General features: G+C 46.5%; 2 protein-coding genes across 2 annotated transcripts; one reads left to right on the top strand and one right to left on the bottom strand.

Annotated features, from left to right (window-relative positions):
- The first annotated feature begins 26,988 nt into the window (after positions 1 to 26,988).
- Positions 26,989 to 29,713, top strand: LOC123069163 (uncharacterized). The gene is made up of 2 exons (XM_044491946.1): positions 26,989 to 27,363; positions 28,812 to 29,713. Exons 1-2 carry the CDS (start codon positions 27,083 to 27,085, stop codon positions 29,668 to 29,670), a joined length of 1,140 nt encoding a protein of 379 aa, XP_044347881.1. The 5' UTR covers positions 26,989 to 27,082; the 3' UTR covers positions 29,671 to 29,713.
- A 141-nt stretch (positions 29,714 to 29,854) lies between these two features.
- LOC123069157 (protein CHUP1, chloroplastic) lies at positions 29,855 to 34,178 on the bottom strand. The gene is made up of 6 exons (XM_044491937.1): positions 32,706 to 34,178; positions 31,634 to 31,765; positions 31,359 to 31,540; positions 31,131 to 31,242; positions 30,181 to 30,315; positions 29,855 to 30,095 (listed from the first exon to the last, which is right to left on the bottom strand). Exons 1-6 carry the CDS (start codon positions 33,894 to 33,896, stop codon positions 29,967 to 29,969), a joined length of 1,881 nt encoding a protein of 626 aa, XP_044347872.1. The 5' UTR covers positions 33,897 to 34,178; the 3' UTR covers positions 29,855 to 29,966.
- Positions 34,179 to 72,089: the final 37,911 nt, after the last annotated feature.

Genomic DNA, 72,089 nt, shown 5'->3' with positions numbered 1-72,089 from the left:
CGAAAGGTCGAGCATGAGTCGTATAGAAGATACGATCAACATGAAGATGTTCACCGATGTTGACTAGTCCGTCTCACGTGATGATCGGACACGGCCTAGTCAACTCGGATCATGTTATACTTAGATGACTGGAGGGATGTCTATCTAAGTGGGAGTTCATTGAATAATTTGATTAGATGAACTTAATTATCATGAACTTAGTCTAAAATCTTTACAATATGTCTTGTAGATCAAATGGCCAACGTTGTCCTCAACTTCAACGCGTTCCTAGAGAAAACCAAGCTGAAAGACGATGGCAGCAACTATACGGACTGGGTCCGGAACCTGAGGATCATCCTCATAGCTGCCAAGAAAGATTATGTCCTACAAGCACCGCTAGGTGAAGCACCTGCTCTCCCTGCAGAACAAGACGTTATGAACGCTTGGCAGACACGTACTGATGATTACTCCCTCGTTCAGTGCGGCATGCTTTACAGCTTAGAACCGGGGCTCCAAAAGCGTTTTGAGAGACACGGAGCATATGAGATGTTCGAAGAGCTGAAAATGGTTTTTCAAGCTCATGCCCGGGTCGAGAGATATGAAGTCTCCGACAAGTTCTTCAGCTGTAAGATGGAGGAAAATAGTTCTGTCAGTGAGCACATACTCACAATGTCTGGGTTACATAACCGCTTGACTCAGCTGGGAGTTAATCTCCCGGATGACGCGGTCATTGACAGAATCCTCCAGTCGCTTCCACCAAGCTACAAGAGCTTTGTGATGAACTTCAATATGCAGGGGATGGAAAAGACCATTCCTGAAGTATTTGCAATGCTGAAATCAGCAGAGGTAGAAGTCAAAAAGGAACATCAAGTGTTGATGGTGAATAAAACCACTAAGTTCAAGAAAGGCAAGGGTAAGAAGAACTTCAAGAAGGACGGCAAGGGAGTTGCCGCGCCCGGTAAGCAAGCTGCCGGGAAGAAGCCAAAGAATGGACCCAAGCCCGAGACTGAGTGTTTTTATTGCAAGGGAAGTGGTCACTGGAAGCGGAACTGCCCCAAATACTTAGCGGACAAGAAGGCCGGCATCACGAAAGGTATATGTGATATACATGTAATTGATGTGTACCTTACCAGTACTCGTAGTAGCTCCTGGGTATTTGATACCGGTGCGGTTGCTCACATTTGTAACTCAAAGCAGGAGCTGCGGAATAAGCGGAGACTGGCGAAGGACGAGGTGACGATGCGCGTCGGGAATGGTTCCAAGGTCGATGTGATCGCCGTCGGCACGCTACCTCTACATTTACCTACGGGATTAGTTTTAAACCTCAATAATTGTTATTTAGTGCCAGCTTTGAGCATGAACATTGTATCAGGATCTCGTTTAATACGAGATGGCTACTCATTTAAATCCGAGAATAATGGTTGTTCTATTTATATGAGAGATATGTTTTATGGTCATGCTCCGATGGTGAATGGTTTATTCTTAATGAATCTCGAGCGTAATGCTACACATGTTCATAGTGTGAATACCAAAAGATGTAAGGTTGATAATGATAGTCCCACATACTTGTGGCACTGCCGCCTTGGTCACATAGGTGTCAAACGCATGAAGAAGCTCCATGCAGATGGACTTTTAGAGTCTCTTGATTATGAATCATTTGACACATGCGAACCATGCCTCATGGGTAAAATGACCAAGACTCCGTTCTCAGGAACAATGGAGCGAGCAACCAACTTATTGGAAATCATACATACTGATGTGTGCGGTCCAATGAGCGTTGAGGCTCGCGGTGGCTATCGTTATGTTCTCACCCTCACTGATGACTTGAGTAGATATGGGTATGTCTACTTAATGAAACATAAGTCTGAGACCTTTGAAAAGTTCAAGGAATTTCAGAGTGAGGTTGAGAATCAACGTGACAGGAAAATCAAGTTCTTGCGATCAGATCGTGGGGGAGAATACTTGAGTCACGAATTTGGCACACACTTAAGAAAATGTGGAATAGTTTCACAACTGACGCCGCCTGGAACACCTCAGCGTAATGGTGTGTCCGAACGTCGTAATCGCACTCTATTAGATATGGTGCGATCTATGATGTCTCTTACCGATTTACCGCTATCATTTTGGGGCTATGCTTTAGAGACTGCCGCATTCACTTTAAATAGGGCACCGTCGAAATCCGTTGAGACGACACCGTATGAATTATGGTTTGGGAAGAAACCTAAGCTGTCGTTTCTAAAAGTTTGGGGATGCGATGCTTATGTCAAGAAACTTCAACCTGAAAAGCTCGAACCCAAGTCGGAAAAATGCGTCTTCATAGGATACCCTAAAGAAACTATTGGGTATACCTTCTACCTCAGATCCGAAGGCAAGATCTTTGTTGCCAAGAATGGATCCTTTCTAGAGAAGGAGTTTCTCTCGAAAGAAGTAAGTGGGAGGAAAGTAGAGCTTGATGAAGTACTGCCTCTTGAAGCAGAGAGTAGCGCAGCTCAGGAAAATGTTCCTGTGGTGCCTGCACCAATTAGAGAGGAAGTTAATGATGATGATCAAGATACTTCTGATCAAGCTCCTACTGAACTTCGAAGGTCCACAAGGACACGTTCCGCACCAGAGTGGTACGGCAACCCTGTCTTGGAAATCATGTTGTTAGACAACGGTGAACCTTCGAACTATGAAGAAGCGATGGCGGGCCCGGATTCCGACAAATGGCTGGAAGCCATGAAATCCGAGATAGGATCCATGTATGAAAACGAAGTATGGACTTTGACTGACTTGCCCGATGATCGGCGAGCCATAGAAAATAAATGGATCTTTAAGAAGAAGACAGACGCGGATGGTAATGTGACCATCTATAAAGCTCGGCTTGTCGCTAAGGGTTATCGACAAGTTCAAGGGGTTGACTACGATGAGACTTTCTCACCTGTAGCGAAGCTGAAGTCCGTCCGAATCATGTTAGCAATTGCCGCATTCTATGATTATGAGATATGGCAAATGGACGTCAAAACGGCATTCCTTAATGGTTTCCTTAAGGAAGAATTGTATATGATGCAGCCGGAAGGTTTTGTCGATCCTAAGAATGCTGACAAGGTGTGCAAGCTCCAACGCTCGATTTATGGGCTGGTGCAAGCATCTCGGAGTTGGAACATTCGCTTTGATGAGATGATCAAAGCGTTTGGGTTTATGCAGACTTATGGAGAAGCCTGCGTTTACAAGAAAGTGAGTGGGAGCTCTGTAGCATTTCTCATATTATATGTAGATGACATACTTTTGATGGGAAATGATATAGAGCTTTTGGACAGCATTAAGGCCTACTTGAATAAGAGTTTTTCAATGAAGGACCTTGGAGAAGCTGCTTATATATTAGGCATCAAGATCTATAGAGATAGATCAAGACGCCTCATAGGTCTTTCACAAAGCACATACCTTGATAAGATATTGAAGAAGTTCAATATGGATCAGTCTAAGAAGGGGTTCTTGCCTGTGTTGCAAGGTGTGAAATTGAGCTCAGCTCAATGTCCGACCACGGCAGAAGATATAGAAGAGATGAGTGTCATCCCCTATGCCTCAGCCATAGGGTCTATTATGTATGCCATGCTGTGTACCAGACCTGATGTAAACCTTGCCGTAAGTTTGGTAGGTAGGTACCAAAGTAATCCCGGCAAGGAACACTGGACAGCGGTCAAGAATATCCTGAAGTACCTGAAAAGGACTAAGGAAATGTTTCTCGTTTATGGAGGTGACGAAGAGCTCGTCGTAAAGGGTTACGTCGACGCTAGCTTCGACACAGATCTGGATGACTCTAAGTCACAAACCGGATACGTGTATATTTTGAATGGTGGGGCAGTAAGCTGGTGCAGTTGCAAGCAAAGCGTTGTGGCGGGATCTACATGTGAAGCGGAGTACATGGCAGCCTCGGAGGCAGCACACGAAGCAGTCTGGGTGAAGGAGTTCATTACCGACCTAGGAGTCATACCCAATGCGTCGGGCCCGATGACTCTCTTCTGTGACAACACTGGAGCTATTGCCCTTGCCAAGGAGCCCAGGTTTCACAGGAAGACCAGGCATATCAAGCGTCGCTTCAACTCCATTCGTGAAAGTGTTCAAAATGGAGACATAGAGATTTGTAAAGTACATACGGACCTGAATGTAGCAGATCCGTTGACTAAACCTCTCCCTAGAGCAAAACATGATCAACACCAGAATTCCATGGGTGTTCGATTCATCACAATGTAACTAGATGATTGACTCTAGTGCAAGTGGGAGACTGTTGGAAATATGCCCTAGAGGCAATAATAAAATGATTATTATATTTCCTTGTTCATGATAATTGTCTATTATTCATGCTATAATTGTATTATCCGGAAATCGTAATACATGTGTGAATACATAGACCACAATGTGTCCCTAGTGAGCCTCTAGTTGACTAGCTCGTTGATCAACAGATAGTCATGGTTTCCTGGCTATGGACATGGGGATGTCATTGATAACGGGATCACATCATTAGGAGAATGATGTGATGGACAAGACCCAAACCTAAGCATAGCACAAAGATCGTGTAGTTCGTTTGCTGTAGCTTTTCTGGATGTCAAGTATCATTTCCTTAGACCATGAGATTGTGCAACTCCCGGATGCCGTAGGAGTGCCTTGGGTGTGCCAAACGTCACAACGTAACTGGGTGACTATAAAGGTACATTACAGGTATCTCCGAAAGTGTCTGTTGGGTTGGCACGAATCGAGACTGGGATTTGTCACTCCGTATGACGGAGAGGTATCTCTGGGCCCACTCGGTAATGCATCATCATAATGAGCTCAATGTGATCAAGTGGTTGATCACGGGATCATGCATTACGGTACGAGTAAAGTGACTTGCCGGTAACGAGACTGAACGAGGTATTGGGATACCGACGATCGAGTCTCGGGCAAGTAACGTACCGATTGACAAAGGGAATTGAGTACGGGATTGATTAGGTCCTCGACATCGTGGTTCATCCGATGAGATCATCGAGGAGCATGTGGGAGCCAACATGGGTATCCAGATCCCGCTGTTGCTTATTGACCAGAGAGTCGTCTCGGTCATGTCTGCTTGTCTCCCGAACCCGTAGGATCTACACACTTAAGGTTCGGTGACGCTAGGGTTGTATAGATATGAGTATGCAGTAATCCGAAAGTTGTTCGGAGTCCCGGATGAGATCCTGGACGTCACGAGAAGTTCCGGAATGGTCCGGAGGTGAAGAATTATATATAGGAAGTGTAGTTTCGGCCATCGGGAAAGTTTCGGGGTCACCGGTATTGTACCGGGACCACCGAATGGGTCCCGGGGGTCCACCAGGTTGGGCCACCCATCCCGGAGGGCCCCATGGGCTGAAGTGGGGAGGGGAACCAGCCCATAGTGGGCTGGTGCACCCCCCCCCCTTGGGCCCCCCATGTGCCTAGGGTTGGGAACCCTAGGGGAGGGGGCACCTCCACTTGCCTTGGGGGTTACTCCACCCCCTTGGCCGCCGCCCCCCTAGGAGATCCCATCTCCTAGGTCCGGCGCACCCCCCCTAGGGGGCCTATATAAAGCGGGGGAGGGAGGGCAGCGACATCTCAAGCCTTGGCGCCTCCCTCTCCCCTGCTACACCTCTCCCTCTCGCAGAAGCTCGGCGAAGCCCTGCTGCGGTGACTGCTGCATCCACCACCACGCCGTCGTGCTGCTGGATCTTCATCAACCTCTCCTTCCCCCTTGCTGGATCAAGAAGGAGGAGACGTCACGCTGACCGTACGTGTGTTGAACCCGGAGGTGCCGTCCGTTCGGCGCTAGGATCTCCGGTGATTTGGATCACGATGAGTACGACTCCCTCATCCCCGTTCTTTGAACGCTTCCGCTCACGATCTACAAAGGTATGTAGATGCATCCGATCACTCGTTGCTAGATGAACTCATAGATGGATCTTGGTGAAAACGTAGGAATTTTTTTTGTTTTCTGCAACGTTCCCCAACAGTAAGTATCCCGATTATTGTCACTTCGGGGTTAACGGATCATAACACATAATAGGTGACTATAGACTTGCAAGATAGGATCAAGAACTCTCATATATTGATGAAAACATAATAGGTTCAGATCTGAAATCATGGCACTCGGGCCCTAGTGACAAGCATTAAGCATAGCAAAGTCATAGCAACATCAATCTCAGAACATAGTGGATACTAGGGATCAAACCCTAACAAAACTAACTCGATTACATGGTAAATATCATCCAAACCATCACCGTCCAGCAAGCCTACGATGGAATTACTCACGCACAGCGGTGAGCATCATGAAATTGGTGATGGAGGATGGTTGATGATGGCGACGGTGACGAATCCCCCTCTCCGGAGCCCCAAACGGACTCCAGATCAGCCCTCCCGAGAGGTTTTAGGGCTTGGCGGCGGCTCCGTATCGTAAAACGCGATGATTTCTTCTCTCCTATTTTTCTCCCCGAAAGCAGTTATATAGAGTTGGAGTTGGAGTCGGGAGGTCTCCAGGGGGCCCACGAGGTAGGGGGCGCGCCCTAGGGGGGCACGCCCCCCACCCTCGTGGCAATGGTGTGGGCCCCCTGGTCTTCATCTTTGGCGAGGATTTTTTATTTTTTTATTATAAGATATTCCGTGGAGTTTCAGGTCATTCCAAGAACTTCTGTTTTCTGCCCATAAAAGAACATCATGGCAATTCTACTAAAAACAGCGTCAGTCCGGGTTAGTTCCATTCAAATCATACAAGTTAGAGTCCAAAATAAGGGCAAAAGTGTTTGGAAAAGTAGATACGACGGAGACGTATCAAATACCCAGGGGGACATGTATGGGCTACCAATGACATAGTCGAATCTGGAAGATCTTGGGTTGGGGGTCCCGAGTTGATAGTCGTGGCATGATGGTAACAGGACAGAAGGAGACACGATGTTTACCCAGATTCAGGCTCTCTCGTAGAGTTAAAACCCTATGTTATGCTTTGTTTGTATTTATAGTGAATGGGGCATAGAGTACAGGTTGATCTACCTCGAGATCCTATATGAATGAGTTTTTATGAGATGATCAATCGATTGGCCTAGCCTCAGTTTATATAATTTAATTGAGGTCTAGAATAACAGGAATCCTAGTCGACTACGTCGGTGGAAAGGAGTCATTCTCTTGTATACCAAGTCTTGTGGAATCACCCTTGTATGTATCATGGGCTTCCCGAAGTAGCCGCTAATGAACCACCATGGGGTCCTCAGCCTGCCCTCCTGGCCAGGAGACGACATGGTGAGTACCCCCTAGTTCAGGACTCCGCCACAAAACCCTTACCCGCACCCCGAGTTTCATGTTGTTCCCATACTAATACCTGGCCAGGTGTGGGTAATACCCGTGGGTAAAAATAACCATCTTGGTACCCAATTGATTTTTTACCGCATTAGCGAGAAACAATGCCAAGAACACGAAAAAGTGAAAGAGGATAACAACCAATCAAATCAAACTCGATCTTGCAGTTGATGTCACCACCGTCTTGATAGACCGGAAATGTCAGAAGATGGCCAATGAGATGATAAGGTATAAGGTTCACTGCTGGGAGGGAAATGGCTTGGTCAATAGCTAAAGCCCTGCGGGGCAAAACTGATAGCATAATATCTTTATGGTAAAACACAAAAGGGGTCTAAATCTCGTTAATAGAACACTTGAACACACATGAAACGGATAACTAGAATTGACAGTAGATCCATTAGTGGGAAGGCCATGTCGGTTGTCGTGACCCTCTCCGACGGTTTGGACTTTTCTAGGAAGATGTTGCAGGAGCGTCTTAGACATTTGGACTAGCCATAATGGATAGTAACATAGAGTAGTAACATGCCCATGTTACTACTTTATGTTACTACCTCTATAGTGGGGAGTAACATATATGTGGTAACATGCAACACTTTATTTATTATGGTATAGACTCATCTTGCCTTGATATGTGTGATGTTACTCATACTAGTAGTAACTAGCTTTGTTACTACATGACTCTCTTTCTTCATTTATTGCTCGTCACATCATCTATTTTATTTAGATATGTGTGATGTTACTAGCTATGTTACTCCCATTATGGGTAGTCTTAGGACATCGTCGACATATCCCTGTGGTGACTGACTATGAGACTACCCACAGTGGGAGTAATATAGATAGTAACATCACACATATCTAGATAGAATAGATGATGTGGCAAGCAATAAATGAAGAAAGAGAGACATGTGGTAACATAGCTAATTACTACTAAGACTACCCACAATGAGAGTAACATAGGTCGTAACATCACACATATCTAGATAAAATAGGTGATGTGGCAAACAATAAATGAAGAAAGATAGCAAAGTAGTAACATAGCTAGTTACTAGTAGTATGAGTAACATCACATATATCAAGGCAAGATGTGTCTATAGCTTAATAAATGAAGTGTTGCATGTTACCACACATATGTTACTCCCCACTATAGAGGCAGTAACATAGACTAGTAACATGTTTATGTTACTACTCTATGTTACTACCCATTGTGGCTAGTCTAATATGAATAACATCACAAATATCAAGGCAAGGTGAGTCTATAGCCTAATAAATGAAGTGTTGCATGTTACACACATATGTTACTCCTCACTATAGAGGTAGTAACATAGAGTAGTAACATGCCCATGTTACTACTCTATGTTACTACCCATTGTGGCTAGTCTGATCGATGATCTTTTTATTGCCTTGAGCGCCCTCCCTTTATGATCAATGATTAGTTGCATGTGTGCGTATTCAATATGGTGTACGACTTGCTCTCCATATTTTTTTAAATCAAAGAAGCTCAAGCTCCAAATTTCATTTCTCATGAAACTAATAAAACAATCACAAATTTGTCAAGTTCCACTGAAACACATTCATGGCCACAACTACAAATCAGCCTACCAAACTAAAGAAACACCAGCCGCAAAACAACCAATGAACAGAACAACTGAACTATCCAGGACACAGTTATTTGTCACACACACACACACACGCACACGACAGATATAAGCAATGCCTAGTAATAGCCAACAAGGTACATGTAGAAAAGTAGGGCCTATGAACAACCATCAAGGCACGTATATAAGCAGAACCTAGGAACTCAAGCAACAGCTCCAAACTGTCGTTGAATCCATCAAATATCTTTATTTTTAGGGCCCTCCATGTCTAGGAGTGGCAGGCGCCCATCCTTTCTTGCGGTTGAAGAAATCATGGGTCGCCATGACCAACATGCTTGTCTTGCTGCGGTAAAGGCTTTGAACTTTTTGTCTCTACAATCCAAACCAATAGTTCAATTTAATGTGCTACACACCATACAATTTTAGTAGGGTCTCATGGCATAATCCCGTCAAAACATGCATTGTTTCTGTACTTCCAGATTGACTACACTACAGCAGATACACCACAAGCAATAAATCATCTACTATACTAACATGAGACTTACCAAGCCAAATCGGTATATCTTGAAAAGCACTAGGAGTTTCTTTCAAATTAATAGCACAGTTGATCACATTATATACATATGTAGCCGCAAGACATGAGAAGAAGAGATGATCAATCCCCTCTCTAGAGTTACAAAACATACTAGTTGTTGTAGGATCTAGAAGTAGATGTGTCTAGAGGGGGGGTGATTAGACACTTAGTGCTAAAGTTGCAATTTTTAGGCCTTTTTGGTTTGAGTGGAGTTTTAGGCACAATTTCAACATACACAATACATATCAAGCAAGCATGCAAAGAGTATATGAGCAGCGGAATGTAAAGCATGCAACTTGCAAGAATGTAAAGGAAAGGGTTTGGAGAATTCAAACGCAATTGGAGAAATGTTTTTCCCGTGGTTCGGATAGGTGGTGCTATCCTACATCCACGTTGATGGAGACTTCAACCCACGACGGGTAACGGTTGCGCGAGTCCACGGAGGGCTCCACCCACAAAGGGTAATGGTTGCGCGAGTCCACGGAGGGCTCCACCCACGAAGGGTCCACGAAGAAGCAACCACCCACAAAGGGTCCACGAAGAAGCAACCTTGTCTATCCCACCATGGCCATCGCCCACGAAGGACTTGCCTCACTAGCGGTAGATCTTCACGAAGTAGGCGATCTCCTTGCCCTTACAAACTCCTTGGTTCGACTCCACAATCTTGTCGGAGGCTCCCAAGTGACACCTAGCCAATCTAGGAGACACCACTCTCCAAGAAGTAACAAATGGTGTGTAGGTAATGAACTCCTTGCTCTTGTGCTTCAAATGATAGTCTCCCCAACACTCAACTCTCTCTCATAGGATTTGGATTTGTGGAAAGAAGATTTGAGTGGAAAGCAACTTGGGGAAGGCTAGAGATCAAGATTCATATGGTAGGAATGGAATATCTTGGTCTCAACACATGAGTAGGTGGTTCTCTCTCAGAACATATGAGTTGGAATTGTGTATGTGTTCTGATGGCTCTCTCCACGAATGAAGAGGAGGTGGAGGGGTATATATAGCCTCCACACAAAATCCAACCGTTACACACAGTTTTCCAATCTCGGTGGGACCGAATCAACAAACTCGGTCGGACCGAAAAGGTAAACCTAGTGACCGTTAGAGATTTTCGGTGGGACTGACATGCAACTCGGTAGGACCGATATGGTTAGGGTTTGGGCATAACGTAATCTCGGTGAGACCGATTACACAAACTCGGTGAGACCGATTTTGGTAATTAGCTAACCAGAGAGTTGGTCAGGCAAACTCGGTGGGACCGATTTGCTCTTTCGGTGAGACCGAAAAGTTACAAAAAGGAAACACTGAATTTACATTGCAATCTCGGTGGGACCGATTCGCTTTTTCGGTGAGACCGAAAAGTTACGAAAGGGAAACAGAGAGTTTGCAATCCCATCTCGGTGAGACCGAGATCCCTATCGGTAGAACCGAATTGCTAGGGTTTGGCAGTGGCTTATGACAAGTGAAACTCGGTGGCGCCGGATAGAAAGAATCGGTAGGACCGAGTTTGGCTTAGGGTTTAGGTCATATGTGGAAGTGGGAAAGTAGCTGAGGATTTTGGAGCATATCATTAAGCACATGAAGCAAGAGGCTCATTAAGCAACACCTCATCCCTCCTTGATAGTATTGGCTTTTCCTATGGACTCAATGTGATCTTGGATCACTAAAATGTAAAATGAAGAGTCTTGAGCTTGAAGCTTTAGCCAATCCTTTGTCCTTAGCATCTTGAAGGAGTTCCCACAACCTTTAGTCCATGCCACTCCATTGTTGAACTTATCTGAAACATGCTAGATAGAAATGTTAGTCCAACAAGAGATATGTTGTCATCAATTATCAAAACCACCTAGGGAGCACTTGTGCTTTCAATCTCCCCCTTTTTGGTAATTGATGGCAACATACATCAAAGCTTTAGATAAAGATATAAAGAACAGCAAGTAAAGCTTTGGAAGGACATGTAACAAGCATAGGCTCCCCCTACATGTATGCACTCATGTAAATATGAAATATAGAGGCATGTGAGAGCATAACCATGACAGAGTAGGCAATGTGTTACATGTATCTTGGCCATATGCATCAGAGCAAAAGATTATCAAGGAAAATACCTTCATGCTCATGAGTCCTTCTTGCAAACAGTATGTACATAAGCAAGAACTCCTCATACTCATGATTTTGATGCATATACTTACCTTGTGGTCTTGAGTTGGCTTAGGATGGAATGAACCTGCACAAACAAAGTTAGATAACACAGGTACATCCACTAGCCAGAGCAAACAAAAGAAACCACAAGAATACCAAGACTGGGATGACATGTAGAGAGTGAGTACAAGGTACCACATTGGATTCAACATGTCCCCAAGAATAAAGATATGCAATGAATTTGACTGATTTCTTTCCCTTAGGTGTCTTGCTCCCCCTGAATCTTACATGGGATATTGGGAGAAGATAGGGAACAGAAAATCAGAGCTGAAAGATACAAATGGATAGAACTTAATGCAAATACATGTCTTTCCCCCAAAAAGGCATGTGACATCTCTCCTCTTGAACATCAAGCATCTGGGATCCTTGAGTATTCTCTCCCCCTGGAAATCTCTCTCTCCCCCTTAATACTTTCTCTCTTGTAGGTTTGGTCCTTGAGACTTTTTCTCTCCCTTGATGTGATCTCTCTCTCCTACAAGCTTTGATGTGATCTCTCTCTCCCCCTTTGACATCAATTTCCAAGAAGGGCTTTCTGGAATCCGTCGTATAGGTTTGGTCCTTGAGACTCAGCACAAAGCAATGGATAAAACTGTGATGCTTGTAGAGGACAAGATTCATTGAGTAGAGCTGGATCAGAAGAAATATAGAACAAGTGGCAAACTGTTTTTCCTGTTGCGAAGTCGGTGGCACCGAGTGGTATGTTTCGGTGGCACCGAAAAGATTCGGTTGGACCGAAAATTACAAGTCGGTGAAACCGAGTTCACACAGAGAAAAACACTTGTCACCTCAGCTCACTAGACAAGTAGGATCTCACAAAGATTTGCAATGAATTACCTGAAGGATTTGCAAGGAATTAAATGCAGAAAATGCAGAACATAAACAAAGAGAAAAGAGAAGAAACTGAAAGATCTAGATGAAGTTTTTTTCTGAAAAAGAGAAAGAAAATAAACATGCATGAGACAAATGCAATAACACAGAAAAGAACACAAGAGAACTTCATCTAGAGTTGGGCGGTGACATAGTCACCTATGTTAGAGTATATTGACTTAGGAGTCAAGTGAGAACACTTGATCATAGGTCATACTCATCGTTTAAGCTCAAAATGGGGTTACCATTTTTCGTTTAAGCATCTTGATGTATTCACATCTTGTTGAGTTGCTTTGACTCATGTCTTGGAGTAAAGCTTCTCTAAGATGGAATAACATACCTTGGGTGGTGGTGTGGTTCTTGCTCATGTAGTTGAACTTGTGTGGGTGCTCAAGGTTGATGTAGCTCATCAAGAGTTGGGAGCACCACTTGGAGTTTGAGTTCATCTACCTACATGGGTTAGTTCTTGCAAGGAAGAGCACTTGTGTATCCAAAAATGACAATCATGAAGCTCAACATAGAATTTGTCAAAGGATATGTTTGAATGGTTTTGTGCTTCCTTGTCTTCAACCACCATTGTGTAGAGTCTTGGTGATGTAGAGATTGCTCAAGATGTGAGTGAGTCGCAATCTCATGGAATTAGATTCAACCAAGCACCTACATGGGTTAGACAACATGCAAGGTGCAAATATATCCAAGACATAAGATAGTTATCATAAGAGATATATCATGGATTAGTCATAAGCTCATGTCTTGCATGTATCCAATGGAGTTTCTACTCCAAGTTCGAAGCATCAATGATGTTCAATTCTCCTCTCAACCTGCAAAACACTTTCTCATCAAGAGGTTTAGTAAATATATCCGCTAATTGCTTATCGGTGCGAACATGCTTAAGATTAATGTCACCCTTAGCAACATGATCTCGAATGAAATGATGACGAACTTCAATATGCTTAGTTCGAGAATGTTGTACAGGATTATGACCAATTTTGATAGCACTTTCATTGTCACAAAGCAGTGGAACATGTTTCACATAAATCCCATAATCTTTAAGAGTTTGGGTCATCCAAAGTAATTGAGCACAACATGAACCAGCGGCAATGTATTCCGCTTCGGCGGTGGATAAGGATACCGAGTTTTGTTTCTTGGAAGACCAAGACACAAGAGATCTACCAAGAAATTGACAAGTACCCGAAGTGGACTTTCTATCAACCTTGTCTCCGGCATAATCCGAGTCGGAATAGCCAACAAGATCAAAAGAAGACCTCTTAGGATACCAAATGCCAAAATTTGGTGTATGGATTAAATATCTCACTATCCTTTTCACAGCCTTAAGATGACATTCTTTAGGAGCAGCTTGATATCGTGCACACATGCACACACTTAGCATAATATCGGGACGTGAAGCACATAGGTATAACAATGAACCAATCATAGAGCGATAAACCTTTTGATCAACCGGTTCACCATCTTTGGTCAAATCATTATGTCCACTAGTAGGCATGGGTGTAGACATACCTTTGCATTCTTGCATATTGAACTTCTTGAATAAGTCCTTGGTGTACTTCGTTTGAGAGACAAATGTACCTTCCTTAGTTTGCTTGATTTGCAAACCGAGAAAGAATTTGAGTTCACTCATCATAGACATCTCAAACTTCTCTGACATTAGCTTTCCAAACTTTTCACTAAAGAGAGGGTTAGTTGAACCAAATATGATATCATCAACATAAATTTGGCATACAAATAGTTCTCCATTAACCCTTTTAGTAAAAAGAGTAGAATCAATTTTACCAATTTCAAAACCACTTGTAATAAGGAACTTGGTCAAGCATTTATACCATGCTCTAGGAGCTTGTTTAAGACCATAAAGAGCTTTGTGAAGTTTGTAAACATGATTTGGTTTCTTAGGATTGATAAAGCCGGGAGGTTGTTTGACATAAACTTCCTCCTCTATTTCACCATTTAGAAAAGCACTTTTAATGTCCATTTGGTACAAGGTGATATTATGGTGATTAGCATAGGCAAGTAAGATGCGAATGGACTCAAGTCTAGCAACGGGAGCATATGTCTCACCATAGTCCATACCTTCGACTTGTGTGTACCCTTGGGCGACGAGACGTGCTTTGTTGCGAACCACTTGTCCATCTTCATCTTGCTTGTTGCGAAACACCCATTTGGTACCAATGATGTTGTGGTTGTTGTCGGGCTTCTCAACCAATGTCCAAACTTGGTTTCTCTCAAAATTGTGTAGCTCTTCATGCATAGCGTTTATCCAATCCGGATCTTCCAATGCTTCTTCAACCTTCATAGGTTCAATGCTAGAGATGAATGAATAGTTTTCACAAAAGTTAGCTAAACGAGTTTTTGAGCGAGTGATTCTCCCGGTTTGTATATCATTGAGGATTTGCTCGACGGGATGATCTTTGGCAATTCTTGCTCGAACTCGTGAGAGCTTTTGCTTGGGTCTTCGTTGAACATCTTCTTCATCTTGTTCTTCTTCTTGGCCTTCTTCATTGTTGACGTCGTCGTTCTCTTGTCGTGGTGGAGAAGGAGGTTGTTGATGTTCGTCTTGATGTATTTCCTCGTTTTCTTCATCTTGGTGTGTCCCACTTGTGGATGCTTCCGTGTCGATTCTTGGTTCACCTTGTCGTGAAGTAGAAGCTTCCACTTGGACGGATGAAGTACTCTCCTTCACCTCCGTTGGACGAATTTTGCCAATGGACAAGTCTTGGATTGCTTCTGAAGGGTCTTTGTCTCCTACATCAATTGGCAATTGCTCTACTTGCGAGCCATTAGATTCATCAAACTTCACATCTACCGTCTCTTCAACCTTTCGGGTGAAATTGTTGTAGACACGGTAAGTGTGAGAGTTTGAGCCATAACCAAGTAGAAAACCTTCATGAGATTTAGGAGCAAACTTTGAACGACGATGCTTATCAAGAATGTAGCACTTTGAGCCGAATACTCGAAAGTATCCAACTTGGGGTTTGTTACCGGTGAGAAGCTCGTATGCCGTCTTGCCGAGTAGCTTGTGAAGATATAAGCGATTTGTTGCGTGACAAGCTGTCTCAACCGCTTCTGCCCAAAAGTGCTTCGGCGTCTTGTATTCATCAAGCATCGTTCTTGCCATTTCGATGAGCGTCCGGTTCTTCCTCTCAACAACTCCATTTTGTTGAGGTGTGTACGTAGCCGAGAACTCGTGTGAAATCCCTTCTTCGTCAAGAAAGGTGTCCACATTTGCGTTCTTGAACTCCGTTCCGTTGTCACTCCGAACCTTCTTGATCTTCACGTCAAACTGATTTTGGGCCTTCCTAGCGAAGTTTCTGAAGATCTTCTGGACCTGCGACTTGTCATTAAGAAAGAACACCCACGTAAATCTTGAAAAATCATCAACTATAACTAGACCAAAAGAATTTCCACCGAGACTCTTGTAGGCGTTGGGACCAAAAAGATCCATATGAAGTAGCTCGAGTGGCCTCCTTGTGGTCATGATGTTCTTCACGGGATGTCTTCCTCCAACCTGTTTACCTGCTTGACAAGCACTGCAAAGTCTATCCTTATCAAATATGACATCGTTAACTCCAAGGATATGATTTCCTTTAATAAGCTTGTCAAGGTTTCTCATGCCAACGTGACCTAGTCGTCTATGCCACAACCAACCTTTTGAGGATTTAGCAACAAAGCAAGTTTTAGGTTGTGCCTTTTTAGAGAAATCGACAATGTAAAGATCACCTCTACGCATACCGGTAAAGACCATTTTATGATTGTCTCGACGAAATACTTGGCAATCTACCTCAGTAAATAGGACATTCAAACCGAAATCAGCAAGTCTAGATACTGAAAGTAAGTTGTAGCCGAGAGATTCAACGAGCATGACATTTTGAATGGAACTATCATGTGAGATGGCCACCTTACCAAGGCCAACCACTTTACCCTTTGAATTATCACCAAAGGTGACATATTTTCGAGGGCCGTCATTTTCAGCAAGCTCACGAAACATCTCTTCATCTCCGGTCATATGATCAGTACATCCACTATCAAGAACCCATTCCTTTCCTCCTGATTCATATCCCCGAAGATTTGCCATAAGACCAAAATGTCTCATTGCATCATCAAGATCGAAGTCACTATCATCATCATCATCATAGTATCCATGTTCATCATGATCTTGTGACTCATCATTTCCTAGAGAGGGTAATTCATTAGATAAATGATCATCAAAGTGGTCACTTTTATGAATTCTTATAGCTTCGAATATGATATCACTAATGATTCCAACATCTCCTTTAGCATGCTTAAGATTGGTAAGTTCAAATAGACAATTACCAAAACTAGGATCACTAGAGTTCATCTTACTCAAGGCAATAGATTTATGGAGAATTTCATCCAAAGTTTTCAAGGAATGATCGGGAAATCATTCCTCAAGAAATTTCCATATAGTATAGGCACAATTAAGAGTAGGCAAACTAGCAATCAAATTTTTGGGCAATCCTCTAATGATGAGCTCAATAGTTCTAAGATTGCGAATCATGTCAATATCTTCATCTAGGGTAGGATGCAAAGGATCAATATGAGGTGCACAAGGGCTAGCAATATACTTGTTCAAATGATATTGATTGAAAATTACAAGCATCTCATTTTTCCACTCATGAAAATACTCTCCATCAAGAATAGGCACTCTATGTTTAAGACTCCCTAAAGTAGACACATCCATCTTCCTCCAATGGTGATTAAACCAAGGCAATGGAGACCAAAGCTCTGATACCACTTGTAGGATCTAGAAGTAGATGTGTCTAGAGGGGGGGTGATTAGACACTTAGTGCTAAAGTTGCAATTTTTAGGCCTTTTTGGTTTGAGTGGAGTTTTAGGCACAATTTCAACATACACAATACATATCAAGCAAGCATGCAAAGAGTATATGAGTAGCGGAATGTAAAGCATGCAACTTGCAAGAATGTAAAGGGAAGGGTTTGGAGAATTCAAACGCAATTGGAGACACGGATGTTTTTCCCGTGGTTCGGATAGGTGGTGCTATCCTACATCCACGTTGATGAAGACTTCAACCCACGAAGGGTAACGGTTGCGCGAGTCCACGGAGGGCTCCACCCACAAAGGGTAATGGTTGCGCGAGTCCATGGAGGGCTCCACCCACGAAGGGTCCACGAAGAAGCAACCACCCACAAAGGGTCCACGAAGAAGCAACCTTGTCTATCCCACCATGGCCATCGCCCACGAAGGACTTGCCTCACTAGCGGTAGATCTTCACGAAGTAGGCTATCTCCTTGCCCTTACAAACTCCTTGGTTCGACTCCACAATCTTGTCGGAGGCTCCCAAGTGACACCTAGCCAATCTAGGAGACACCACTCTCCAAGAAGTAACAAATGGTGTGTAGGTAATGAACTCCTTGCTCTTGTGCTTCAAATGATAGTCTCCCCAACACTCAACTCTCTCTCATAGGATTTGGATTTTGTGGAAAGAAGATTTGAGTGGAAAGCAACTTGGGGAAGGCTAGAGATCAAGATTCATATGGTAGGAATGGAATATCTTGGTCTCAACACATGAGTAGGTGGTTCTCTCTCAGAACATATGAGTTGGGATTGTGTATGTGTTCTGATGGCTCTCTCCACGAATGAAGAGGAGGTGGAGGGGTATATATAGCCTCCACACAAAATCCAACCGTTGCACACAGTTTTCCAATCTCGGTGGGACCAAATCAACAAACTCGGTCTGACCGAAAAGGTAAACCTAGAGACCGTTAGAGATTTTCGGTGGGACTGACATGCAACTCAGTAGGACCGATATGGTTAGGGTTTGGGCATAACGTAATCTCGGTGAGACCGATTACACAAACTCGGTGAGACCGATTTTGGTAATTAGCTAACCAAAGAGTTGGTCAGGCAAACTCGGTGGGACCGATTTGCTCTTTCGGTGAGACCGAAAAGTTACAAAAAGGAAACATAGAGTTTACACTGCAATCTCGGTGGGACCGATTCGCTTTTTCGGTGAGACCGAAAAGTTACGAAAGGGAAACAGAGAGTTTGCAATCCCATCTCGGTGAGACCGAGATCCCTATCAGTAGAACCGAATTGCTAGGGTTTGGCAGTGGCTTATGACAAGTGAAACTCGATGGCGCCGGATAGGAATAATCGGTAGGTCCGAGTTTGGCTTTGGGTTTAGGTCATATGTGGAAGTGGGAAAGTAGCTGAGGATTTTGGAGCATACCATTAAGCACATGAAGCAAGAGGCTCATTAAGCAACACGTCATCCCTCCTTGATAGTATTGGCTTTTCCTATGGACTCAATGTGATCTTGGATCAGTAAAATGTAAAATGAAGAGTCTTGAGCTTGAAGCTTTAGCCAATCCTTTGTCCTTAGCATCTTGAAGGAGTTCCCACAACCTTTAGTCCATGCCACTCCATTGTTGAACTTATCTGAAACATGCTAGATAGAAATGTTAGTCCAACAAGAGATATGTTGTCATCAATTATCAAAACCACCTAGGGAGCACTTGTGCTTTCAGTTGCACTATCCTTCCATCATCTATGTAACAATACATCCTTAGTTAGTATGATTTTCGTACTAATCATCCATAAGTATACTTTAATTTTGACAGGGGCCTTACTAAACCTTAATTATTTTAAAGGATACTGTGCATGCCTAGTGTTGGTAGCATTATACATCGACTTAACTTCAAATATCCATAATTAGGTCATACATATCTATTGAACTCATCATTAAGCACCACAGAAGCATAATCATTTTTCAACTTGTCCCATAAGATAGCCAATCCCCCCTCCCCGCAATGATTTGTTTTGAAACTAAAACTAGCCTTCTAACATCTATCTATCTATTATATAATTAAAACAATAGGCAAACAAGCTATTACGTTCATCCACACATATTAAATTATCTTGACCACTAATTTTATAAATTAAGGGCTGGGATTTAAAGATGAAAGCATTACACGCAAACATTATTACGTACAAACAATTAGACATGTCACGTACAAATAGCTATATTTTTTAACCAAAGCCAACGTGATGGAGAGGAGATGTAAACGGAGCAGTTCAGAGTTAGAAGGAAAAGAAAGATGATGTAGGAGGAGTCAGTGCGGCGTATGTTCCTATGTTAAGAAAAAGACAAGCCATGCAATTCAAAAAAATAAAAGACAAGCTGTGTACTCCCTGAACACGGACATGTGCATGCATGATACTCAACCTTATGTGTATTTTACGGGCTTAACTTTATGAATAAAAAACAGAAATATATGTAGTGGAAGAAAATGAACTAGAAATATATTAACATATTGGTATTCACGAACAGCCAATATGTAGAGGCTGCGAAAAATGTCAACTATAAGGGCCGAAGAGGTGATAACATAGTAGAAGAAAATATATGCATTGTCATGCAAGTTTAACTGGTGCATTTTTGTTGAAGGAAAATAGAAAATATGAATTAGATGTATCTGCATGTGTATATACATGCATGAGGATAGCTTGCACCATACGCATGAGATCATGTAATACTAATGTGGGTGGATGTTACTGTGCATTGTGTGCATGCAATTGTATGGCATGTAGGAAGCTACACACTATTTGGAAACTATGTAATAATTAGTTTTAATAGTTCATATAACAAAATAGTGCAAACTTCATATGCATGAATATAAAAGGAGAAGCTATGAAAGTAATTACCAAGAAACAGTGTTGTTGAATGGACAAAAAAAGGTTAAACTTTTGAAGACTAAATATTAAATGAATTGAGCTGCTGCTCAAAATCATGATAGATTAGGAATTTTCCATGAATCATATGTAGGTTAGTTGTACACTATCTCAATAATTTGTAATAGTTTAGATGATATGTACGATAGGCTATCCCAACAGGCCGGTGAAGATTAAGAAATATGAATTGCTTAAGTAAAATATTGCCAGAGTTGTATTAGAATCTGTGTCAAAATCAAAAATAGTTTTTATAATAATGTGTTGTAAATCAAGTCGCGCAAATGCGCGGGTCACTCTGCTAGTTCCTATTATTACACAAATCATATAATTTAGGATATTTAACAACAAAATTAATATTAAATGCCATTCGTCATTACAAAATCTAGTTATTTGCCCATTCCTTACTTTTCTTCTAAAGAATTGAAAAACATGCATTTCACCTTCATCAGCCCAAACCAGAAATGGGAATTAATATGCTTTAGTTTACATTGAGATAATGTGAAATCACTCAGATATTTTTTCTAGCCTTTCTTCATTTTCTAATCTGCAAAGTCGTCTACTAAGAAAACAAAAATGTATTCACAATAGATATATCGGTTACACCTAACCCCCCCCCCCCCCCCCCAGATCTCTATGTTGGCACTCCTTGCAATTTATTAAGTGATATTTTCTAACAGTTGTATCTTCTTCCCAAAACATTCTACTCGAAAGAAATTCATTTTTTTGCTATACCTTTAGGAAGATCATACATGGACATCATATAAAAAGAAACACTAGCAGATTAAAACTTGATATTATCATATAAATAAAAATAAATAAAAATAATGTAAATATTTAATTCATTTATATAAGGGATCAATTGTTACAAATTGTATATTAAAAAAGTGTCCCTAGTACTTAAGCAATACTTAACTAAGGACCCTCTTAACCTAGCAATTTCTCTAAAAAAATTAAATAGCTTGTAAATATTATAACTAACATGCGGACCCTTACAAGTTAAAATAAGCGATTATCGCTTATTTATACTAAACATTTTTACTTATTTATAACTCATTCTTCACATGCGGTCTTAGTGATTATAATTTTATTTTAAATCACCAAAATTAGCTACATAATCCAGCTGAATATTAAAGATACAATTTTTTAAATACAATTTTAACATCAATCTTGGAAATGCACCCGCACTAAAATTAAAGTATACAAGCACAATGGCATTATTTGTTTTCTTGTGGATAGTGTTTTCTTCAAACATTCTGGTTAAATTTATTTTCTCTAGATCAAGGAAAATAAAAATCAACAAGACTACAAGTCATTACATATTAGTTTGTATCTCTACAATGAACTACAAACATATGTATGTGGTCTTGTCTGTTATAGTATCCTTAAATATCACGGGAGAGTGCTCGGAAGCTAGTAATGGGTTCTAGAGCAAATGATTTAAGGTAAGTCTAAGTAAATTGAATGGGTAGCTATCAGTATACTGGAAAACTCTTTAAGTATGTATAATATCTATGAGGGGGTTTGTTCTCGAATCTTTGCCACTGCTTGTTTATTCTTATGAATTCAACAACCATCAAGTGTTAAATTTTCATTTGTTCTTGATATAGCATTGTTGCATCAAGTGCGTCCAACTTCTTGGCATACCCTTGTACTTATTACAGGGCCATGAGTCAAATGGTAGCGAGAGTGATTATGCACGCTCTTCTCTTTGGTCGATTCAAGTCCATAGGTATGCATAAGGTGTATATTTTGTCAAATAATGTGACAATATTGTGTGACCTCAAATATTAAAGTGGTGGTGGATGGGAACTAACTTAGTACATGTGTACATGTATAGGGGAGGGATTGCTTATTTTAAAGTTGTGTTCATAAGTTTGAGCATACATACTTATTGTGAGCGTGTCTACCATGTTTTTTTTTTTGAGACCGGAGGGGAAGAATCCCTCGGTTTACTTTTATAGAAGAATTAGGTGAGTACGCGCTGGCATGTTTCAAAAGAAAAATCAGCACGAGGATGGAAGATGGAGCTTCCCTCCAACGGCTAGTGCTTGTCATTAATAGTATGGCCGAAAGCGTGTAAATAGTCCGAAGAAGGATGATCAAGATAGATCATACGCATCATAGGCCGAACCTCGGTTTCGGCCCAAAAGCACAAAACTCTCCAAAACTTCCTTTCCTGGAAACTTTGACACGCCAGCCACTTTGACTTTACCTGCACGAGCAAACGTAACATGAAGCCGAAGCATGCACGTGCGCAACTACAGGCTCAGCTAATTGCACGATCGATGGATATCCACTTGTAAGTATTCCACTAATTAATCGAGTGGACACTCACGCTAACAACTACACGTAGCAAGCTAAAGATAGATAGACAGCTTAATGCTCCACCGTTTTCCTACCCGATCGGTCGAGCCGCCCACCACCCGAGTGGCAGCATTTGCGTTTCCTTTCTCAACTCAATCAGCGTGTGCATCCATTGTCGAGCTAGATTGCGACCTGCAGCTACAGATCCATGTGAGGTTTTCTTATAATTAGTTGGTCGATGTGAGGTCGACTTCGTGCTTTACTCAGTGTCACGTAGACTTTCTATCATGAGCCCACTAACCATAATACAAACGTGATCAGTTTATCTCCCTCCATTTATGGTACAGGTACAATTGGTTACTAAATTATTTGAGTTCAACGTAATGTCTTCCGGTGGATCCGCTAGAATTTACAATTAATTAGTGCTTTCATCAGGTGATGGAAAATTATTTAAAATATATCTAGAATACACATAAGGATGCATATGAAGGAAAAAGCTGAAAATAAGCTAGGTCAAATGTCTTTCGGCTATTACAACGCTAATCTGGAGAAGTAGGGGCCACACCCACCACGTGTACTCCAATACATGTTCCACCTAGTCAAACCTCATGCCAATAACAAGTAGGCAAACCCAAGAGCAATCAAGCCCCGCTGACAGCACACAACAACATATCCTCACTCACTGTGCCAAGAGTAAGTCGGCAAGTGGAGGCCAGGGCCTGGGTGGACCTAGAGAAGACATTGTTGAGAGAGCATCGTCGACGGTGTACATTGCACTTCGGAGGCTCACGCCCAAAGCAAGTCACGCCACTAGGATGCCTCGAGCAACATCGCCTAGTTCGGAGGGCGTACCAAGCCCCCTCCCCCCGAACGAGGGAGGGAGTCTAATCACGGCCAAAGCAACACCTCTAGGGAGGGGACGGTGCCCACGGGCGTCGCCGTTGTTAGCCTCGGACATCGCGAAGTAGAGAATTCTCCTAACCCAAGATCACAAAACCCAAAGTCCATTGGAGCTGCTCAAGAAGGCCGACTACCACAGGAGGAGGAGACGAATCTCACAAGACAACAGCCACCACCACCAAGTCAACCAGATATGGAACATGGCAACCTCAGCTCTGTCCGGATCGAGCCCGCACCACCACCATCGTGCCAGGAAGATTCCACCATCAGATCTGGGCACCTAGTCCCAAATCCAACCACCTCCGTTCACCATGGTCGACTGGGATAGAGCCAGGTGTGTCCATCGCCAGCCCACCTCCGCCAAGACCACCTCCAACCCCCCCCCCCCCCCTGAGTCTTGCTGAAGGGTGAAGCACCACCGACCCAGACGTGCCACGAGATGAGGCGCTGCTAGCACAAGCGCTCACCCCACCACCATCCACCCTCTTCTAGGAGCCGCAACCACCTGCAAACCTCCAACCGCTGCCCCGGCGAGCCTACCTCCTCCCCTTCAGAGGCCAGATCCCGATGGAGGAAGCCCCAGATCGAGCCGTTGCCTCCACCCGGACCTCCGCCGGCACAACTCTTCCCGCCCGAGCCGCCCCGAGCTCGCCGGCGTGCGCATTCCGCCGCCGCGTGAGCCTCTGCCAGATTTAGTGTCCCGCTCCACGCCATCTGAAGCGAGAGGAAGAGAAATTTGGCCCCGCCTTCATCGAATCTAGTGTCCCGAGCTTCCCCATCTGAAGCAATAGGAAGAGAAAACTAGCCCCGCTGACTCCACATGGGCTTTGCCTGACGACGCCCTCCGACGTCGTCAGAGGTGGGGTTGGAGGGTTGGGGAAGGCTTGCGACGGCCGGCTAGGGTTTCCTCTTGGGTCGCCCCAAACGGAAATGATTAACTGACCTTGGTACCTGGTTATGCAGGAGCATGTACATTGCATTCCAGGAAACATAGGTGATTTATGCATCGATCTGTTTGAGTAATATAAGCTCTTGATCCGGAAAAAAATGCGTCTATCTGTCGTTGTGGCCACCTACTCGTCCTGGAGTGTCCATGTGCACGCCTAAGTCGAGTGACAGTGCCATGCCTCTGGGTGTAGCTATGTAGGTCAGAAGTGGCCCAACAAAGATAGGGTGGCTCAAGCCCACAACTCTACGTCCACTGACAATCAGGAGCACACCACCACCTTGGGGGAGAAGACAAAGATTCCTTTTTCGTATTATGCTAGGAACTGTTCGTATATGACATGTACTAACTGACCCGGATTTCTACCAAACGCGAGCATAAGACAACTCTTTGACCCACTCATGACTTTTAACCCTGTCTCATTAACCTATATAAGGCCCAACAGGGACCCCCCCCCCCCCAAATAGACACTTTATTCTAGCAAGACATCTGAGGCTTCAACCCCTAGACGATCTACGATCAACCACCTTCTAAATACAAAACCTAGTTCTCATGCGAGGTGAGATTCGCACTGTAGACAAGCTAGAAGTAGGGTCTTACCTCAATCCAAAGGCCTGAACCTAGGTAAATTATCGCCATGTGCACCATCCGAATCTCTCACGTGTTTGCTATCTGCAGATGGCATTGTCTGGAATTTACAACGGCGGTAGGATCAATCGTGCTCCTAGAGCTTCCCTCAATTGCTCGCATCATGGAGAGGAGGTGGTGATTCCATCAAGGGTACCTTCCCGATCTCATTGAGCCTAACACCATTCATGCGCTTCAGCTTTTGGAGCATCCTGACTCTACAGACCACGGTCGCACTTATCCTCCGTGTTGTCTCGCCTCTGCTACTCCGGTGAAGGGATGGTCGTTGGTGCCATCGCCATCATGACAAGGACCGCCCTCCCCTTTCCCTTCTTGCGCAATGGATGTGACTTCGTTGGTGACGATGTCTCTGTTGTCTCCGCTGGCTCGGAAAATACGATGACCAGGGAGGAGGACACATTGGTCGGGAGTTGTTAGGGTTTTGAGAGAAGGTGAAGAGATCAGTGGCGAGAAGAGACTACGCGTTGGCGGCACTCCGCTGGAGCGGCAAGCAACCGGTCATCTGAAGTTGTTGCGGTAACTACCTTGATGAATGAGTCAACAACAATGATGAAAACCGAAACGAACCAAACAGAAAATCGGTTGGCCAAATAAAACCATCCGTGTGGCATGCCAATTCAAGACGAATAAGTGAGTCCGATCGGTGAAAGCGCCTAAAAAATTAAGAGTTAAATAATGACACAAGTTTAATTAAATCAGGAAGTCTCACTGGATGCTATATTTGTGTGATCTTACATTAAGATCCGTGCAAACATTTCTTTTAGTTTTTTCTTGCTTCTTTTTTATATGGTGTGTCACTTGACGAGTTTCAGTGGCTGAGATCTAGCCATATCCTAGTTAAATTAAGTAAAAATATGAAAGAAAAAAAACTGCTAAATACTTCCTTAGTAAACTAATATAAAAGTGTTTAGATCACTACTACTTACAGATGGAGTAGAAAATAAAGCATGCACGTGTCCGTACGGTTATCCATCGGTAAGGTCCAGCACATGCTCGCAAAGCACACTACGCATGGTAAATAAAAATAAAAATAACAGGCTACGGGAGCTTAGTCCAAGCACTCCACTAATCAAGTGTGCTCACGTACGCTCGCTAGCTGGGTTAATGCTCCACCGACCGAGCCGCCCTACCTTGCCACGATGCGATCACCACCTCGTCCACGTACCAGAGCGTTTTCTTTCTCGAATCAGTGGCCAGCATGCATCCTCAAGCTAGATCGAGGTATGGGTCTGACCTGACGTCGATGAGAAGTTGACGTGCACTATACATTGTGTTGCTCCACGTACGTACGTAGAGTCACGCCGTCACCTTAACTTTTTTTCCATATATATCATGCGTGCGATGATTTCTCGAGCTATTTTATGTCTTAATTTATCAGCTGGTTCGAGCAATCTAGAAATGAATTGAAGCATAATGAACCACCGTAGGGAGGCTCTCTAGTCACCATCAAATTGTGTACTACTCTACATAGGAGTGCACGATGGTTGCATTTGAGTTGAACTTGATTTCCTCCGTAGCAGAAACAGCTGGCCTTGTACGACAGGAGGCCATCGAGTTCGGCCACGTTATGAATGCCACACGTACACAAGTTTGGAGCTGGTTGAGCCGAAAACAGAGGAAGCAGTGCTACAATTATTTATTTATTTTTTGATCTTGGCTGTCCTTGTGGTGCCTAAGTTCAGGTGACACATGGTTAAACGTCGCCGTTCAGGCAGCCAAGCACTGGTTAATCTGCGCGCGACAGGAGCACAGGCCACAAGGCCACACGCACGGATCGGTCGTAGTGCACGGCCACGTACCACCCCCAGGCGCGACGATAGCTGTCCGGCCGGTCATGGCGGCGCGCCGCCGCTTATAATCAACCAGCCTTTTCGTGCTACCGTGCATGCCTAAACCCTCCCTCTCCACCCACGCCCACGGCCCACCCAGGTGCTCTGCTCTACACGTCGGCCGAACCCAACCCAACTTTCATTTCTTCTTCCCCCGCCAGAAAACACGTACCCTCCGGAACTCTGGTGCACCCTCGCGTGGACGATGGGGGAGGTGGCGGCGACGACCGCAGGAGACGGCGACGGGGCGGCGATGAGGAGGGCCGTGAGGCGGCTGAGCCTCGGCGCCGCGTCGGAGGTGGAGAGGGCGGAAGCGGCCGGGGAGGTCGGGAGGCTGGCGCGGTCGGACGAGCGGACCAAGCGCGCCCTCCCGGAGCTCGGCGTCGTGCCGCCGCTCGTGTCCATGCTCGCGGACGCCGGGGCAGGCGCCGGTGCACGTCTGGCCGCCGCGCGGGCGCTGCTCGAGCTCGCCAGAGGCACCCACAGGTCAGTCAGTCACTGCCTCCTCCTAGATCGCTGCTGCTGTGAGTTCTCGCGCGCCATGCCGTGCTGTGCTGTGTCCAGTATGATACGATCGGTCTCCTGCCCATTGATCTTCCCCGTGCAAATCGTCCGGTGAATTAGCAAGAAATCAACCGACCGAGCAGTGTATCATGGTCGTTCTCGCATGCTCCCCGACATGAACACAGTTTTTTCACATGTGATCTTCTTTTTCTCCTTCTAGTATGATTCCACGGAAAGCACTAACCCAGCCTTGACAATGACACAGTTTTTTCACATGCTCTGCAGTCAGTGTCGCCATGCACAATTAGTCGTCGCCCACAAGAATTCCTCAACATGCACAGCATTTTCCTTGCATATTAGGCGAGGGGCCCGTGCTAACCTTTGGCTGTTCTTCTTGGAACCTAGTGTTGGATTAGCTGCGGTATCAGAGAATCACATGTTGGCTTTGAGCAGAAATGTCAGCACTCTATCTGACTCTGCATACAATAATTCATTTTAGTAGTAGTTCGTTGGATGATTAGGCAGGCCAGACGTAGGTACAATGTTTGGCAGCAGGGTTGCTGCAATTTGACTTGCGACGCTACATACCAAACTGTGCCAACAATCTAATAATGTACTACTACTATATGAAGTGCTATTCTCCTTCCCTTTTTCCTCTTCTCCCTCCATGGAAAATCCTGCCTAACTATAGTAACACATGTGCTCCGTTTGGATAAGATATGTCAAGCAGAGGCCAGAGCAAGTGGATGTTATGATGATGGAGACCCTGCACTCAGTTTTGCATGGCCACCACGAACACAGACATCGTGCTTCAGTTGAGGTAGTGGTGAGACTCAAGTGCACGATACGACAGTGATCGACAAGGGTTTTCACTTTCAACGATATGACAGAAAATTGAAATGAATTCCTGAAAGATTTAGTTCCAGCGATTTCGTTTTGCGTTTCAGTCGCGCACAAGAATTCAAATGAATTTCAAAAATCCAGAAAAAAATGTTGAATTTCAAATCGCCGCTGTTCCGGTCCTTTGACCCAAATGCAAAACGAAACCGCTGGAACTAAATCTTTCTGAAACCGAAATTCAAAACCGTGGCGCCAACTCGCCTGCCTAACGAATCCCAGCTGTGCACGAAGACCACAAGAGTCTATGCACGCAGAACCCATCTACTCGCTGGTAATTTGCTTGATCGGTTGATCCAAATAGTGTTTGGTGCATTAATCCCATTCCCACATTTTTCAATCAGTTCTTCTTCCTCGTATTTTTTCCATCAAAATTTCTTAAAAAAATAAATCTAAATCTAACCACGCGCATAAGAGATCTTGTGCTCAGCAGATGCTAGAACTATTAATCTCATTTTCAGCACTTGTGTTGTGTGATTGTGGCATGGTTGATCCTCTGAAGAAGCATGCCATTGTTGATTTTTGGTTTTCAGAAACAAGGTGCACATAGTGAAGGCCGGCCTTCTCAAGAAGCTGCCGAAGCTCATGGACCTGTCAACAAGCCACGACCTCGCGCTCCTCCTCCTCTCCGTCTCCTCGCTGGCCAACACCGACTTCCCGCTCTCCACGGCCGACCTCCTCCCGTTCCTCGTCGCAACGCTCGGCGCCGCCGACGTCCCGGCCGACACGAGGCTGGCGTGCCTGGCCGCGCTCCGCAACCTCTCCGCCAAGCTCGAGCACGTCCGGGCCGTGGTCACCAGCGGCGCCGTGCGCGCGCTCCTGGCGCCCTCCCTGATGGAGCATACGGAGACGACAGCGGAGGCGGCGCTGGCTGTCCTCGCCGACGTGGCGGCGGCGAGCGCGGCGGGGAGGCGGGAGATGGCGGAGGACGAGGAGGCGCCCAGGGCGCTGGTGGAGGCCATGGCGCGGCACGAGAGCGCGGGGTGCCAGGAGCACGCGACGTACCTGGTCATGGCGCTCGCGCACGGCGGCGGCGGCGGCCGCGCGCTGCTGCGGCGGATGCGCCAGCTCGGCGCCGTGCAGGCGCTCCTCGAGGTGTCGCTGCTCGGGAGCCCCCTCGCGCGGAGCAGGGCGGCCAAGATCCTTCAGTGGTTCAAGGACGACGGGCAGGACCGGATCAGGGCGCACTCCGGCCCGCGCATGGAAGCGTGCCATGGCAACGACGGTGGTGCCGACGGGACGAAGGCTTGCCGGAGCGCCGTGGACAGGATAGTGAAGCAGAGCCTGGACATGAACATGAGGTCCATCATGCGGCGAGCCACGGCGTCCGTGGACATGACCAACGCCAAGCAGCTAGTGGCCAGCTCTAGCTCCAAGAGCCTGCCTTGCTGAACAATGTGCAGAGTGCTCAGTTCTCTTTCTATGTTTCTTTCTAGCTTGTCAAAATTTGCCACTGATTTTCATCTTAGCGTGTAAATTCAGATAGCAACATATCATCTACACATGATCGCGCATCCATGTTCTCGGGTATTAGTTCACAAGTTATAGCAAACACACTGACTCTGGAAGATTTCAGTGAGAGCAAATAAGTATTCATTGATGATAAATTTTGTGAAAGTGTTTTCGTTACAGGAAACATATGAACTTTCCTCTGACAACGAATAGTATATGGTAGGTACTCTCAGGTCTCAGCTTCTGCCAGCGGCGAGCCTTTGCTGTTGCAGGTGCTGCTGATCCCGCTGCGACTGGAGAGCGTTCGCCTTCTCCTTGATCTCCTGGAAAGCCCGCATCGTGTCGCCGTCGAATCCGCCAGCGAACTGCATGAAGCAACATGAATGAGTACCATGTCCAAAAATGGGGATAGAGTGAGTGTAAGAGAAAATGGAGGAGCTGGGGGTGTACCTGGTGTACTCTGAAGGCGAATCGGACTCCCTGGAGCATGAGCTCTTCTTCGTCGGGGCCGCCCTGTGTGGCCTCGAGCTCGGAGGAAACCCTTCTCAGATACTTCCTTGCTAACTTCACTGACTGGATTTTGATCTGCAGCATCAAGACACACAACTTGTCAACCGAATGCCATTTTGTTCACAGAAACTAGTGGTGACTGTCACTTGCTGCACTTGCTCAGCTTACAAAGCTTTTCATCCAGTTAATTTGTGCGGTACCTAGAAAAACAAACATTTTCCTACCCAAAGTTGCAGACCAGGATCATTGCCTAGTTTAAGAGCGGAATCTCAATGGAGACAATGCACATGTAGCAGGTACGCAAAGGACATTTTTCAGAAAGTTTATGAATGAGAATATTAGCCTAGTAGCAGCAGCAGTGACAAATGAAGAGATATTGGGTACACTTGCACATACCCAGGATCAACTCAAAATATTCTATCCTACTGAAAATCCATCTGCTACATAAAGAACTATAGTATCTAGGACCAATAGTTAGATGGCTTGATGCCATTTGTTTGCCTTTTTGATTAATTTCCTCTAACGGTTGTAAATAAGGTAAAAGAAAATTCTAGCACCAATATGATCAGTGTGTTCAGATTTGCGTCTTTGTTTCAGAAGGTGGTACTATTATTATTTGACACTAGTTACTGCAAAAAACGAAAACAAATTCACTACATTCGAACACCGACGCAAGCCATAGCATTCTCAATGCGCCGAAATCAGCAGCATCTTGGTGCCAAGACCATGTGCCATATAGCTAATAGCATTCAAATGATTGATCTATATTGGTGCCTTTGTACCTAGTGCATCATTCTATACTTGGGCTAGGTTCTAACAAGAAATTATGCTTGTTCGAATGATTGATCTGTTTGTCTGTAAGTCATGTGCTACTAGATAACTGAATTTACCTGACTGACAATTCCGGTGTCCTGCATCCACTCCCATGGGATCTGGTACCCTCGGTAGCGGTTCATGGCGCCGTCGCGCACACGAGACAGGCTGTACACCCCATGCTCCAACCTGCCAACAACCATGAACGATGATGAGCACAGGGGCAAGCAGAAGGCAGATTGAAGCTGGTCATTTGCTCATAGGTAGAAGAAGATGCATGATAGTACAGGAAGAGAACGGCTTACTTCTCAAACAGGGCCTGCATCTTCTTGAGAGCAGAGGCGCAGGGCTGCCGGGGATCGTCACAGAATGCCGCCGCCTCAGCCTCGACCTTCTTGAGGTCGCGGTAGCCGAAAGCCGCCTCCCGGAGCGCGTCCGCCTTCTGCTCCGGCCAGTCGAAGTGCTTGAGCACCGCCCGTTCATCCACCTGGAATTGAAAATGCATCAGTCACCTAGCCCTTGACAAGATTCACTGAACTTGGGACGACGGAGGGCGCAGGCGAGCTTGGTTAGCACGTACCAGGCGTGAGAGCTCGACGTCGAGCCACTTGACGAAGGTGACGACGTCGTCGATGTCGGCGAACGCGGCGCCCTCCACCTCCTTGATGAGGAAGCGGATGAAGTCGCCCTGCCTCTCCACGTCCGACCTGATCTGCAACCCCCCACACATCAGACAGTTCGTCAGGCTTAATTAATTATTACTCCCATCAATCCAAGCATGATCAAGAAGCAGATCAGTCTAAAAAAGCATGATCAAGAACTTTTAGGGGAGCAGTGGCACATGGTTTGATTTCAAATCAAAGTTTCAAACTCTCCTCGCGCGGCTCTCGAGAGGAAATGGCGCGAAGCAACGGTCAAAGCCTCAGCACCTGGCTCCAACGGCTAGTAGACAGACAGGTCCACGAGACTGTGCCGCTGCTGACCGCTCCCCTCCAGCAGTTGGCACTACCGGTAATGATATTTGAAAAAAGAAGAAAGTCTCTCTCTGGTCAGCGTGCTCCCTGGGCCCTACGAGCCAGTCTGACAAGAGCAACTTTTCCCGGATCCACTGCAACCTTACCAATGCTGCCATTGTTTTTTCCTCTTCTTTTTTTTTGTTCCCAACCGAATTGTCCTATCTTACTGAGTTGAGTTCCTCCAAAAACCACAAAAATCCAAGAGAAAGAAAGAAACGAACGCGTGCGTGTGTGAGGAGGTGGGCTTCTCCATGGAACGCGGGGTGGCGAGCTCGAGAAAGACGAGCCTGGAAAAAGGCCCATGTTTCTTTCTTTTCACCTCTGTATTTATCTGTGTGTTGTTCAGCCGCGTTTATCTGCATCTGTATGTGCCTGTGAGCGTGCACAGTTGGCGCCCCAAAAGACGATAACTTTCTGGTGCTGCGTTCTTGTTCCGCACCGCGTGCAAAGCAAAGCAAAGCAACCACTCTCATCGGCGATTGATTGATTTGATTCACCCATCCAACTAGCAGTTGGCAGCTACTCCGCGTCGGCTTTCGTGAAACCCTTTTTCGGTTTCAGATTTTGTCTAGCGCGACGATGATGATTTGGAACAAATGAAATTAAACGGGAGGGAAATTAAACGGCTTGGCTTACCGCGATGAGGTGGGAGGAGCGGTTCTCGATCTCGCCGATCATGTCCCGGGCGTTCGCCGCGCCGGAACCGCCCGTGCCGCCGGCCTCGGGGCATGCGCCGCCGCCGCAGTCCCTCTTGGAGTCGCGCCGCATCAGCGAGTGGTAGAACTCCACCACCTCCGGGACGCGTCGCACGCACGGGCCAGAAGGGGGCGGCGGGGGTGGCGGGGGCGGAGGGGCCGGCGCGGCGCCGCTTGAGGTCGACGGCGACGAGCTCGCGCTCCGGGTTGCTCGCGTCGGCATTGACGGTGGGGGCGGCGGCGGTGGCGGTGGTATCGGGGGCAGCTTCGAGAGCTGCGGCTTGCGGCCCGTGGATGCCGCCGTGTCGGAGGAGCAGGACGGCGTGGACGAGCCGGACGAGGAGGAGTTGGCCGGCGAGGCACGGGAGGAGCCGGGGAAGTAGGACTTGGGCTTGGCGCGTGTCGGCATTGGCGGCGGCGGAGGCGGTGGTGGAGGAGGGGGAACGGGCTTGCTCGCTCGCTTGGCCGCCGTGTCGCCTCCTCCCGCCATGGAGCCGTCCGACGACGAGCAATCGTCGGCGCCACCTCGCTGCGGCCTCGCCATCTCCGCCATCCGCCTCTCCATCTCGGCAATCCTCTGCTCCTTGCTCGCGACACTAGCGACGGCGGCGTCGAGCTCGGCGCGCAGCCGTGCGTTCTCGGCCTGGAGCCGTGACATGGCGTCCCGGCACCGGCCGAGCTCGCTGCTCTTGGCGGCGAGCTCGGTCTCGAGGAAGGGCACGATGACGACGGTCTCCTTGAGGATCTTGTGCTCGAGCAGCTCGGTGCGCAGGCGGGACTCGCGCTCCTGCAGCTCCTCGACGAGGCGGGCGAGCTCGGCAACCTCTGCCGGCGCCGAGGCCGCGCGCGCCGGCTGCACCTGCGCGGAGGAGCGCGGGAAGTAGACCCCGAAGGAGCGCGCGAAGGAGCTGCCGCCGCCCTTGCCCCCCGAGCTTGGCGGGGCCGGTGAACCCGAGGGCCGGCGGCCCGGCGTCGGCGTCTGCGGCCGGGCCGCCGCCGGGACGTGGGCGGTGTTCTGCGACGGCGCCGGTGCCGGTGCCGACTTGCGCGAGGAGGTGGTGGTGGAGGAGGTCTTGGGCGTGGCCGGGCTGCGCTGGAAGCCCATGGCCGCCTTGACTCTGCCGGCCACCATTGCCGCGGTCCGGTCCGGCCGTGGAAGAAGACGAGACGGGCAGCTAGGATTGCGCCACGGTCATGCTCCTCCTCGCGCTGTGCTGCTTGCTCGCTTCACTCCGTGGCCGTGCGTGCTTCTGGTTGGCAGCTGAGCGGCGAGGCGAGGTGAGGTGTGGGGTGTCGAGCTCGAGGACGGAGGGAGGAGGGAGGTGGGCACGGCGTCCGAGGAACGGTCTCTGGCTTGGCTCGGTTGGTCTGAGCGTTCGGGAGGGAGTGAGGTGGCCGGTGTGAGCGGTAAAATACTGGAGCTGGTCGGGGAGGAATGTGAACGTTGGAGCGTTCGATGCACCTGCTTTGGTCGCTCTCGCTCGCACGATCTGAATCTCCAAGTGTCTATGCAAATCTTGACCTTTTTCGCTTTGCATATCCCGTTTCCTCAACAGCTCTTTGGATCTACTCCTAGATTATTATTATCGGTTCATCGGTCTCGGCAGACAGAAAAGTGTAGAGTTTATCTGCTTTACTGCCAAGTGGTAGCTTTTTTCTGTTGCTTCTGGTGAGTGTCGCGGAGTGACTCAACTCTACTGCGGCTAGAAGAAAAGGTCTCGGGTTTGAAATGGATTTGACCCGGACCCGTTGCCGTGGTACTCAACTACAACACTACCAAATATATGTACTATGAGAGTACATTTCATAACGAATCTGACTATATTGATTTGGCATTATAAATGTTGATTTTTTTATATATTTGGTCAAAGTAGAGATATACTTTAACTTTGAATAAAACTTATATATATGCGGACTAAAAAGAAAATGAGAGAGCAGTAGTCTTGACTCTTGAAGATGTCCGTTTTGCTTCGGCATGCTGCTGCTTCATTGATGATCCGCCGGAAGACGACGATATCCAGAGTCTGCATGTTATTTACTCCTGCCGCTACTACGTGCGTGTGTTTCACATCACATTAAACTCTTGAATCTTCAGAAATCTTTGCACAACGCAGGACGTAAATCCCTGGGACGGACGGATGGTTGATGCGACGGTTGGCGAGTGGTGCATCAATGTATGTATATATCTGGCCCATGCCTGCATTAGGGCATCTCCAGCCATTCGGCCCCCAGGACGCCTAAATAGAGCGGCCTAGGGGCGTGCCGGCGCTAGTTCGGTCCCTAGAAGCGACCTAGCTTCCAGTCACGCCCCCAAGCGCCGATCCTAGCATGCGGGAAATTTAAAACTTGATCATTCCCGCCCTTAAAAGACGCCACAAATCCGGCGATTGGACGTAGTCTGGCGTTACAAAAAACAGAGTGTCGCACGCCGCAAGTTCGCGTGCATGATTCACTCGGCGGGGTCGGCTCCAGGCGTTGGCGGAGTCGGCGTGCGCGGGCTCGGCGGTGTCGGAGCTGCTTCGGTGCTGGGCTGTGTCGGCGCGGCTTCGGTACTGCTGGGCGGCGACGTAGAGGCGTCGTTCGGGCTTGGTGTCCGTGTGGTCGTGGGCGCGGGAGCTTGCGTCGTCGGCGTTGCCGTCCGCATCTGATTCAGGATGAGGCCGCGCTCCGCCATGTACCACGCCCTGAGCTCATCGTCGTCGCTCTGGAGCATGTCCGCCCCGCCCACCAGAAAAGCCATGTCGGTGTTCCTCTTCTTCGCGGCGACGTTCGTCCGGAGCAGGTCGAGCTTGATGGCACTGTTCTTCATCAGCGACGACCACCACGCCTCGGTCTTCTCTTCACGTAGGACGGCCCGGGCCTGGGCGTCGGCGAGGCAATGCTCGATGGACTCCTGCACTCGCGCGGTTGCCGCGTCGGCGTTTTTCCCCTTCTTTGCCAATTTGTGGCCGTCCGGCCGCCCCTCACTCGCGCCCGGAGTCGTCGCGTCCGGCTTGTATGTCTCCTTGGCCTTGTCGAGGGCACATCGGACTTCCGCCCACTTCTCGCACTTGTCAATGCGCTTGTAGACGTGGAGGTGCTTGAAGTCGGCGTCTTGGTTGTCGTCCCGATACATGGCAAACATACGCAGCAGCTGCGCGGAGGAACAAACAGTTGGCGGGCGGCGGGCGCAGCCGACGAATATATGCGGGCGAACGGCGTGCGTACCTGATCCTCAACGCTGGCGCCGCTCTCCGGGCGAGCCGCGACCTCCTCGACGATTCCATGCCATTTGTTGCACGCCAACTAGACACGCCCCCAATGGTTCGCCATCGCCTTGGAGCCGCGCTGCATGTAGACGCCTTTGAAGTACGGGTCGACGAGTTTCCGCTCGTCGAACTCGGCCTTGATGCGGTCCCAGTACGTCTCCAAGCTCTGGTTCGCGCCGGTGGTCGGGTCGAGGCAGACGACTTTCCATGCTTCGGCGAGGCATTCCTCCTCCTTGGACGTCCACTTGATGCGCGGTTCGCCTGACCTAGCCGCCCGCCTTTTCTTCTTCTAGCGCCCCTTCATCGGAACAGGAGCCGACTCCTCCTCCTCCTCCTCGTCCTCCTCCTCCTCCCCGGGTTCCTGCGCTTCGTGCGCGTCCTCGCCGTAGACGTAGCCGAGCTCGGCCTCCATGCCGCCGTTGAGATCCACTACCTCGTCCTGGGTGGTGAACCCGGGAGACGCGGCGGCCGCGGTCGATCCTGTCGCGATGATGTCGTCCATGTCGGCTCCTGTGTCGTCTGCGTCGCCGAGGTGCGAGAAGGGTAGCGGACCACGTCAGAGATGGGGCGTCGGTGTGGACGCGTAGGCGGCAGGCGGCGAGTAGTTGTATGGAGGGTACTGCACGCCGACGACGGCAGGCGAGGGTGTGCGCGTCGCGGGGTGGCCATGAGGGAAGGTCACGTTTGGGTTGAACCCCCCGTGCGCGTCGCCGTCGGCGTAGCCGGGCGACGACGATCCCTATGGAGAGCCGACGCCTTGCTGTCCCCAGGGCGCGTACTGGGCGTGGCTGACGGCAGGTGGATTCATCATCCCCGCGTGGTCGACTGACGAGGAAGACGCCGCCGCACGCGCCGCGTTGTCACGGGCCTTCTTGGCAATGGCCCTGTTCCGCCGGTCGATGGTGACTGCGTCGCGTCGCTGAACTTCCACCCTCCACTCGGCGCTCGACATGCCCGGTGGCTTCGATGGCGGCGCCCTCGGCTTCCTCTGCTTCGGCTGGGCCACGGTGCCAGTCGTGGTTGCCGCTGCACGCGGCATGGCGTACTTCTTCGGCGGCATGGCGGCGACTGAAAGGCGAGCTGGAGGGGGTTTGGCAGGAGAAAGGGAGAGAATGACGGGAGGAAGGCGAGCGAGCGGGAGAGATGCGAGGGAAAAGCGTCAAGAAACGGCGGGAAAAGGCCCTCGGGTCGCCGCCAGGGCGGGCCCACGCGCCTTTTTCGCTTGCGCCGGCTCCCCAAGCATCCCCCAGGGCGCCGGGTTTGGCCTGAGTCCGCCGGCACCAGTTTTTCCCGAGCCGGCGAAAAACGGGCTTCTGGAGGCGCGACTGGGCCGCTTTTTTGGCGCTGGCGCGACAAAATCGCCTGGGGAGGGCCTGTTGGGGGCGCGGCTGGAGATGCCCTTACGAGCAAACTCCTACGGCGATTTTGTTCGTCAGTTGTCCGTTTGGGTCGGTATGTCTGTCCCTTTTGCATTTGTGTTGACGGTGCGTCCAAGCGTCGATGCATTTTTCGTCCTCACGGTCTGCATGCCTCCTATTTTTTATTCAGTACACGTATGCTTGGTTGCCATACAATATTCTTTTTATGTCATCAAACATATTTTTGATACATGCATTCATCAAAAAAGAATTTTATATGAGACCAGGTCTCATGGGTTAACATGTGAGACCCATCCTGATGGATGAGGGCATCTCCAGCCGCGCCCCCAGGAAGGCCTTTCCAGGCGTTTTTTTTGCGCCGGCGCAGAAAAATCGGCCCAGTCGCACCCCCAGGAGCTCGATTTTTGTCGGCTTGGGCCGAAAACAGCGCCGGCGGACCCAGGGCGAACCTGGCGCGCTGGGGGGCGCCTGGGGGCGCCGGGGCGAACTGTTTTGGCGCGAAACAGCCGCGGGCCCGCCGCGTCAGCGACTCCACCCTCTTCTCGCCCCTTCGTCGTCCTCATCGCCTCGTTTCCCGCGGCGAATCAATGCCAAAGCTGCCGCGCTGCCGCGCCGGTCAGCCTGCGCCATTGATGCCTCACGGGCGGCGCAGTGAAGGACCGGATGACGCGCGTCCCTCGCCCTCCTTCACCCGCCACGCGTACTCACGGCGGCTCGCGCACGAGCGGTGCCTCGGCCTATATAAGACGCGCCCCAGCGCACTCGGCGACTCGTACTCTCTCGCCGTCGTCGTTCCTCCCTCTCCTCTCTCTCGCCGTCGTTGTTCCTCCCTCTCCTCTCTCTCGTCGTCGTCGTTCCTCCCTCTCCTCTCTCTCGCCGTCTCCAGCACCCATGGCCGAGCGCTTCCCAGGCGACGGCGCGGCGGCGAACGGCTTCGGCCACCGCCATCTTCACGAGAGCGAGGCTCGCCTCCTTTTCGAGGCCGAGTACCCGATCCCGTCGGACATGCGGGTATCCGGGGCGTGGAGGATCAGCGCCGGCGGCGTGCCGGTGCCCCTGATACCCACCGGCGCGGCGCGGTGTGCGGAGATCGCACGCATCCGCTCGTCCCTGCCGCGTGCGGCGAGGGAGGGGCCACGGTACGTTCCCGACAGCCCGCTCTGGGAGCCCTACTTCCGCCGCCGTCACACCGAGCAGCTCGAGGCCCCCAACGGCGTCGAGCCCTCCGGCAGGCTCAACGCCGTCGGCCGGCGTCGGTGGTGGGGCGTGCCCGGGCGCACGTTGGAGGCTGTCCTCGAGTACATCGAGGGCGGCAACACGCCGCGCCTCGAGTACCCCGCTCCCCCGTCCTTCACACGCCGCCGGGGAAGCTCCTGGACCTCGAGGCGCATGGAGACCGGGGGGTCCTCCTCCTCGTCCGGCGGCTCCCCCTGCCTCCACCTCCGCCCCGTCAAGCTGGAGCCCCAGGGCGCGCATGTCAGCGCGCGCACCCGCCGCTCCGGCGTCCGCATCGGCGACAACGCCTCCCCCACCGGCCGCTTCATCCTCGTCGAGCCCAAGCCGGAGCCCGGCCTCCCCGTGGAGTATGAGGAGATAGCCCGGCGTGGCTTCTCCGACAAGGACGCCCCGCGGTGGGCGCGGGACGACTACCTCCGCGACGAGATGGTCCGGCAGCGCCGGGCCCTAGAGGAGATCGCCGCCCGCAAGCGTGGGCGCGAGGACGAGCACGGCGTCTTGGTCCTCAGCGACGACGACGACGCACCCGGACCGTCCAACCCGCCGCGCCAACCGGGGGAGGGATGCAGTAGGGACGGCGGAGGCGTCGGCTGGGGCGACGACGACGACGACGGCGGTGACTACACGCGGTTCTACCGCCTCCTCGGCATGTAGAACCGCGTGGGCGGGCGGCGATGCGGGCGGCGAGGGAGACGGCGGGGGTAGCCCGCAGTAGTTTTTCCCTTTTTTGTAAAGTATGTTTAAATTTGAACGAACTTGCCGATGTTTGCGTTAAATTTGAGTCGTGTTTGCGCCGTATTTGACTTTTTTAAAAACCCGTGGGAGGCCGCGACTGGGGGGCATCACGCCCCCAGTGCGCGGTTTAGCGCCGGTGCACCCCCAGGGGGCGATTTTTTGCCCCTCTTGAGGGGCCAACGGCTGAAGATGCCCTGACACGTGACATTTACAAACCACAAAGCATCTACCTCACCCCCATTTGAAATAGGGAGGAGAGATTAGATGATTTATGATTTGTGAATGCCACGTGTCATCCATCAGAGTGGGTCTCACCTGCTAACCCGTGAGACCTGCTCTCATATAATTTTTTTCCGCGATCCCCAATTCTTTGCTACGAGAGCAAGATCAAAGAAAACAAAAACAACAGTTAGACATTTTAGAAGATGTTCAACTTTCATAACTGCTCTTACTAGTTGGACTAATATCTACTCTATGTCTCCATTGTTGATCTGCGGATTCTTGAGCTTCACAACTTTTTTCTTCTTTGATTATAAAGAAGTAGACGTTGCTTCCCCTTTGGTCTCTTCTTTAGTCTCATCTAACTAGAAGTTCATGGACATCTAGCAAATTCCTTTCGATCAAAAGATCAATGTATTCTTCTTCCCAAAATCAAAACTTGCGTCCCTCGTACACACAAATTTAAGCAAATATAAAGCTACTGAAACTGCATCGAAATCGAGAACAAAACCGAACCAACATAAGCACATACCCCATCATTTTTGTACTTGATGAACACCCATTAGGGATGTTCCGGCGCCGAAGAGACTCGGTGCACGACCTGCCGCAGACTGTCATCACACTTTATGAGCAGCAATGGTGAGCCGACAAGCATCTGGGCCAGCACCGAGCCAGGGCGAAGGTCGGCCGTGGCTTTGAAGGCGAACCGATGACAGGGTAGATCCGAGCGGCTAGAGGAGGCCTCAACACCTGCATGCGGCGTGGAGGCACTCCCGAGGCTGTGTGGTCCGGTACCCGACCAATCCATGACAAGGCGCACTCGCCGGCGACCGAAATCGGCAAATCCGGCCGGCAGGATGCGCCAAATCCCGACGTCGCAGATCTACCGCTTAGCGCCTTGCACCGGTCGTAGGAAGGCACAAAGCCGGTGGATGTACTGGGAAGAGGAGGGGAGGGTGTTGGCGAGCAAGGTGACTGGGGAAGATGGGCGGTGAGGGGTGGGGGGAAGGGGTAGGATTTGTGCACGGGCAGAGGGTGTGCAGGGGAAGGGGATAAAAAAGGGCGGGTTGTGTCGCCGACTGACGGGCCAGGGTGAGGAGTAGGCGCGCGAGCCGCCTGTCCGCTTCATATCCGCGCCGATGAAATGAGGCTTAAATTTGATCCGAAAACAGGTCAGCAGGCCGACAAAAAACAGGCACACGTTTGTTTGAGTCGACGCGTTGGGGTTGCTCGTGTACAAACGGCAGCGCGCGGACGAAATGAGTTAGGCCGCGTTGGAGTTGCTCTAACATGTGTACAAATGACAATGATGCGCCGCATGCGTTCGTGCGTGCGCGGTGCAGTGGCTGCTGGTGCGCGGTACGTATCATGGCGAATCACCACTGCTGCCGCGATCCGACGAAATCCGGACGACAGCGACGCTTGCATGCCTTTTTGGCATCTCGTGCGTGCCACGGCAAAAACCTCCCTCCCTCCCTCCCTGCCTGCCTCTGCCTTGCTGGTACTCCCTGGCTTGCTGGTACTCCCTCTCTTCGTAATTACTTGTCTCAGATATGGATGTATCTAGAACTAAAATACGTCTAGATACATCCATTTCTACGACAAGTAATTTCAAACGGAGTGAGTAGACAACAGCGCCTTTCTTAACCGTGGAGTGCCCCGCGTGTCAGCGTCGTGGGCTCGGCGTGCCACCGCACCTGCGACGTGGACCGCGCGCCCGTTGACGTCTTGCACTCTTGCTTCAATTGCTTGCCCCTCTCGGCTCTGCCGCTCTGGAGTATGGAGAGCTTGCGGTTTGGAGCGTGCGAGTGAGCGACGTAGTTGGGCCGTTTCAAAAACAAAAAAAGCAGCGGGGCGGATCGAGCACGGGTCGTCGGAGTAATGGCAGCGGAGCGACGCCGTCGACGACATAAATGCCGGTAGCTGCTACCGTCACCGGCGCTCCAGCTTTTCTGTTTTTGGCCCTCCTCTCCCGGCCCCGATCGGTTTCTTTCAGCCTCACGTGATCCGATCGGCCGCGCCGGGGGTTCGCATGCCTGTGTAGGTAGTACGTACAAGGATATCCTTGGTTGGAATTTTGAATCCCACCGTCTCTCGTATTCGTATAGGTACGTTATATACGAGTACGTACCATAGCAGCAGGACGTGCGTACGTGCGTGCTCTAGCTGATACCATGATAGGTACGGTGGTACGTGGCGCTAAGGGCCGGCCTGGCTAAGTGGCTATCATCTCGGCTCCACGGCGGTTGGCCGGCCGGCTCATCGGGCGTTGGTGGTAGCCGTTGCGAGCGATGATTACCGGCGGACGTCGCCGGCCGGGTTCAGGCTTCAGAGGAGTGCGTTTCAAGTTGAGAGTAGTGGCATCCTGGCTCCACGGCCGCCGCGCCGGCCGGGATCGGTGCAGCTCATAAACATTTGTCTCATGTGGGGACAAATGTTTATGCCATGGCATCGATGGATGCTCACCGGAGGTTGGTGCGAGCGGGGCGTTAACCGTTGGGGGAAAGCAGTGGCATCGACGCAAAGGAAGTATCTCACCCGACATCCGAGGCATGGACCATGCCGGCCGTGCATGGTACTACTACAGTACTGGTACGTGGTATCGCCGCGCAGCAGAAATCATTGTCCGTGCGCGGGCGTTGTTGTCACGGCGCAGGAGCTCCGCTGGGGTGGCGCTATGCTACGAGGTTGTTTCCATCGGCCGGCCGGACGGAGCCCCACAGGTTGGTGAGACCAATCAGTCACGCCGCATGCCGTGGCATGGCGTCTAGCGTGCTCGCTACTTGAAGCAACCACGAGATTAATTCATTGTCCGGCTACGTGTGTATTTTGTCTTCGTTCCAACTCTTTTTCTTTTGGCGACTGCTCTTCATTCGAACTGGGCGACGATAAATGGCCGTTGCACTCCATATATGTAGGCGGCCGCAGCTGCGGTTGAAGACGTTATCATTTTTCATATGGCAAAAGTCCAAAACAAACATTAAACTTGTAGACAAAAACTAAATCGAATCTGAACTTGTAATACCGAAAATCAGCACATCAAATTTTTTAATCTCGGTCTATTTTAAACCGTATGGCGTAGGAGGACTTGAACTCGGGACAACACACCGATAAGGGGGTCGTCTTGAAAAACTGACAGAAGCGTTCATCTATGAAAGCATTCCTGAAAATATTCAAAATATTTCTTGAAATTTTTTCTAAGCAATTTTGAAATACCGATTATACTTTTTATACACAAATAATTCAAGAAATTCCAATTTTTTAATGTGACACGATAACATGTTTCCAAATATGTGTATTACATTTTCATCATGACAATAAATATTTTATAAAATTATACGAATATTTTCTTACATTGTTTAATTTTTCATGCGCTTCACCAAGTGATTCATAATCAAGTGATTCAAAAAGTCCATCAGCATTGAGTTTCTTCATGCAATTTATACCAATATGACCCAAACGACAGTGCCACAAATAAGTTGCACTATAATTATTAAACTTATATCTTTTGGCTCAATACTATGAATATGTGTATCACTACTATCAAGATTTAGTAAACATAGACTAGTCATTAAGGGTGCATGACCATAAAAATATTACTCATATCACTAGTATAAAACAGGGCTTTGGTCCAGACCGGGTCAGCCCATTAGTCCCGGTTCAGTCCAGAACCGGGACCAATGTGGGCATTGGTCCCGGTTCGTGAGCCCAGGGGGCCGGCCGGGCCACGTGGGCCATTGGTCCCGGTTGGTGGGATGAACCAGGACCAATGGGCCTCGCTCCTGGCCCACCACCATTGGTCCCGGTTCGTGGCTTGAATCGGGACCAAAGGCTCCACTTTAGTTCCGGCTCATGTCACCAACCGGGACCAATGAGGTGCCTATATACCCCTCGCTCGCGAGCAGAGCACCCCGGTGCTCTGTTTTTCTCTGGCCGAGGGGGAGAGGGCTTGGTGGTGCTCTAGCTCACCACTTATGCACACAAGGTGTTCGATGAAATGCCCGAGCCACACTACTTAAGCTTTCTCCTCTCCAAGCTCGACCTCCAAGCTCCATTTTCCATAATATTTGTCTAGGTTTAGCGACCCGTCACGCCCCGTCCCCGTCTTCACCGCCGTCGATCACCCGCGCCGAGCTCATCGCCGGCACCACCGTGGTGAGCCTCTTGTTCTTATCTTCTTTCTAAAAGGAAAAATATTCTTACTTGTATGTTTACATAGATACTTGTATTATTTTCTTACTTTTATTATTGCATCTTATATAGTGCGATGGTTTTGGTATCCGCCCCCGTCGGCCCTCGTCCTGTCTATGATTCGGATGTGGTATATATATTATCTTTATAACTATTGGTTCATTTATTGTTTATGAAAATTATGCCGACCAACGTGACATAGATTTTATTTATGTAGGATGTATGTGAATCGGAAATGCCAACCGACCCTATTGTCGAGAGGTTAAATTTAGTTGAAGAAGAAAACAATTTGTTGAAGGAAAAAATAAAAAAAATTGAGGAGGAGAAGATGATATTGGAGTTGCATGTTGCGGATGTCGTCGATGATCACAAGATCAAGATGGATGCAATGCGCTTGAAGATTAGAAAGATTAGAAAATATGCCATTCATACCGAGGCTTGGTATCATTATGCCGTTGGATCAATTGTTACCTTGGTTGCGATTATGATCGCATTTGTTTTCGCATTGAAATGTTTTACATAGTTTCAATGTATGGTTTAATTAATTAGATGCTCTGGAGAGCTATATGTTGTTAGATGAGAACTATGTATGCACTTTGGTTTTAATGTGATGATGAACTTCTATTAATTTGGACACTTAATTATATATAATGCACGCAGATGAACCGGCAATGGATGTACGGTGACAGACACACCTGCGAGTACATTAAGGGCGTGCATGAGTTTCTCGATGCGGCTGAGGCAAACAAGCAGAATGGTTTTATGTGTTGTCCATGCACTGAATGTGGGAATACGAGGTCTTACTCTAACCGGAAAATCCTTCACTCCCACCTGCTTTACAAGGGTTTCATGCCACACTATAATGTTTGGACGAGGCACGGAGAAATAGGGGTTATGATGGAAGACGGCGAAGAAGAAGAGTACGATGACAACTATGTGCCCCCTGAATACGGTGATGCTGCAACGGGGGGAGCTGGTGAAGATCAAGAGGAACCAGACGATGTGCCCAATGATGCTGCAACGGGTGAAGCTGCTGAAGATCAAGAGGAACCAGACGATGTGCCCGATGATGATGATCTCCGCCGGGTCATTGTCGATGCAAGGACGCAATGCGAAAGTCAAAAGGAGAAGCTGAAGTTCGATCGCATGTTAGAGGATCACAAAAAAGGGTTATACCCCAATTGCGAAGATGGCAACACAAAGCTCGGTACCGTACTGGAATTGCTGCAGTGGAAGGCAGAGAATGCTGTGGCTGACAAAGGATTTGAGAAGCTACTGAAAATATTGAAGAAGAAGCTTCCAAAGGATAACGAATTGCCCGACAGTACATACGCAGCAAAGAAGGTCGTATGCCCTCTAGGATTGGAGGTGGAGAAGATACATGCATGCCCTAATGACTGCATCCTCTACCGCGGTGCATACAAGGATCTGAACGCATGCCCGGTATGCGGTGCATTGCGGTATAAGATCAGACGAGATGACCCTGGTGATGTTGACGGCGAGCCCCCCAGGAAGAGGGTTCCTGCGAAGGTGATGTGGTATGCTCCTATAATACCACGGTTGAAACGTCTGTTCAGAAACGAAGAGCATGCCAAGTTGATGCGATGGCACAGTGAGAACCGAAAGAAAGATGGGAAGTTGAGAGCACCCGCTGACGGGTCGCAGTGGAGAAAAATCGAGAGAAAGTACTGGGATGAGTTTGCAAAGGACCCAAGGAATGTATGGTTTGCTTTAAGCGCGGATGGCATTAATCCTTTCGGGGAGCAGAGCAGCAATCACAGCACCTGGCCCGTGACTCTATGTATGTATAACCTTCCTCCTTGGATGTGCATGAAGCGGAAGTTCATTATGATGCCAGTTCTCATCCAAGGCCCTAAGCAACCCGGCAACGAAATTGATGTGTACCTAAGGCCATTAGTTGAAGAACTTTTACAGCTGTGGAATGGAAACGGTGTACGTACGTGGGATGAGCACAGACAGGAGGAATTTAACCTTAAGGCGTTGCTGTTCGTGACCATCAACGATTGGCCCGCTCTCAGTAACCTTTCAGGACAGACAAACAAAGGATACCACGCATGCACGCACTGTTTAGATGACACTGAAAGTATATACCTGGACAAATGCAGGAAGAATGTGTACCTGGGCCATCGTCGATTTCTTCCGACCAACCATCAATGTCGAAAGAAAGGCAAGCATTTCAAAGGCGAGGCAGATCACCGGAAGAAGCCCGCCATGCGTACCGGTGATCACGTACTTGCTATGGTCAATGATTTACACTACGTAATCTTTGGAAAGGGTCCCGGTGGACTAGCTGTTCCGAATGACGCTGAGGGACACGCACCCATGTGGAAGAAGAAATCTATATTTTGGGACCTACCCTACTGGAAAGACCTAGAGGTCCGCTCCTCAATCGACGTGATGCACGTGACGAAGAACCTTTGCGTGAACCTGCTAGGCTTCTTGGGCGTGTATGGGAAGACAAAAGATACACCTGAGGCACGGGAGGACCTGCAACGTTTGCACGAAAAAGACGGCAAGCCTCCGAAGCAGTATAAAGGTCCTGCCAGCTACGCTCTTACGAAAGAAGAGAAAGAAATCTTCTTTGAATGCCTGCTCAGTATGAAGGTCACGACTGGCTTCTCGTCGAATATAAAGGGAATAATAAATATGCCAGAGAAAAAGTTTCAGAACCTAAAGTCTCATGACTGCCACGTGATTATGACGCAACTGCTTCCGGTTGCATTGAGGGGGCTTCTACCGGAAAACGTCCGATTAGCCATTGTGAAGCTATGTGCATTCCTCAATGCAATCTCTCAGAAGGTGATCGATCCAGAAATCGTACCAAGGCTAAGGAGTGATGTGGCGCAATGTCTTGTCAGTTTCGAGCTGGTGTTCCCACCATCCTTCTTCAATATCATGACGCACGTCCTAGTTCATCTAGTCGACGAGATTGTCATCCTGGGGCCCGTATTTCTACACAATATGTTCCCCTTTGAGAGGTTCATGGGAGTCCTAAAGAAATATGTCCGTAACCGCGCTAGGCCAGAAGGAAGCATCTCCATGGGCCATCAAACAGAGGATGTTATCGGGTTTTGTGTTGACTTCATTCCTGGCCTTAAGAAGATAGGTCTCCCTAAATCGCGGTATGAGGGGAGACTGACTGGAAAAGGCACTCTTGGAAGAGACTCAATAATATGCAGGGACGGATATTCTTGGTCTCAAGCACACTACACAGTTCTACAGAACTCTACCTTGGTGACCCCGTATGTCGATGAACACAAGAACAGTCTGCGCTCCAAACACCCGGAGCAGTGCGACGACTGGATTACATGTGAACACATCAGGACTTTCAGCAGTTGGTTGGAAACACGTCTCAGAGGTGACAACACTGTTTGTGATGAGTTGTACTTGTTGTCCAGGGGACCATCTTTGACTGTATTGACTTACAAAGGATACGAGATAAATGGGAATACATTTTACACGATCGCCCAAGATCAAAAGAGCACCAACCAAAACAGCGGTGTCCGCTTTGATGCAGCAACCGAGAGCGGAAAGGACACATATTATGGTTACATAGTGGACATATGGGAACTTGACTACGGACCTGATTTTAAGGTCCCTTTGTTTAAGTGCAAATGGGTCAATCTGTTAGGCGGCGGGGTACAGGTAGACCCACAGTACGGAATGACAACAGTGGATCTGAAAAATCTTGGGTACACTGACGAACCGTTCGTCCTAGCCAATGATGTGGCACAGGTTATCTATGTGAAGGACATGTCTACCAAACCGAGAAAAAGAAAAGATAAGGAAGCGAATACATCATACGATGAGCCAAAGCGCCACATAGTTCTTTCAGGAAAAAGGGACATCCTGGGAGTGGACGGCAAGACAGACATGTCTGAAGATTATGAAAAGTTTCATGAAATTCCTCCCTTCAATGTCAAGGCTGACCCAAGCATCCTGATAAACAATGAAGATTATCCATGGTTACGGCGCAATAAGCAAATGACACAAGCGAAGAAAAAGTGAAGACTTTCTCCCGCAACTATTATGATGATACCATGCCAACTTTGTAACACACGAACATGCTACCATTGTCCGTTTTGTACATGCACATGCTATGTGGGTGAAATTATGATACCATGCCAACTTTCAACTTTTTCAGAGTTCATTTGAAATGCTTTCATGTCTTATGGTTCGGCCCTCGTAATACCATGACCATTAGTCCCTGGCCCATGCCAACTTTCAACTTTCAACTTTCTAAAACTAATGGCACTAACAGAAAGTTTATAATTTTGCTCCTCGCCCCTGGCCCATGACCATTAGTCCCGGTTTGTGCCACAAACCGGGACTAAAGGGTTGGTCCTCGTTGCGGGCAGAGTTTAGTCCCACCTCGCCAACCGAAGGGGGCTCACACCGGTTTATAAGCCCTTCCCTCTCTGCCTTGTTGAGCTCCTCTCAAAGTGAAAATAGATGCCCTAATAGAGAAAAGTTTAACCTAAATTCATAGTGAATTTCTCTGAAATTCATAGAAATTTACTAGGAATTTAGGTTGAATTTTCTCTATAAGCGCATCTATTCTCATTTTTTAGTAAGTTAATCACAAACTTGTGATTCAAACAATTTTCAAAGAATTCAAATTTTAACTATTCAAATTTGAAAACTAATGGCACTAACAGAAAGTTTATAATTTTTCTAAAACTAATGGCACTAACAGAAAGTTTATAATTTTGCTAACCTAAAAGCAAACAGAATTAAAAATTAAAGCAAAAACAAAAGAAAATAAATAATGCAAAAAACAAATAAAAAAACAGGAAAAAAACTATTTTATAGTAAAGTTAATCACAAAATAAAATAAATAAAGCAACAAAGAAAACAAAAAAACTAAAAAAGTGTTTTCAAATTTGAAAACTAATGGCACTAACAGAAAGTTTATAATTTTTCTAAAACTAAAAGCAAAAAGAATAAAAAATAAAGCAAAAAACAAAAGAAAATAAATAATGCAGAAAACAAACAAAAAAACTGGAAAAAATAGCAACAATAAGTATTTTGTTGTAAGTAGAAACAAAATAAAATAAATAAAGCAACAGAAAGTTTATAATTTTGCTGACCTAAAAGCAAAAAGAATTAAAAAATAAAGCAAAAAACAAAAGAAAATAAATAATACAGAAAACAAAACAAAAAACTGGAAAAAATAAAAATAGCAACAATAAGTATTTTGTTGTAAGTAGAAACAAAATAAAATAAATAAAGCAACAAAGAAAACAAAAAAACAAAAAAAGTGTTTTCAAATTTGAAAACTAATGGCACTAACAGAAAGTTTATAATTTTTCTAAAACTAAAAGCAAAAAGAATTAAAAAAATAAAGTAAAAAACAAAAGAAAATAAATAATGCAGAAAAAACAAAAAAACTGAAAAAAAAAATAAATATAGCAACAATAAGTATTTTGTTGTAAGTAGAAACAAAAAAAACAAAAAACCAAAAAAAGTGCCACCTACTAGGCACCCACGGCTTGAATACGACTAGAAACCCTACCATGGGCCAGGATTCAGGCCCGCGGGAGGCCCAGTAGGCCTACAGGCACACATTGCACGGTTAGGCCCGAAAGCCTGCTTTTGAGAGGAGCTCGAGAGGGAAGGCGCACCGCACCTTATAAACAGGTGCGACTCCCTCTCAACTAGCGAGGTGGGACTAAACATTTGGGCGCGGGGCCAATGCCCCTCTTTAGTCCCGGTTGGTGCCACCAACCGGGACCAAAGGCCGCCGCTTCCCGCCCTATGGGCTGCTGAAAATTGGCCTTTGGTCCCGGTTGGTGGCACGAACCGGGACAATAGGTAGGCATTCGTCCCGGTTCATGCCACGAACCGGGACCAATGCTCTGGCTATATATACAACACTTGGTAAATTTCCGCCAACTGCTCCCGTTCCTCATCGTCGACGCCGCCAGGCTGCCCCTCTCGCGTCGTCGCCGCCGAGCCCTGCCCCTCGTCGTCGCCTCCGCCACCGCCGAGCCCTGCCCTGACGCCGTCAGGCTGCTCCACTTCGTCGTCCTCGCCGCCGCCGCCGAGCCCTACCCCGACGCCTTCCCGGCCCGCTCCCACTATGAGTCGCCGTGCCGTTCCCCTTCTCTCCTCCTCTCCCCCCGCCGCGCCCTGCCGCCGCCAGCCGTGCTATCTTGCCGCGCCCCGCCGCCGCCGCCCGCCGTGCTCTGCCCCAACGACGTCGCCTGACCGTGCTCCGCTTGCTGCGCCGCCACCGGTTCGCCGCCGCCGCCCGCCGTGCTCTGCCTCGACGCCGCCGCCTGGCCGCGCTCCGCTTGCCGCGCCGCCGCCGGTTTGCCGCCGCACCCCGCCTCCGCCGCCCGCCTCTGTTAGTTTTTTTGAGATATGTATGCATGTGTGTAGTGTATATGTGTATGTATGTGTATGTGTGTGCAGTGTATATGTGTGTGCATGCAGATATGTATTAGTTTTTTTTATTTAGGTTGTTAATTAGTAGATATTAATTTTGTTCATATATGTATGGATGCATGTGGCTATGTATGTATGTATCGGGTATGTCGTTGTCGATATACCCCCTACCAGATAACTTCGACATGAGGGGGGTCGATATACCCCCTCCCCGATAACTTCGACATGATGGGGGGAGGGGGTCGCCGAGGGTTCGAGGGTCACCGAGTGTTTGAGGGTTCGTGGGGGCGAGGGTCGGGAACTAACTAGGGTAGAGGGTCGAGGGTTGCCGAGTGTTCGAGGGATGGAGGGGGCGAGGGTCGGGAACTAGCTAGGGTAGAGGGTCGAGGGTCGCCAAGTGTTCGAGGGGGCGAGGGTCGGGAAGAAGAGGAGAAAAAAAGAGGAGAAGAAGAAGGAATAGAGGAGAAGAAAACTTCTTCTCCTCTATTCTTTCTTCTTCTCCTCTTTTTTTCTTCTTCTTCCTCTTCTTTTTTTATCGGGAATGAGAGTGTTGATGATCACCGAGCGGTGGAGGAAACCCTAAATAGCAAGTATCGACGGTGCGAGGTACATGTGGCCATCGGTGTAGAACACTACATCCACGTCCCACAAGCGACGTGGGCATCCACAAGTGACGCCCACGTCGCTTGTGGGACGTAGATGTAGTGTTCAACGCCGACGGCCACATATACCTCGCACCGTTCATACTTATTGCTATTTAGGGTTCCCATCGACGTCGAGGATAAAAAAAGAAGAGGAATAAAAGAATAAAAAGATGAGAAGAAAGAATATATGAGAAGAACTTCTACTCTATTCTTTCTTCTCCTCTTTTTTTTCTTCTTCTTCCTCTTCTTTTTTTATCGAAACGAGGGTGTTGATGATATCCGAGCGGTAGAGGAAACCCTAAATAGCAAGTATCGACAGTGCGAGGTACATGTGGCCATCAGTGTCGAATACTACATCCACGTCCCACAAGCGACGTGGGCTGTCAAAAATTGGCCCTTTGGGCTGCCGAAAAGAGACCTTTGGTCCCGGTTGGTCCCGGTAGAGGAGAAACCCTAAATAGAAAGTATCGTCGGTGTGAGATACATGTACCGTCGGTGTCGAACACTACATCCACGTCCCACAAGTGGCACGGGCTTCGACGCCCACGTCACTTGTGGGACGTGGATATAGTGTCCGACACCGACGGCCACATGTATCTCACACCCACGATACTTGCTATTTAGGGTTTCCTCTACCGTTCGGTGACCCTGACCCTCGACGACCCTTGTTTCCGATAAAAAAAGAGGAAGAAGAAGAAAAAAAAGAGAAGAGGAGGAAGAAGAAAAAAAGAGAAGAAGAACTACATCCACTCTTTTTTTCTCCTCTCTTTTTTCTTCTTCTTCCTCTTCTTCTTTTATCGAAATGAGGGTGTTGATGATAGCCGAGCGGTAGAGGAAACCCTAAATAGAAAGTATCATCGGTGTGAGATACATGTGGCCGTCGGTGTCGGACACTACATCCACGTCCCACAAGTGGCGCGGGCTTCGACGCCCACGTCACTTGTGGGACGTGGATGTAGTGTCCGACACCGACGGCCACATGTATCTCACACCCACGATACTTGCTATTTAGGGTTTCCTCTACTGCTCGGTGACCCTCGACGACTCTCATTCCCGATAAAAAAAGAGGAAGAAGAAGAAAAAAAGAGGAGAAGAAAGAATAGAGGAGTTCTTACTCCTCTATTCTTTCTTCTTCCTCTTCTTTTTTTATCCTTGAAGCGTTGTTGAGGCCACCCCAAACCCTAGAGAAGCAGCGTCGAGGCCACCCCAAACCCTAGAGAAGTAGCGTCGAGGCCATTAATTAATATTAGTTCTACGTTTGCCACTAATATATCCATCTATCATGTTTGAATAATAATTGCCATGTTGTCAATATTTGTAGAAACTATGGACACCGCTCGAGATGAAGTACAAGAAGAGTTGTTGGGGGACATAATCGCATGAGGAAGTGATGCCGTCTGCTCGTTGTTTCGCAATGACACCGATGGTCTGGAAGCAGCTGGCTATGATTATGATGGCTCCGGTGACCTAATGCCGGTGCAAGAAGGAGACCGTGAGGACGGCTCTGGTGACCCAATGTCGGTGCAAGAAGGAGACCGTGATGACGTCTCCGGTGACCGAACCGAGTCCGGCCAGGTATATATATTAGTTAAGCTTCTGCTGACTAGCTAATTGATGCATTCATTGTTTTGGTATGTACACATATTAATTAAGTCTTTGTTCCTTTTTCTAGCCCTCCGGATCGAGCACAACTTCGGTAAAGAGACGAGGCCCGAAGAAAAAGTTGAGCTCGGATGAAAAGTTTGAGATCATAGCAATCGCGCCCGACGGCCAACCGATTGAACCCCTCCGGACAAAGAGCGCATTTGTTGCTCAGTGCGGGGTTTTGGTTAGGGACAAGATCCCGATCAGCATCCAGCAATGGTTTAAGCCGGCTACAGAAGACCCTGAGGTGTCTTATGTCAATGATATGCAGAAAAATGATCTTTGGACTGAGCTGAAGTCAAATTTCACCCTACCGCCAGAGGATAATCCAGAGAAGCCAGTTAAAGAGCAATTAATCAAGTCTTTTGCTCTTAAGAGGATGGCAGAACTATTCAGGAGGTGGAAGAAAGAGCTGAATAAGTTTGTCGAAAATAATGAGACACCAGAATTCAAGGGCAGATATGAGAAGATCAGAGATCACTGGCCCGCATTTGTGGCCCACAAGACATCGGAAAAGAGTAAGAAGATGTCGGCGACAAACAAGCAAAATGCTGCGAAGAAGAAGCATCACCATCGCACGGGGTCAGGTGGCTACCTCGTAGCCCGGCCTAAGTGGGCCAAGACTGAGAATGATCTGGTTGATAAAGGGATCGAACCAGAGACAATTAACTGGCCAGACCGTTGCCGGACTTGGTTCTTCGGGGCTGGCGGAACCTTGGACCCTGTAACAGGGAAGTGCATTTGGACGAACGATCAAATGGACATACCAGTCAGGAAGCTTCAGCAGTATATCGAAGCAGCGCAGCAAGGGACGTTCTTTCCAGACAGAGAGAACGACGAGCTCACAATGGCCCTCGGGAATCCTGAGCACCCTGGACGGACACGAGGCACGCCAGGCTCCATTCCGTGGAAGGTTGGGTTTCCGGACGCAGGCGGTTACAAATCCCATGAGAGGAGGAAAAAAGTGCAGCAGACCCAAATGCAGGCGCTGCAAGCAAGGGTACAAGCGATAGAGGAACGAGAAGCAAATCGCAGCAAACGTACTGCCGAAGCTTCCCCCGAAGCTACCCCGCCATCTCAGCGGAGAAGCAGCGTGGCTTCCACCGAGCTGCTTCAGCCGGAGCATGCCTTGACGGCTCCTGCCAGCTATCCCGTGGATGCTATCACGGAGTCTCAAAATTGCCACCTTATGACGCAATGGATGAATTTGAAGGTCAAGGCGGCTGTTGGCTCTGTTTATCCTACTGAACCCGGCGCAACTTTTCACTGCCGGCCGATTCCAGAAGGATATGCTAGGGTGATGGTGGATGAAATAACGGAGGGATTTGAGGACCTCCAGCTTGACCACCCTACCGGTGAAGGGGAGACTAGGCTGGGGTCTGCTCTGAAGACTCCATGCCTATGGCGGAAGGAGCTCATCAACCTTCCGAACTGGACGCCTCCGCCTCCTCCTCCTCCTCCGGCAAGTCAGGGCACTCCGCCTCCTCCACCGCCTCCTCCTCCGGCGAGTCAGGGCACTCCGCCTCCTCCACCGCCTCCTCCTCCGGCGAGTGACGATCAGGGCACTCGACCGGCTCCTTCTCCAGCGCGTGGCGGCACTCCGCCTCCTTCTCCGCCTGCGCCGACGCGCCCGAGCAGCCAGCCTCCTCCTTCTCCGCCTCGTCAGCAAGGGCGGAAGAGACCTGCCGCCGCTCCGGCTGCTCCGGCGCGTCGTAGTCCTTCTCCTCCGCCTCGTAAGCAAGTAAAGAAGACAACCGCTCCGTCTGCTCGGCCGGCGTCTAGCAGTACAGCCAGAGGCGGGAGGACATACAGATTCGGTCCTTCTCTGAAGACTCCAGAGAAGTTACCATACGAGAGGACCCCGGAGGAGAACGCCGAGATCGCGCGAACCGAAGTGGATGACTGGTTTCAAGGGTTGAAAGCAAAGAGACATCCACCTCCGGAGGAGAAGGTAGATCCGGTGAAAGCGAAGCGCACTCTGGCTGCCCTGACAAAACCACCCAAGTCTCCGCCGAAAGGAAACTATGAGCGCATTATTGGAAAGGAATTTGCCGAAGCGGAGCGGTCGGGAAGTACTGTCAGTGATCAAAGGCTGAAAGAACGACGAGCTGGGAAACAAATTGCCCAGCTCGGCGAACAAGCGAAGCAATCGTGCCCCCCGCTCAAGGTGCCTAGCGACAACGTCGCTAATGATCCGAGGATGGTGCCCGGTTATAGCAATCTTGCCGATTACCTGCCCGACGATGTACATTATGAACCCATGGAGGTGCAGATACAAAGATACGAGTACGGGAAGCCTCTCGTCAAAGATGAAAGATCTCTATCAACGATGATGCGAAGATTGCATGATTGGTACTTGAAAATCTGCAGAGACTCTGGGGGGAGGAGTACTTTGTATGTGAAAGTTAAAAAGGAGCATGACCTCGTTGGAATTGAACTGTTGCCTGTTCCATTTGAGGAGTTCTTTCAGTTTTTCAATCAATTGGCCCTCGATAAAACAACGGTCACCTGCTACTGTCTGTAAGTAGTACTACTTCTGTCATTAAGTCTCTCTATATAGCTCAGCTCTTTCATTGCATGTATTTATAATCATCCTCACTATATTATGCAGATTGAAGATCGCCGAATTGAAGAAAAGACAAGTCGGTGATATTGGGTTCATTAACACATATCTCATAGATGCAACTCAGGTTAAATTTCATGCCGCAGATACCGAGGCCAACTTGCTACGATCGTTGGTAATAAATGAAAACAAAGATATAATACTCTTTCCTTACAACTTCAAGTGAGTGTTACTGTCTTGTGCGTATTCGGTTTCCCTTATATATATATTAGTCAAGGTTATAGTAATGTAATTGATGAGTTATGCATGTGTGTGCAGTTACCACTATATTCTCCTAGAGATTAAGCTTGAGCAGGGACTAGTAACTGTCTTAGACTCAAAACGAAAAGATCCCCAGGACTATGCGGACATGACTCAAATGCTCGAGAAGTAAGTTAAATCGATCATTATCCACCATATCAGCAACTTTGTTCATTTCCTGATATATCAAGTAATTGTTTTCTTTGTCTGGCAGGGTTTGGAAAAAATTCTCCAAAAAAGCTCCAGGACTCCCGAAGAAGCTGCAATTTAGACACCCGAAAGTAAGTACTATAGTAGCATGTTCCGCGCATCTCCTATTGATTTGGCATTCTTGCTTATCAGTTTGATTGACCTCTATTTCTTGTAAAGTGGTTGTGGCAGGAAAAAGGGAATGATTTCTGTGGATACTACGTTTGCGAGTCCATCCGCCACACGACCTGTGAGCGGGGCTACACTGACGAACAATATGAAGTACGTAAATAACAACATTCACAATTTTATTTTATTACCATCATTTGTGTTGAGTTTCATTCATTCATATATATATGTATTGACCCCCTTCTTCAAATTAGATGTTTCGGAAGCGGGATGAACTCCTAGCACCAGCTCGCATGCGAGCAATTCAAGAGGAATTGGCGGCATTCTTTCTTGACCACGTGATCGCTGAAGACGGAGAATACTATGTGGACCATGAGTCCGTATGATTATATTTGTAAGAGATAATTATTGTATATATGTAGCCGGTAGTGTCGGATAGATATACGAGAACTTGTTGTTCGACCAATCTCTCGGAGAAGGAGAGGTGGTCGATATCACTTCTCTCTGTATGCATATATGTTCATGACGATCTTCTGTTTCCTTCGTTTGCTTACTAGCTAGCTAGCGTGTCTAGTCCTCTCTATACGTATGTATAGTACGTAGCGTCGACCAAGCACGGACATAAGAGAGGACACTTCTCTCTATTAATTATAGCTAGCTAACACAATATATGAAACACCTAAATTAACCCCCCAAAACCCCCAACCCCCCCCCCTTTCAAAAAAAACAAAAACCCCAGCCACAGAAATGCTGACGCGTGGATGCCTATTGGTCCCGGTTGGTGCCACCAACCGGGACCAAAGGGTCTCCTGCCTGGGCTCCGCGCACAGGCCACGTGGAGGCCCATCAATCCCGGTTCTGGATTGAACCGGGACTAAAGGGGCAGGGCATTAGTACCGACCCTTTAGTCCCGGTTCAGGAACCGGGACAAAAGGCCCTTACGAACCGGGACAACAGTCCCTTTTTCTACCAGTGTATAAATAGAACAACCATTATTCTCTGATTTAAATGAATAACCGTCATGCATCAAACAAGATCCAGATATAATGTTCATGCTTAACACTGACACCAAATAACAATTATTCAGGCCTAAAACTAATCCCGAAGGTAGATGTAGAGGTAGCGTGCCGACGGCGATCACATCGACTTTGGAACCATTTCCCACGCGCATCGTCACCTCGTCCTTATCCAATCTTTTCTTAATCCGTAGCCCCTGTTTCGAGTTGCAAATATTAGCAATTGAATCAGTATCAAATACCCAGGCGCTACTGCAAGCATTAGTAAGGTACACATCAATAAAATGTATATCAAATATACCTTTCACTTTGCCATCCTTCTTATCCGCCAAATACTTGGGGCAGTTCCGCTTCCAGTGACCAGTCCCTTTGCAGTAGAATCACTCAGTCTCAGGTTTAGGTCCAGACTTGGGCTTCTTCACTTGAGCAGCAACTTGTTTGTTGTTCTTCTTGGAGTTCCCCTTCTTCCCTTTGCCCTTCTTCTTGAAACTGGTGGTCTTGTTGACCATCAACACTTGATGCTCCTTCTTGATTGTTACCTCCGTAGCCTTTAGCATTGCGAAGAACTCAGGAATTGTCTTGTCCATCCCTTGCGTATTATAGTTCATCACGAAGCTCTTGTAGCTTGGTGGCAGTGATAGAAGAACTCTGTCAATGACACTATCATCAGTAAGATTAACTACCAGCTGAGTCAAGTGGTTGTGATACCCAGACATTCTGAGTATATTTTCACTAACAGAACTATTCTCCTCCATTTTGCAGCTGCAGAACTTATTGAAGACTTCATATCTCCCAATCCGGGCATTTGCTTGAAATATTAACTTCAACTCCTGAAACATCTCATATGCTCCATAACGTTCAAAATGACATTGAAGTCCCGATTCTAAGCCGTAAAGCATGGCACACTGAACTATTGAGTAGTCATCAGCTTTACTTTGCCACATGTTCTTAACGTCGTCAGTAGAAGGCTTGTCACCTAGCGGTGCTTCTAGGTGTTGGGGAACACAATAATTTCAAAAATTTCCTACGCACACACAAGATCATGGTGATGTATAGCAACGAGAGAGGAGAGTGTTGTCTACGTACCCTCGTAGACCATAAGTGGAAGCGTTATGACAACGCGGTTGATTAGTCATACATCTTCACGATCGACCGATCCTAGTACCAAAAGTACGACACCTCTGTGATCTGCACACGTTCAGCTCGGTGACGTCCCACGAACTCACGATCCAGCAGAGTGTCGAGGGAGAGCTTCGTTAGCACGACGGCATGATGACGGTGATGATGATGCTACCGGAACAGGGCTTCTCCTAAGCACCGCTACGATATGACCGAGGTGGATTATGGTGGAGGGGGGCACCGCATGATACGTCTCCAACATATCTATAATTTTTGATTGCTTCATGCTATTATATTATCTATTTTGGATGTTAATGGGCTTTATTTTACACTTTTATATCATTTTTAGGACTAACCTACTAACCGGAGGCCCAGCCAAAATTGCTGTTTTTTTGCCTATTTTAGTGTTTCGCAGAAAAGGAATATCAAACTGAGTCCAAACGGAATGAAACCTTCGGGAACGTGATTTTCTCAACAAACGTGATCCAGGAGACTTGGAGTGGGCGTCAAGAAACAATCAAGGAGGCCACGAGGCAGGGGGCGCGCCTACCCCCCTGGCCACGCCCTCCACCCTCGTGGGCCCCTCGTTGCTCCATCGACCTACTTCTTCCTCCTATATATATCCACGTACCCCCCAAACATACAGGAGCACCACGAAAACCTAATTCCACCGGCGCAACCTTCTGTACCCGAGAGATCTCATCTTGGGGCCTTTTTTGAAACTCCGCCGGAGGGGGCATTGATCACGGAGGGCCTCTACATCAACTCCATGGCCTCTCCGGTGATGTGTGAGTAGTTTACTTCAGACCTTCAGGTCCATAGTTATTAGCTAGATGGCTTCTTCTCTCTCTTTGGATCTCAATACAAGGTTCTCCTCGATCTTCTTGGAGATCTATTCGATGTAATCTTCTTTTACGGTGTGTTTGTCGAGTTCCGATGAATTGTGGGTTTATGATCTAGTTTATCTATGAACAATATTTGATTCTTCTCTGAATTCTTTTATGTATGATTGGTTTATCTTTGCAAGTCTCTTCGAATTATCAGTTTGGTTTGGCCTACTAGATTGATCTTTCTTGCAATGGGAGAAGTTCTTAGCTTTGGGTTCAATCTTGCGGTGTCCTTTCCTAGTGACAGCACTAGCAACAAGGCACGTATTGTATTGTTGCCATCGAGGATAAAAAGATGGGGTTTATATCATATTGCATGAGTTTATACCTCTACATCATGTCATCTTACTTAAAGCATTACTCTGTTCTTATGAACTTAATACTCTAGATGCATGCTGGATAGCGGTCGATGTGTGGAGTAATAGTAGTAGATGCAGAATCGTTTCGGTCTACTTGTCACGGATGTGATGCCTATATATATGATCATACCTAGATATTCTCATAACTATGCTCAATTCTATCAATTGCTCGACAGTAATTCATTTACCCACCGTAATACTTATGCTCTTGAGAGAAGCCACTAGTGAAACCTATGGCCCCCGGGTCTATCTTCCATCATATTAATCTTCCAACACTTAGCGATTTCTATTGCCGTTTATTTTACTTTGCATCTTTGTTTCTCTTCATCATAAAAATACCAAAAATATTATCTTATCATATCTATCAGATCTCACTCTCGTAAGTGACCGTGAAGGGATTGACAACCCCTTTATCGCGTTGGTTGCGAGGTTCTTATTTGTTTGTGTAGGTGCGTGGGACTCGAGCGTGATCTCCTACTGGATTGATGCCTTGGTTCTCAAAAACCGAGGGAAATACTTATGCTACTTTACTGCATCATCCTTTCCTCTTCAAGGGAAAACCAACGCAGTGCTCAAGAGGTAGCAAGAAGGATTTTTGGCGCCATTGCCGAGGAGATTCACGCCAAGTCAAGTCAAGATTTGACTCCCGACAACGAGCCATTTCTGGCGCCGTTGCCGGACTCTACGCACAAGTCAAGACATACCAAGTACCCATCACAAACTCTTATCCCTCGCATTACATTATTTGCCATTTGCCTCTCGTTTTCCTCTCCCCCACTTCACCGTTGCCGTTTTATTCGTCTCCTTTCTCATTTGTTTTCTTGTACCATGGCCGATTCAAAAAGGGCTAAGGGTCTCTCTCGGGTTTTACCTTGGATAGTCCTTCTGTCCTCTCTAAGCTCATAAATAATGATGCTATGGAGAGACCTACCAGGGTTATCAATGAGAATTTGAATAATTTTGATGAAGATGATCCCGGAATTTTTCGTTATTTACTTTATGAATCTTTGAAAGATGCTTGGGATAGGCTATTAAGGATCCGATCTAGCTATGTGCCACAATATCAAATTGAGGTTTACCTGAAAAGCTTTTATGTTGGTCTACCCTCATCGTTCAAGCAAGTTCTAGATTCTATTTTTGAAGAGGGTTTTCTTGAGGGGATCCCATTGATACTTATGAAAAGATGAAAACTATATTTGGGCACCCCATGAATGAGAAGGTTGAATCTACCTCTCTTTTGTGCTTTTATCAAAATGAAATTATCAAAGAAATGAACGCTAGCTTAGATGCCAATTTCCGTAACGTGCTTAATCTTTATTCTACCATTAATGGCCACGTACTATCTCAAAATAGAAAGATAAATGCTATAGAAAATAAAATTTCTCTTTTCTTTCCTAATACCAAAGATGGCAATACCTAGATCTATCTTCGCTTTTATGCCTAGCTAGGGGCGTTAAACGATAGCGCTTGTTGGGAGGGAACCAATTTTATTTTTATTCCTTACTTTTTGCTCCTGTTTAGTAATAAATAATTTATCTAGCCTCTGTTTTGGTTATGTTTTTTGTGTTTAATTAGTGTTTTTGCCAAGTAAAACCGTTGGGAAGACTTGGGGAAAGTCTTTTTGATCTTGCTGTAAAAAACAGAAACTTTAGCGCTCACGAGAATTGCTGCCATTTTTATTTGGAGAGTGCTATTTAGTTAATTATTTTTGAAGATGATTAATAGATAGATTCCTCACATCCATAAATTTATTTTAGAATTTTTGGGGTTCCAGAAGTGGTCGAAACCTACAGATTACTACAGACTGTTCTGTTTTTGACAGATTCTGTTTTTCATGTGTTGTTTGCTTATTTTGATGAATCCATGGCTAGTAAAAGAGTTTATAAACCATAGAGAAGTTTGAATACATTAGGTTTAACACCAATATAAATAAATAATGAGTTCATTACAGTACCTTGAAGTGGTGTTTTGTTTTCTTTTGCTAACGGAGCTCACGAGATTTTCTATTTTGAGTTTTGTGTTGTGAAGTTTTCAAGTTTTGGGTAAAGATTTGATGGATCATGGAACAAGGAGTGGAAAGAGCCTAAGCTTTGGGATTCCCATGGCACCCCAAGGTAAAATTCAAGGACACCAAAAATCCTAAGCTTGGGGATGCCCCGGAAGGCATCCCCTCTTTCGTCTTCGTCTATCGGTAAATTTACTTGGAGCTATATTTTTATTCACCACATGATATGTGTTTTGCTTGGAGCGTCTTGTATGATTTGAGTCTTTGTTTTTTAGTTTACCACAATCATAGTTTCTGTACACACCTTTTGAAAGAGACTCACATGATTTGAAATTTATTAGAATACTCTATGTGCTTCACTTATATCTTTTGAGCTATATAGTTTTTGCTCTAGTTCTTCACTTATATCTTTTAGAGCACGGCGGTGGTTTTATAGAAATAATTGATCTCTCATGATTCACTTATATTATTTTGAGAGTCCTTTAGAACAACATGGAAATTTTCTTTTAGGAATAATATAAAAAAATTCATAGAAGTGCATTGAATACTATGAGAAGTTTGATACTTGATAATTGTTTTGAGATATGGAGATGGTGATATTAGAGTCACGCTAGTTGAGTAGTTGTGAATTTGAAAAATGCTTATGTTGAAGTTTGTGATTCCCGTAGCATGCATGTATGGTGAACCGTTATGTGATGAAGTCGGAGCATGATTTATTTATTGATTGTCTTCCTTATGAGTGGCGATCGGGGACGAGCGATGGTCTTTTCCTACCAATCTATCACCCTAGGAGCATGCGCGTAATACTTTGTTTCGATAACTAATAGATTTTTGCAATAAGTATGTGAGTTATTTATGACTAATGTTGAGTCCATGGATTACACGCACTCTCACCCTTCCACCATTGCTAGCCTCTCTACTATCGCGCAACTTGCCGGTACCTTACACCCACCATATACCTTCCTCAAAACAGCCACCATACCTACCTATTATGGCATTTCCATAGCCATTCCGAGATATATTGCCATGCAACTTTCCACCATTCCGTTATTATGACATGCTTCATCATTGTCATATTGCTTGCATGATCATGTAGTTGACATCGTATTTGTGGCAAAGCCACCGTTCATAATCTTTCATACATGTCACTCATGCATCATTGCACATCCCGGTATACCGCCGGAGGCATTCACATAGAGTCATATTTTGTTCTAAGTATCGAGTTGTAATTCTTGAGTTGTAAGTAAATAAAGTGTGATGATCATCATTATTAGAGCATTGTCCCAAGTGAGGAAAGGATAATGGAGACTATGATTCCCCCACAAGTCGGGATGAGACTCCGGACGAAAAATTAAAAAAAATACAAAAAAGAGGCCAAAAAGAAAAAAAGAAAGAAGGCCCAAATAAAACAAATGAGATAAAAAGAGTGAAGGGACAATGCTACTATCCTTTTTCCACACTTGTGCTTCAAAGTAGCACCATGATCTTCATGATAGAGAGTCTCCTATGATATCACTTTCACATACTAGTGGGAATTTTTCATCATAGAACTTGGCTTGTATATTTCAATGATGGGCTTCCTCAAAATGCCCTAGGTCTTCATGAGCAAGCGAGTTGGATGCACACCCACTTAGTTTCTTTTGTTGAGCTTTCATATACTTATAGCTCTAGTGCATCTGTTGCATGGCAATCCCTACTCACTCACATTGATATGTATTGATGGGCATCTCCATAGCCCGTTGATATGCCTAGTTGATGTGAGACTATCTTCTCCTTTTTTGTCTTCTCCACAACCACCATTCTATTCTACATAAAGTGCTATATCCATGGCTCACGCTCATATATTGCGTGAAGATTGAAAAAGTTTGAGAACATCAAAAGTATGAAACAATTGCTTGGCTTGTCATCGGGGTTGTACATGATTTAAATATTTTGTGTGGTGAAGATAGAGTATAGCCAGACTATATGATTTTGTAGGGATAACTTTCTTTGGCCATGTTATTTTAAGAAGACATGATTGCTTAGTTAGTATACTTGAAGTATTATTATTTTTATGTCAATATTAAACTTTTATCTTGATTCTTTCGGATCTGAACATTCATGCCACAATAAAGAAAAATTACATTGAGAAATTTGTTAGAAAACATTCCACATCAAAAATTCTTTTTTATCATTTACATACTCGAGGACGAGCAGGAGTTAAGCTTGGGGATGCTTGATACGTCTCCAACGTATCTATAATTTTTGATTGCTCCATGCTATTATATTATCTATTTTGGATGTTAATGGGCTTTATTTAACACTTTTATATCATTTTTGGGACTAACCTATTAACCGGAGGCCCAGCCCAAATTGTTGTTTTTTTGCCTATTTCAGTGTTCCGCGGAAAAGGAATATCAAACGGAGTCCAAATGGAATGAAACCTTCGGGAACGTGATTTTCTCAACAAACGTGATCCAGGAGACTTGGTGTGGGCTTCAAGAAACAATCGAGGAGGCCACGAGGCAGGGGGCGCGCCTACTCCCCTGGGCACGCCCTCCACCCTCGTGGGCCCCTTGTTGCTCCACCGACCTACTTCTTCCTCCTATATATATCCACGTACCCCCCAAACATCCAGGAGCACCACGAAAACCTAATCCCACCGCCGCAACCTTCTGTACCCGAGAGATCCCATCTTGGGGCCTTTTCTGGAGCTCCGTCGGAGGGGGCGTTGATCACGGAGGCCTCTACATCAACTCCATGGCCTCTCTGGTGATGTGTGAGTAGTTTACTCCAGACCTCCGGGTCCATAGTTATTAGCTAGATGGCTTCTTCTCTCTCTTTGGATCTCAATACAAAGTTCTCCTCGATCTTCTTGGAGATCTATTCGATGTAATCTTCTTTTGCGGTGTGTTTGTCGAGATCCGATGAATTGTGGGTTTATGATCAAGTTTATCTATGAACAATATTTGATTCGTCTCTGAATTCTTTTATGTATTATTGGTTTATCTTTGCAAGTCTCTTTGAATTATCAGTTTGGTTTGGTCTACTAGATTGATCTTTCTTGCAATGGGAGAAGTGCTTAGCTTTGGGTTCAATCTTGCGGTGTCCTTTCCCTATGACAGCAGGGGCAGCAAGGCACGTATTGTATTGTTGCCATCGAGGATAAAAAGATGGGGTTTATATCATATTGCATGAGCTTATCCCTCTACATCATGTCATCTTACTTAAAGCATTACTCTGTTCTTATGAACTTAATACTCTAGATGCATGCTGGATAGCGGTCGATGTGTGGAGTAATAGTAGTAGATGCAGAATTGTTTCGGTCTACTTGTCACGGACGTGATGCCTATATACATGATCATACCTAGATATTCTCATAACTATGCTCAATTCTATCAATTGCTCGACAGTAATTCATTTACCCACCGTAATACTTATGCTCTTGAGAGAAGCCACTAGTGAAACCTATGGCCCCCGGGTCTATCTTCCATCATATTAGTCTTCCAACACTTAGCTATTTCTGTTGCCGTTTATTTTACTTTGCATCTTTATTTCTCTTTAGCATAAAAATACCAAAAATATTATCTTATCATATCTATCAGATCTCACTCTCGTAAGTGACCGTGAAGGGATTGACAACTCCTTTACCGCATTGGTTGCGAGGTTGTTATTTGTTTGTGTAGGTGCGTGGGACTCGAGCGTGATCTCCTACTGGATTGATACCTTGGTTCTCAAAAACCGAGGAAAATTATTACGCTACTTTACTGCATCACCCGTTCCTTTTCAAGGGAAAACCAACGCAGTGCTCAAGAGGTAGCACCGCACATGGCTGGAAACAATCAACTTGTGTGTTCTAGGGTGCCCCCTGCCCCCGTATATAAAGGAGCAAGGGGGGAGGCCGGCCGGCCCTTAGGGCGCGCCAGGAGAGGAGTCCTCCTCCTAGTAGGAGTAGGACTCCACTTTCCTACTTCTACTAGGAGGGACAAAGGAAGGAGGAGAGGGAGAAGGAAAGGGGGCGCCGCCCCCTACCCTAGTCCAATTTGGACCAGAGGGGGAGGGGCGCGCGGCCTGCCCTGGCCGGCCCTCTCTCTCTCTCTCCATTAAGGCCCATGTGGCCCATTAGTTCTCTCGGGGGGAGGGTTCCGGTAACCCTCCGGCACTCCTGTTTTCTCCAAAACCACCCGGAACACTTCCGGTGTCCGAATATAGCCGTCCAATATATCAATATTTATGTCTTGACCATTTCGAGACTCCTCGTCATGTCCGTGATCACATCCGGAACTCCGAACTACTTTCGGTACATCAAAACTCATAAAATCATAGTACCGATCGTCACCGAACGTTAAGCGTGCGGACCCTACAGGTTCGAGAACTATGTAGACATGACCGAGACAGTCTCTGGTCAATAGCCAATAGCGGAACCTGGATGTTCATATTGGCTCCCACATATTCTACGAAGATCTTTATCAGTCAAACCGCATAACGATATACGTTTTTCCCTTTGTCATCGGTATGTTACTTGCCCGAGATTCGATCGTCGGTATCTCAATACCTAGTTCAATCTCATTACCGGCAAGTCTGTTTACTCGTTCTGTAATGCATCATCCCGTAACTAACTCATTAGTCACATTGCTTGCAAGGCTTATAGTGATGTGCATTACTGAGAGGGCCCAGAGATACCTCTCGATACTCGGAGTGACAAATCCTAATCTTGATCTATGCCAACTCAACAAACACCATCGGAGACACGTGTAGAGCATCTTTATAATCACCCAGTTACGTTGTGACGTTTGATAGCACACAAGGTGTTCCTCCGGTATTCGGGAGTTGCATGATCGCATTGTCATAGGAACATGTATAAGTTATGAAGAAAGCAATAGCAACAAACTAAACGATCATCGTGCTAAGCTAACGGATGGGTCAAGTCAATCACATCATTCTCTAATGATGTGATTCCGCTTATCAAATGACAACTCTTTGTCCATGTCTAGGAAACTTAATCATCTTTGACTAACGAGCTAGTCAAGTAGATGCATACTAATGACACTCTGTTTGTTTATGTATTCACACATGTACTAAGTTTCCGGTTAATACAATTCTAGCATGAATAATAAACATTTATCATGATATAAGGAAATATAAATAACAACTTTATTATTGCCTCTAGGGCATATTTCCTTCAGTCTCCCACTTGCACTAGAGTCAATAATCTAGTTCACATCATCATGTGATTTAACATGAATAGTTCACATCTTTATGTGATTAGTTCACATCTCCATGTGACTAACACCCAAAGGGTTTACTAGAGTCGATAATCTAGTTCACATCGCTATGTGATTAACATCCAAAGAGTGATCATGTTTTGCTTGTGAGAGAAATTTAGTCAACGGGTCTGCCACATTCAGAGCCGTATGTATTTTGCAAATTTTCTATGTCTACAGTGCTTTGCACGGAGCTACTCTATCTAATTGCTCCCACTTTTAATATGTATCTAGATCAAGATTTAGAGTCATCCAGATCGGTGTCAAAGCTTGCATCGACGTAACTCTTTGTCACCTCCATAACCGAGAAACATTTCCTTATTCCACTAAGGATATTTTTGACCGTTGTCCAGTGATCCACTCTTGGATCAATATTGTACCCTCTTGCCAATCTTAGTGAGGTACACAATAGGTCTGGTACACAGCATAGCATATTTTATAGAACCTATGACTGAGGCATAGGGAATGACTTTTCATTCTCTTTCTATTTTCTGTCGTGGTCGCATTTTTGAGTCTTTACTCAACTTCACACCTTGCAACACAGGCAAGAACTCCTTCTTTGACTATTCTATTTTGAACTACTTCAAAATCTTGTCAAGGTATGTACTCATTGAAAATATATCAAGCGTCTTGATCTATCTCTATAGATCTTGATGCTCAATATGTAAGTAGCTTCACCGAGGTCTTTCTTTGAAAAACTCCTTTCAAACACTCCTTTATGCTTTCCAGAAAATTCTACATTATTTCAGATCAACAATATGTCATTCACATATACTTATCAGAAATTTTGTAGTGCCCCCACTCACTTTCTTGTAAATATACAGGCTTCACCGCAAGTCTGTATAAAACCATATGCTTTGATCACTTTATCAAAGCATATATTCCAACTCCGAGATGCTTGCAACAGTCCATAGATGGATCGCTGGAGCTTGCTCACTTTGTTAGCACCTTTAGGATTGACAAAACCTTCTGGTTGCATCATATACAACTCTTCTTTAGGAAATCCATTAAGAAATGCAGTTTTGACATCCATTTGCCAGATTTCATAAAATGCGGCAACTGCTAACATGATGCAGACAGACTTTTAAGCATCGATACGAGTGAGAAAATCTCATCGTAGTCAACACCTTGATCTTATCAAAAACGTTTTGCGATAATTCGAGCTTTGTAGATAGTAACACTACTATCATCGTCTGTCTTCCTCTTGAAGATCCATTTATTCTCAATGACTCACCGATCATCGGACAAGTCAATCAAAGTCCATACTTTGTTCTCATACATGGATCCCATCTCAGATTTCATGGCCTCAAGCCATTTTGCGGAATCTGGGCTCATCATCGCTTCCTCATAGTTCATAGGTTCGTCATGGTCTAGTAACATGAACTTTCAGAACAGGATTACCGTACCACTCTGGTGCGGACCATACTCTGGTTGACCTACGAGGTTCGGTAGTAACTTTATGATCATCATCATTAGCTTCCTCACTAATTGGTGTAGGAATCACTGGAACTGATTTCTGTGATGAACTACTTTCCAATTCGGGAGAAGGTACAATTACCTCATCAAGTTCTACTTTCTTCCCACTCACTTCTTCCGAGAGAAACTCCTTCTCTAGAAAGGATCCATTCTTAGCAACAAAATATCTTGCCTGCGGATCTGTGATAGAAGGTGTACCCAACAGTTTTTTGGGTATCCTATGTTGACACACTACTCCGATTTGGGTTCGAGCTTATCAGTTTGAAACTTTTTCACATAAGCATCGCAACCCCAAACTTTAAGAAACGACAACTTTGGTTTCTTGCCAAACCATAGTTCATACGGTGTCATCTCAACGGATTTAGATGGTGCCTTATTTAACGTGAATGCAATTGTCTCTAATGCATAATCCCAAAACGATAGCGGTAAATCAGTGAGAGACATCATAGATCGCACCATATCTAATAAAGTGCAGTTACGACATTCGGACACACCATTACGTTGTGGTGTTCCAGGTGGCGTGAGTTGCGAAATTATTCCGCATTGTTTCAAATGAAGTCCAAACTCATAACTCAAATATTCACCTCCACGATCAGATCATAGAAACTTGATTTTCTTGTTACGATGATTTTCCACTTCACTCTGAAATTCTTTAAACTTTTCAAATGTTTCAGACTTATGTTTCATTAAGTAGATATACCCATATCTACTCAAATCATCTGTGAAGGTGAGAAAATAGCGATATCCGCGTGAGCTTCAATGTTCATTGGACCACATACATCAGTATGTATGACTTCCAATAACTCTGTTGCTTGCTCCATTGTTCCGGAGAACAGAGTTTTAGTCATCTTGCTCATGAGGCATTGTTTGCAAGTACCAAGTGATTCATAATCAAGTGATTCCAGAAGTCCATCAGAATGGAGTTTCTTCATGCGCTTTGCACCAATATGACCTAAACGGTAGTGCCACAAATAAGTTGCACTATCATTATCAACTCTGCATCTTTTGGCTTCAATACTATGAACATGTGTATCACTACGATCGAGATTCAATAAACCATTCACCTTGGGTGTATGACCACAGAAGGTTTTATTCATGTAAACAGAATAACAATTATTCTTTGACTTAAATGAATAATCGTATTGCAATAAACATGATCCAATCATATTATGCTCAACGCAAACACCAAATAACATTTATTTTAGGTTCAACACTAATCCCGAAGGTAAAGGGAGTGTGCGATGGTGATCTTTATCAACCTTGGAATCATTTCCAACACACATAGTCACCTCGTACTCAACTAGTCTTTGTTTATTTTGCAACTCCCGTTTCAAGTTACTACTCTTAGCAACTGAACCAGTATCAAATACTGAGGGGTTGCTATAAACACTAGTAAAGTACACATCAATAACATGTATATCAAGTATACTTTTGTTCACTTTGCCATCCTTCTTATCCGCCAAGTATCTAGGGCAATTCCACTTCCAGTGACTATTTCCTTTGCAGTAGAAGCACTCAGTTCTAGGCTTGGGTCTAGCTTTGGGCTTCTTCATGGGAGCAACAACTTGCTTGCTATTTTTCTTTGAAGTTCCCTTTCTTTCCCTTGCCCTTTTACTTGAAACTAGTGGTTTTGTCCACCATCAACACTTGATGCTTTTTCTTGATTTCTACCTTCGCCGATTTCAGCATCGCGAAGAGCTTTGGGAATCGTTTCTGTTATCCCTTGCATATTATAGTTCATCACGAAGTTCTAGTAACTTGGTGATAGTGACTAGAGAACTTTGTCAATCACTATCTTATCGGGAAGATTAACTCCCACTTGATTCAAGTGATTGTAGTACTCGGACTTTCTAAGCACATGCTCACTCGTTGAGCTATTCTCCTTCATCTTGTAGGCAAAGTATTGTCAGAGGTCTCATACCTCTTGACACGGGCATGAGTATGAGATACCAATTTCAACTCTTCGAACATATTATATGCTCTGTGGCGTTCAAAACATTTTTGAAGTCCCGGATTTAAGCCATAAACTATGGTGCACTAAACTATCAAGTAGTCATCATACTGAGCATTGTCAAACGTTCATAACGTCTGCATCTGCACCTCCAATAGGTTTGTCACCTAGCGGTGCATCAAGGACATAATACTTCTGTGCAGCAATGAGGATAATCCTCAGGTCATGGAGCTAGTCTGCATCATTGCTACTAACGTTTTTCAACTTATTTTTCTCTAGGAACATATCAAAAAATAAACGGGAAACTACATCGCGAGCTATTGATCTACAACATAGATATGCAAATACTATCAGGACTAAGTTCATGATAAATTAAAGTTCAATTAATCATATTACTTAAGAACTCCCACTTATATAGACATCCCTCTAGTCATCTAAATGATCACGTGATCCAAATCAACTAAACCATGTCCGATCATCATGTGAGATGGAGTAGTTTTCAATGGTGAACATCACTATGTTGATCATATCTACTATATGATTCACGCTCGACCTTTCGGTCTCCAGTGTTCCGAGGCCATATCTGCATATGCTAGGTTCGTCAAGTTTAACCCGAGTATTCCGCGTGTGCAAAACTGGCTTGCACCCATTGTATGTGAACGTAGAGCTTATCACACCTGATCATCGTGTGGTGTCTCGGCACGACGAACTGTCGCAACAGTGCATACTCAGGGAGAACACTTATACCTTGAAATTTAGTGAGATATCATCTTATAATGCTACCGCCGAACTAAGCAAAATAAGATGCATAAAGGATAAACATCACATGCAATCAAAATATGTGACATGATATGGCCATGATCATCTTGCGCCTTTGATCTCCATCTCCAAAGTATCGTCATGATCTCTATCGTCACCGGCATGACACCATGATCTCCATCATCTTGATCTTTATCAACGTGTCGTCACATGGTCATCTCGCCAACTATTGCTCTTGCAACTATTGCTATCGCATAGCGATAAAGTAAAGCAATTATTTGGCACTTGCATCTTATGCAATAAAGAGACAACCATAACGCTTCTACCAGTTGCCGATAACTTCAACAAAACATGATCATCTCATACAACAACTTATATCTCATTGATACGTCTCCAACGTATCTATAATTTTTGATTGCTCCATGCTATATTATCTACTATTTTGGACATTATTATCAACTTTTATATTATTTTGGGGACTAACTTATTAACCGGAGGCCCAGCCCAGAATTGCTGTTTTTGCCTGTTTTAGGGTTTCAAAGAAAAGGAATATCAAACAGAGTACAAACGGAATGACACCTTCGGGAACGTGATTTTCTCAACGAATAAGACCAGGGAGACTTGGACCCTACGTCAAGAAACGAAACAGGAAGGCACGAGGTAGGGGGGCACACCCACCCCCACCAGGCGCGCCCTCCACCCTCGTGGGCCCCATGTTGCTCCACCAACGTACTCCTTCCTCCTATATATATCCACGTACCCCCAAACGATCAGATACGAAGCCAAAACCCTAATTCCACCGCCGTAACTTTCTGTATCCATGAGATCCCATCTTGGGGCCTGTTCCGGAGCTCCGCCGGAGGGGGCATCGATCATGGAGGGCTTCTACATCAACACCATAGCCTCTCCAATGAAGTGTGAGTAGTTTACCTCAGACCTACGGGTCCATAGTTAGTAGCTAGATGGCTTATTCTCTCTCTTTGGATCTCAATACAATGTTCTCCCCCTCTCTTGTGGAGATCTATTCGATGTAATCTTCTTTTTGCGGTGTATTTGTTGAGATCGATGAATTGTGGGTTTATGATCAAGTCTATCTATGAATAATATTTGAATCATCTTTGAATTCTTTTATGTATGATTGGTTATCTTTGCAAGTCTCTTCAAATTATCAGTTTGGTTTGGCCTACTAGATTGATCTTTCTTGCAATGGGAGAAGTGCTTAGCTTTGGGTTCAATCTTGCGGTGTCCTTTCCCAGTGATAGTAAGGGCAGCAAGGCACATATTGTATTGTTGCCATCGAGGATAACAAGATGGGGTTTTCTTCATATTGCATGAGTCTATCCCTCTACATCATGTCATCTTGCTTAAGCCATTACTCTGTTTTTAACTTAATACTCTAGATGCATGCTGGATAGCGGTCGATGAGTGGAGTAATAGTAGTAGATGCAGGCAGGAGTCGGTCTACTTGTCTCAGACGTGATGCCTATATACATGATCATACCTAGATATTCTCATAACTATGCTCAATTCTATCAATTGCTCAACAGTAATTTGTTCACCCATCGTAGAATACTTATGCTCTCGAGAGAAGCCACTAGTGAAACCTATGGCCCCCGGGTCTA

The sequence above is a fragment of the Triticum aestivum genome, chromosome 1A, assembly GCF_018294505.1.
Source record: "Triticum aestivum cultivar Chinese Spring chromosome 1A, IWGSC CS RefSeq v2.1, whole genome shotgun sequence".
NCBI classification, from domain to species: domain Eukaryota; kingdom Viridiplantae; phylum Streptophyta; class Magnoliopsida; order Poales; family Poaceae; genus Triticum; species Triticum aestivum.
Note: the sequence above shows the minus strand (reverse complement) of the source record. Positions and strands in the feature narration are given on the sequence as shown.

Bases quoted from the DNA above. Each gene is read 5' to 3' on its own strand.
- LOC123069163 (XM_044491946.1), top strand. From the start codon at position 27,083: ATGGGGGAGGTGGCGGCGACGACCGCAGGAGACGGCGACGGGGCGGCG. The intron at 27,364-28,811 runs GTCAGTCAGTCA...TTTGGTTTTCAG, and splicing joins CTCGCCAGAGGCACCCACAG to AAACAAGGTGCACATAGTGA.
- LOC123069157 (XM_044491937.1), bottom strand. From the start codon at position 33,896: ATGGTGGCCGGCAGAGTCAAGGCGGCCATGGGCTTCCAGCGCAGCCCG. The intron at 31,541-31,633 runs GTACGTGCTAAC...TTTCAATTCCAG, and splicing joins ACGTCGAGCTCTCACGCCTG to GTGGATGAACGGGCGGTGCT. The intron at 30,316-31,130 runs GTAAATTCAGTT...TTGATGCTGCAG, and splicing joins ACACCGGAATTGTCAGTCAG to ATCAAAATCCAGTCAGTGAA.